Consider the following 72,089-nt stretch of genomic DNA (forward strand, 5'->3'; position numbering starts at 1 on the left):
TCTAGACTTCATTGGAGTATTGGTCCTTCTGTTTCAGAGATTGTTTTAACTCTTCACAGAAAACATTGCAATGTTTGTATCACTGGAACCTACAGGATAAAGCATATACATCTCTATTGGTCATACCACCCATCTCTGACTAGGGGTATTCATATTAATATATACTATTAAATAAATCAATCGTATTTATTATTTGCTATGTGTAAGACATTAAAAAAAAGAAAGTAAGACAATAAGGAAGACAACCTATCTTAATGAGACTTAGAATATATTAGTAGGTTCTGTTCATACAGGAAACCAGTATCAGATCCATAGTCTTAAACATGGAAGGAACTTTAGACCTGAGTGACTATAACTCTCTTAGAAGCATAGGCTTAAGACTGAAAGAGGCCATAAAGATCAGTGAGTCCAACTTTATTATTTTAAAAATGAGGAAACTGAATCACAAATAGGTTAAATAATGTTTCCAGGATCACACAGAGAAGGAATTCATGATTGAATATCAGGTCTTGTTGATTCTAAGTCCAATAGTCTATTTCCTATGCTATCTAGTTATCTAATCATCTCTAGAACTGAGATTTTAAAATTTATTTTTAGAAGGTCACTTAAAAGCTAAGAAATTCATTTTGTGGATAAGATAGGAGGCCTCATTATCAGTGACTCACCTACTGGCAAATACTCTTGGCAGACCTATATATCATCTCATAAAACTACTTCTAAACCCTCTTGGTTGGCATTATTTTGTGTTACCTAATGAGTTCCCTTGGATCTGCCAAATCACAGAGTGGTATATGTGTGAAGCAGCTAAGGAAGTCCTAAAAGTCCTACTCAGATTACTCATCCCCACAACCTCAAATACTATCAGATGATTCATATTAAATTGTGTTTTTGACTTTCTGCTTTGGGTTCTCCTTTTAATGATGGGGAGTAGAACAAAGAACCATTGGGGGAAATGGAAGTTGAGAGCTCTACAGTGCTTGAGGCAGGAACAACAGTTGGGAACTAAACAAGGACTTCTGGGAAATTCTCCTAAGGAGCAAGGTCTTGAGGGCAGAGTCATAGAAGGGAGTGGAAGGAGGAGCTGTTTCTCAGAGTCATTCAAGACACCTTTGGGAATTTCTGACATTGACAGAAATCTTAACATAATGGGTTCCTATTTAAAACATTGCTGGTTTCTGTCAAGAAACCTAATATCTTCAAAGACTTTGATTCTATGAACTATTCAGATACTGGACTCAAACTGGTGAGCAGTGTTCTCCCCTTTCCTACCTCTCTCTTGACTATAAGAAAACCTTTTATTTCAGTAATTAGATTATTTAGAAAAAGATTTAGGGTGACCTACAATCCCTCTAACCTCCACCCTTTGCCCCAATCAACAATTAAATCAAATAAGCAGTCAGATAGAAAATCCAATCTTGTTTATTTACAACTAGAGAGTAAGCCCACTGGCAGACTCCATCTTATTAATGGTTTTCAAGAAGACATAAGGGGGAGGCTTGTGAGCACCCCAAAGCAGTGCATATCCGGATTGAGGTCCCACATACCTCTCCTTGTAGAGGAGACTTCTCTGCCACCCTTGAGGGCTGGCATGGCTACCAAAGGGCAAGTTTTCACTAAGGGGAGATCTCCATTTAGTCTCCCTCCAGTAATTCAGGGACTCTAGGAGGGGTAGGGAGGGAAGCCATTTTATAAACCCTTTCCTCACTGCCTTCAACCCTTATTTCTTTATCTAAGGAGTGTGAGTCCCCCCAAATTACATCCTTAACTCTAAAACCATGAAGGTTTGCAATATAATATGGTCCTTTACATGTTATTTGTAATAGTGATACAATACCATAAAAGTTGTTAGATCTCAGTAATCTTTCTGTCTTGACCAATTAATCAATATTTCTGTCTTCATAAGATTGACACTCACTGTGTTTGGAGATACTATATAATCCATATATGGGAAGGGAAGGGAAGGGCAGGGCAGGGCAGGGCAGGGCAGGGCAGGGCAGGGCAGGGCAGGGCAGGGAAGGGAAGGGAAACTGCTGTCAAATTGTTCCCTAGACTATGAGAAGAAAAGAAATTCTCAACTGATCAAATACTAAAGAAGCTAAAAATGTTATTTAACAATCCCAATGACACTAGTACTTTTATCCCCAAGATACAGCTGTTATCATAATCCCAAGTCAAAATACAAAATCTATTTGAAATATAATCTTATAAATTGGTGTTTTACTTGCCAAGAAAAATAGTAATATATGCCATTTATAGGAAAGTCATGAAATAGAATTATTCTCTATTCCATAACAATTAAATACAGTCACATTATAGTAAAGAAGGTAGCAAGCCATTGCTTTATTAATCTGGCTGGGTAAATTTCTTCTGCCTCAATTCTCACAGTTCTCCTTCCCAGCAACTATCTGAGCTTTTTTCTATTATTCTTGGATTCACATCCATACCTGAATCCCACTGAAGCTGCCATTGTCCTCTGCCTACAAAACTGCTCCTTGATACTTCTTTGCCTCACTCTTTCTGCATTGTAGAAGTCACATTACCCTTTTAGAGCAAAATTAGCTGGATTACATGAAATGAGGCTAGTCAGCACTTAAATGTTCATTCTGACTTTAACCTATCTCAGCTCTCCAGTCTAGCTGGAACATAGGATCACTTAAATATGTATAAGGCTTATAGAATCACTCTATTAAGTCCAAGACTCCCTCCTGTTCCTTATTTTTTATTGACTTAGGGCAAGTGAATTTGTTTCACAAAAACACAGTTAGTATCATCCATTGAATATTTAAAGTTTCAACCAATCATACCCTTTTTATTTGCCCCATTTGATTTTCATTAATCATCTTACTATCTACTGCTCAGTCACAAAAACTCTTTGAATCTTCAATACATCTAAAATTAAGTAATAGAACCCCTGGATGGGATAATCCAGCCTGGTGCCCTCTGTCATACTTCTGGTGTCATAGTAATGCTCTCATTCTGCTTATGGACAGATATGTATAGACTTCTCAAATGACAGAAGAAAATGAGATTTGCTGCAACTAGCGTATATCATAACAAGCAAAGATCTTCCTTCTTTAACAAAACAAGAAATCAATATCTAGAACTTCAAGTTTAAATTACACAGTTATTGTTTCATGAATTGCATTTTTCAGAAGAGTTTCACTTTCAATGATAGTTTGTGGCTACTCTACGTCTTAACAATTTATTTTAAAATGCAGTCTTTACAAATGACAGAAGTATTGTTTTATACAATGACATATAGAATATTAACCTCTAAAGGCAGAGTTGGAAAAGAAAGAAGGAAGGAAGGAAGGAAGGAAGGAAGGAAGGAAGGAAGGAAGGAAGGAAGGAAGGAAGGAAAGCAAAGATGGAGAAAGGGAAGGAAGAAGGGAGGGAGGAAAGGAAGTAAGGACATAATTTACATACACTCACATATATATGAAAGATATAGATTATATATGCATATATAAATTATAATTATTCACATTATGCTATATATGCATGTATAGATAATCAATGCATAATGCCATTCTAGGGACTTTTGATTGTTCTTTTCAGCCCCTGGAATGATGATGACATATTGCAGGACTTTCATTTCTTTCTAAATAAATCATGTTTTGTTGTGCTCACAGACCCATAGTCATGTATACACACACACACATACACGAGCACATAGGCACACACTGTGTATTTTAAGATCCAATCCATATACCATTAAACGAGTATGCTCTGGGATCCCAAAAGTTCCTTCCAGCTGGAAGTACTATGAAACACTTTCTGCCACTCCATATCACTTTGAAAATGAAAAGGAGGCCACACAGGAATGAACTCAAAATGTTATCATGGCACTCTCTTAATCTGTTCAATTTATTTTTTTAAATACTCACTCCAATCAAAAACAAAGTCCTTTATCTGAGATTGAGTTCATTTGATTTTGTTAATGTCCAGGCTCCAAAAATTAAGGTTTACAACATTCTGTTTTATGTCAATGGCACCATTTCTCTCCTACTCAGAATCCCTAAACTTGAGAACAATATCTGATTCATCCCCCTTCCTCAACCCTAACATCCAAACAGCTGCCAAATTTCATAAACTCTACCTAAACAATATCAAATCATTCATTCCCATCCCTTTATACTCCCACTGGAATCATTCTATTTTAGTCTTTCATTCCATCTTTCCAGAAGCAAGGCAGATGTCCTAACTAGTCTTCCTATTTTTTACTTTGAAATTCTAAGTGTAAAAATCAGCTTCCAAAACCATAGACCTGATTATATGATGCCTCAAAAACATTCAGTGACTTTCCACATCTTTCAAGATAATATGCAAGTTCCTCAAATGAACTTCCAAGACCTTACAGCTTATTATTATCCTACATTGCCTCTTTCTATTATTTAAGACTTAGGAGAGTGGGAAGTTTGGCAAAGCCTAATTCAGGACTTTGTCTCCTTGAAGATGCTATTGAGTCAAAATCACTTTCAGATTTCTTTTCTTTTGGAGGCATTGACTCAGACAAAGATAGCTACTTTGGCTAGTGACCAAAGCCTTTTTTCTTTAAATAAAAGAGAAATGTCTTTGCTTTTGAACTATCTTTGGACTAAGGACATCTGTGTTAAGTTTGCAATGGAGTTGAATTGGAGGGTTCAGTGGAGGTAATTCAGAGGTGACATAACAAAGGTGAGATTAGGAAAGCTATAGCAATAAGCAATGAGAGAGTAACAAGTGATACACATTTTAAAAAAGAGATACAGTAATATTTTATTGACTTTAAATTCAGGATGAAATGTAAAATTGTCAATGTCTCTTTCATGCTTCTGATGCTTGGTTAGAATAAGTGCTTTGCCCCCAAGAATAATGCTTCCATTATCTTCCTCCTTTTCTTCCTCCACTTTCTCATTTTTTCCTGTTCTTCCTCCTTATCACTACTTACATTCCTATGTCACTTTAAAATTCAAAAAGTACTTTACTTATGTTATCTCATTTGAACCTCAAAACAACTCTGTGAGGTAGATAATATCAATCTCTCTCATTTTAAAAATTAAAAAAAATGATATGAACGGTTAAATGATTTATCCAAGGACATACAGTTGGCAAGTGTTAGAGGCAGAATTTAAAATTATATTTTCCTGATGCCAGATACTAAAACCAAACCAAGATTACAATACCTAGGTACCTCAGGACTAAATATGCCTAATCAACTTTTAAAATATCACCTCTTTTTTTTCCTACAGTTAAAACTGGATCTAAATAATTGGAAAATATTAAATGTTCATGGGTAAGACAAGCTAATATAATAAAAACAACAATCCCACCCAAATTGATTTACTTATTCAGAGGCATACCTATCAAATTACCAAAAATTTTTTTCTTTAGAATTAGAAATAAATTATAAGTTCATCTGGAAGAAGAAAAGATCAAGAATAGCAAGGGAAATAATTTTTTTAAATGAAGCATGGTGGCCTACCAACACCAGATTATAAACTGTAGTATAAAGCGGTGGTCATCAAAACAATATAGTACTGGCTAAGGGACAGAAAAGTTGATCAATGTAATTGACTAGGGATAACTGACCTCAGCAAGCTAGTGTTCAACAAACTCAAAGACCACAGATTTTGGGACAAGAACCCACTATTTGACAGAAACTTCTGGTAAAATTGGAAAACAGTACAGGAGAGATTAGGGTTAGATCAACATTTTATACCCTATACAAAAATAAATTCAGAATGGGAAGAGGACTTAAATATAAAGAGTGAAAACATAAATTAGGTGAACATAGAATAGTATACCTGTCAGATCTATGGGAAAGGGAAGAATTTAAAACCAAGCAAGTGATAGAGAATATTACAAAATGTAAAGTGAATGACTCATTATATCAAATTAAAAAAGGTTTTGTACAAACAAAACCAATGCAACCAAAATTAGAAGTAAAGCAACAAACTGGAAAGCATTTTTATAATAAAACTCTCTGACAAAGGTTTAATTTCCCCAAAATATAAGGAATTAAGTCAAATTAAAAAAAAAATCAAGCCATCCACTACTTGATAAATGGGCAAGCGACATGAATAGACAATTTTCATATGAAAAAAATCAAAACTATCAATAAGCACATGAAAAATTGTTCTAAATCCTTACTGATTATAGAAATGCATATTAAAACAACATTGAGGTACCACCTCACACCTAGCAGACTAGCAGTGGTATGCATTGGATGGCAGCAATATGGCAGCAAAGGAAAGTGGATATAACAAAATTGGGACACTAATACACTGCTGGTGGGGTTTTAATTGATCCCAACATTCTGGAGGGCAATTTGGAATTATGAGCAAAAGGCTTTAAAAGAATTCTTACCCTTTGATCCAGCCATACCACTTCTGAGTTAATAAGGTAAATGATTTGTACAAAAATATTTATAGCCATGCTCTCTGTAGTGGCAAAAATTTGAAAAACGAGAGGGTGTTTATCAATTGGGGAATGGCCAAACAAATTGTGGTATCTGATGGTGATAGAACATTATTGTGCTGAAAGGAATAATGAACTGGAGGAATTCCATGTGAACTGGAATGACCTCCAGGAATTGATGCAGAGTGAGAGAAACAGAACCAGGAGAACATTGTACACAGAGAATGATACACTGTGGAACAATTCAAATGTAATAGACATTTTTACTAGCAGCAATGCAATTATCCACATACAGAGAAAAAACTGTGGCAACAGAAGTACAGAAGAAAACATATGACTGATCACATGGTTCAATGGTGATATGATTAGATTTTTGGAATTAAAAATTGCTCTATTGCAAATATGAATGATATGGAAATAGGTTTTGAACAATGATACATATATAATCTAGTGGAATTGCTCATCAACTCTGAGGGGGGGGTGTTTTCTTGGGGGGTTTAGAAGGTTGGGAAAATTCAATTAACCACGGAAAAATATTCTAAATAAATAAATATTTTAAGAACATTTTTTTTGAAAATTTTATTTAATTAGTCAATTTAGAACATTTTCCCTTGGTTACAAGAAGCATATTCTTTCCCTCCCCTCTCCCCATCCCTTCCTGTAGCCAACACACAATTCCACTGGGTTTTACATGTGTCCCTGATCAAAACCTATTTCCATGTTGTTGATGTTTGCACTAGGGTGAACATTTTGAGTCTTACATCCCCACTGACCCATGTGATCAAGAAATTGTTTTACTTTTTTGTTTCTATTTCCAAAGTTTTTCCTCTGAATGTGGATAGTGTTCTTTCTCATAAATCCTTCTGAATTGCCCTGGATCATTGCATTGCTGCTAGTAGAGAAGTTCATTACATTCTATTGTACCACAGTGTATCAGTCTCTGTTCTCCTGGTTCTGCTCCTTTCACTCTGCATCAATTCCTGAAGGTCATTCAGGTTCACATGGAATTCTTCCAGTTCATTATTCCTCTGGGCACAATAGTATTCCATCACCAACAGATACAACAACTTGTTCAGCTATTCCCCAATTGATAAACACCCTCTAATTTTCCAATTTTTTTGCCACCACAAAGAGGGCAGCCATAAATATTTTTGTACAGATATTTTTCCTTATTTTCTCTTTGTGGTACAAACCCAGTAATGTTATAGCTGAATCAAAGGGCAGGTAGTCAGTCATTTTTTATTAAATTAAATATTAAATAAATTATTAAATTAAAGCCCTTTGGGCATTATTCTAAATTGCCTCCTGAGTTAAATTCTTGTGATCAAAATTCTACTCATCAGCATTTCTCCCCAACATGGGTTAGTCCAGGTCTCTTTCCTCCCTGAGAGTACAATTAGTTTTTCCTAAAAGTTGACAAATCCCAGGACATGAATAGTCCTTCCTTGCTTCTCTTAACACAATTTCCTTATCCCTAAGGGAAGTAAAATGCCATGTGTTCATCTAGGACACTCAGATTTCATGAACGCTTGAGAATACCAATAATAATAAGCCAATCCTTCCTTACTAACCTGATGATCACACTGCCATAAGAAGGTAAAGAAGGACACCAAAACTGAAGATGAGTGTCATTGGATCTTTATAGGATCTGTAGTGTGTTGGGACAAAGTAAATCTCTGTTTTGTTTACTATTTACTGATTTATGAGTGCTTTCTTTTGTCTAAAACTGAACTTGAACCAAATAGTTTAAACCATCATCTAACAACTGTAGAGATAGCAGAGTGGGCTCTCTAATCTAGAGCTGGGCTTGTAATTAGGAAGACTTGGGTTCTCATCCTAAAATGTATGTGAATAAATTATGTGATCCTCAGCATATCACATAAACTCTATATCTCAAAAGCTTCCCTAGATTTATCTATTAAGATATAGATCAGCATTGGTGAAGACACGGCATGTGTGCAGAGCCAGCTCATGGGGAGCTGCCCCCATCACCCTCTTCCCAGAGCCTGAGGACATTTTTGCATGCCCCATCCCTCTGTCCAGCCACTTAGAGCAAGCACTTCCTCCCTCAGCTCCCTCTAATGTAGTGGCTCACAGATGGCTTGAATTTCACCTCTGAGCACTTGAGCTGGAAAAGGTTCTCCAACATAGATGAACTCAGTTTTGTATTGATAGAGTTTCTACAAGGCAGTTTCCCACTGAGCTTATCTTGGCTTCTCTACGTCCTTGTGTATTAATGTAGGGCTGAGTTTAAAGACTGAATCTGAGGTCAGGACACAAAAATTTGAAAGGTCAAGGACATCTCCACTTCTGAACACACCAAATGCATGTAATGAATAGAGAAGAAACAAAATTAAACACACACACAGAGTTTTGGATTTGGATATAGATATCCATATCTATAGGCATGTGTATAATTCTGTATCTTTTTTGTTGATAGTATATATTTTAGATACATACATAATACACATATACAGTTACAGGAGACAGGGAGGTGACACAGTGGATATGACAGTGGATCTTAGAGTTGCTTTAAGCTCTACTAGCTTAGATCTGCACACAATATTCTGTATAGATAAAAAAAAAATTTGTATGTAATTCACCACTTGACTTTCTAAGAAAAGGCAAGACATATTCCAAATGTTAAACCAAATGATATAGACTTGCCAGATCACATGACTTCATTTTAAAATTGTTTGAATATTTCCTCCATTTCCTTCATTTTTGAAACTGAGAGTTCAGAGCAATAATGATGATATTGAATATCCTTTGGGATTTGATGAAATGTTATGGAAAATCCAATAGGACCATTTTTGGTTTTCATTACCTGAACAGTACCCAACCTTTTCAGGCATGTCTAACTTTCTTCCCAGCAATAATAATTTAGTGATTTACAACATGCTGTCATTTCTGACTGGGGAAAAAATGTATCATAAATGATGTCACACATTTTTACAGCACACAGAGTGTTCAGAAAATATTTCCCTTTTCTTACCTCTTGGATTTGTTTGTTCATATGTATTCCCAAGAGTTACTGGCTCTAAGTAGACTTTTCCAGCTTCGATCTTATTGAATTGGTGCAAATGCCTCCAGAAATTTTCTCATTAAGAATCTTTGTAAGATATACAGGTACTCAAGGCATCAAAAAAATATCAAAGCTTGATTCTCAGCTTATTCACTTTAAATGAGTCAAAAGGTCATATATTGAATACCAAGTGTGATGTGTAAAAGGTGTTTCATGATCTTCATTTACTACAAGAAGAGGCAACTATATAATAGGTTAAAAACCTTGTAGGTTAATAAAAAAAAGGATTAGTCTATATAAGATAAGGCCTTGTTTCGTCTTGAATTTATTGCTATTTTGTGTTCTTTTTAAAGAAAAGCCTATTTATCTTTCTTTTTTATTCTTTATTACAAAGGTTTGACCTCCAGCTAGAGGAGAAATAAGGATGTAATCAGAAATGATTGTAATAAAAATAGAATCAGAAATAAATCAGAAAAAAATCAGAAATGGTTATAATAAAAGTAGATAAAACATTAATAAATATTATAAATAATAAACCAAAAATAGATTATTTTATTTGAAAAAATAAAGTGGAAACAAGTATTGGTAAAAAAAATGCTTTATCACTGAAAGAATTATAGCTTTTTGCTATGATATCTAGGGCAGCTAGGTGACACAGTGGATAAAGTATCAAGTCTGGAGTAAGGAAGACATCTTCCTGAGTTCAAATTTAGTCTCGGAACTTAACTATCTGTGTTGACTCTGGATATGTCATTTAACCCTGCTTACCTTATTGCCTATTAAATGATCTGGATGTGTAAATGGTAAATCATTCCAGTATCTTTGTGAAGAAAACACCAGATGGAATCACTAAGAATTTGGGATGACTGAAAATGACTCAAACACACACACACACACACAAACAAATAAACAAACAAACAGAAAATAACAACACAAGACAACTGGTACATTTCTCAGATTTTTTTTCCAAGAAAAGAACAATGAACTTTTTGACTCATTCTATTTCCCCTCTAAAGAATTCAAAATAATATATTATTGAAAAGAATTAACGAGTAGTTTATAAAGCATTCATTTTAGCTTGGGGTATAATGGAATCCATTGTATATATAATATGATGTGAGATTTAGCTTTGGAAAGTACCTTAGTGACAATATAGCTTATTTTCCTCATTTTACTGATGAGGAAACTGAAGTCCTAAGAAGGGAAGACACCTAGCCCTGAACACACCGAGAGTAAGTGGCAGATCTTGGACCTGAAGCCAGGTCTTCTGTCTCTATATCCACTTTTAACTGCACTGTGCTTCAGTTTATTCTAAGAAACTGAATAAAATGAAAAGATTAAAAAAGGAACACCCTTGATCCATTAAATATATACATTGTTTGTGCCCCAGATTGAACTTGCTTTTATAATAAGAAATGAATCATATTTGGTCACAGAGACACACAGGTGGCTAAAACATACACAATCATGTAAGTAATTAGTCATAGTATAATAAGGAAAAGCAGAGAACTTAAATTACTGTTTATTCATGCTTTATATTATAGTAAGTTATAGAAAAAACAATAGACTAAGGAAATAAGGTACAATGAAATTTCATGGGAAATTAAAAGTTTATTCAAAACATCTGCTTCTATGTTGTATACTATGTATATAGACATGGATGTGTGTATCAAATCTTCACCTGTTTAACAGTTATGTTAGGATTGCTGCCTATTTTGTAATTCAATTTTTAAAAAAATTTGAAGCTCTGTTTTTATTCATATTGGAAATTCCCAGTGAGGAAATTCTCTCCCTCATTGCAGTTCAGCACCTATGGCACAACTTATAGTCTTAGAGAATTGCCTGGCAAACTATTTGTAAGCCTATGGCATTTATTTTAATATATCCTTTCTTTTGAATTCATCCTCCTCCTTTCTGAGTTATGGTACAATGTTTTGAGAGTTTGGAATCTTCATCTCTTATCAAAGGATGAAGACACATTCCAAGGGAACAATCAACAAAGAATTTGCTGCCAGGTATTAAATGTATTTAGACACCTCAGAAAATGATTTTTTATTTAAAATATTTTTCCATTGTTACATGATTCATGATTCCCCACTTTCCCCCTGCTCTTCCCTCCCTGCTCCCTGAACCAACAAGCAATTCCACCGGGTTATATGTGTGTATTATTCAAAACCTATTTCCATGTTATTCATATTTGCAGTAAAGTGATCTATTAACATCAAAACCCTAATCATATCCTCATCAAACCATGTGATCAAGCAGTTGTTTTTTCTTCTGTGTTTCTACTCCCACAGTTCTTCCTCTGGATGTGGATAGTGTTCTTTCTCATGAGTCCCTCAGAATTGTCTTGGGTCCTTGCATTGCCACTAATGGAGAAGTCCATTACATTTGATTGTACCACAGTGTATCAAGCTCTCTGTATAATGTTCTCCTGGTTCTGCTCCTCTCATTCTGCATCAATTCCTGGAGGTCCTTCTAGTTCCCATGGAATTCCTCTAGTTTATTATTCCTTTGAGCACAATAGTATTCCATCATCATCAGATACCACAATTTGTTCAGCCATTCCCCAATCAATGGATATCCCCTCATTTTCTAATTCTTTGGTGCCACAAAGAATGTGGCTATAAATATTTTTGTACAATTCTTTTTCCTTATTATCTCTTTGGGGTAGAAACCCAACAGTGGTATGGAGAAAATGATTTTTTAGAGGAGAGCTGATTCAGATCTCCTTGTTTTTCCTAATTGTTCCTTTTCTGTTATCTATGTTCTTACATTCATAGTTTTTATTCAAAGGTTTTTCCCCCCTCTTTTTTCTTATCTTTCCTTTTTTCCCCCTCTTTTAGTTTTCACATCTATTCACATTGCTTTTTAGAACATTACTTCCAGGCATATGATTTCACTATAATCATATCCAGGCCCAGTTTCATTATCAAGGTCTACAACCTCAACTGCCTGTTCAGATAGACTTTGTCATGATATATCCCCACAATACCTGAAACTCAACAAGTCTTAAATGAGTTCATTATATTCCACTTTCCAGGCCAAACCTGTCCATCATCCATTTTCACTATTTATATTGATGTCACTATACTCTCCATGACTCAATGTTTGAAAATCTTTGTCATTTTTTACTCCCTCACTCCTACATCCAATCAGCTGTCGTTTTTGGTTGATTTTCAGTGCAGAAGTACAGTTACCTTTTTATTCACACATACAGCTACTTTCCTAATTTAGGTCGTCATTACATCTTGCTTAGATTAATGTCACAAAAGACTCCAATCTGGTCTTCCTGTCTCCAGCCTCTCTACTCACCATTAAAAGCATCATATAATTTCTATTCTAATCTTCTTAAACACGTCGAACTATGCCAACACTAGCCCCACTCAGAAGCCTTTGGTAGCTCATTTTCTCTGCAACAGAATACAAATGCTTCATACTTGGATTTTCAGTTCACCCACAATTTGTCTCCATCCTTTCATTAGATAGCCATACACAAATGCATACTCTATCTTTTATGTCTATGATGCACTGTACTCTCATCTTTCTTTACCTGATAAAATTATTCTTTACTCCCAAGTTTCAGGTCAGCTGCCATGTCTTCTATAAAGTCTTTCTTCATTCCTTCTAAATGAAAGTTATCATTCCCTTAACATATAATCTTAGAACACTTGGTTTGGGTCATTGATCCATCAAAAGGTTTCATTTTTATTTATGCACATATCATCCCTAGATACTACCTGGATTAGTAGCCCTTGTAACTAGCTCCTTGAAGTAGGAACTAGAACATTTTTTCTTTTGCAAGTTCAGAAAGCAGTATAGTATCTGACATACAAAGGGTTGTTTAATTAAATTCTTAAATATATTTCACCCTTACTGCAGGGGACAATCATTATATATTATAAAAAATATGCACATCTTCAATAACTGAGTAAGTGTCTCTTTTAAATAACATATAACATCATTGAATCAGGGTGGATGTGATATACTATGTCTAAACAGAAAAAATAGCAAATGTACCTTGGTAAATCGGATGTAGACATCAAGCAAAAGAAGAGTATGATGACAATTTAATCCTGTGCTTCTATAAACAAAATATATCTAGCTGGATAGTATTTGACACTATGCAATGGAAAAGAGTTATTGCATTTCAGCAAATGTCACTATCTATCTTATTTGAGATAAATACACATTCTTGATGCTATTCCTCTAAGCATCCTAATTTGAATGTCAAACTGAACAAAAAGTACACTACTTAAAAGCTGCCTGGTACTGGCTTCTCCTTTTTCATTATGAGCCTGATGGTTGGTGAGAGAAAATGTCTCACAGCCATGAAAATTCAGAAAAAAAGGCATTTGTCCTGTTTATGAAATTCTCCCTGTAAACAGCAGTTCAGAATTTAAAATTAAACAATCCTCTCAGGAAAGTAAAATTTGAAGTCACAACATTGTAATTGAATAGAATTCTTGTTCAATAAGCATTCTTCCCTTGAAAACAAAAGGTTGATTTTTAACTTTTAAACTCTCTGTTGACCTATATTTCAAATCTTTTGATTAAAGTTTATAAATTTTATTTGGTCATGCCAGTTTTTGGCTGATTCTCTTACAACTGACAAGCATTGTGTCCTCACTCCTCATTCCCCTTCTAATAATGATTGCAGATTCATTAAGAAGGTAATGTCTGCTCACATTTTCATCTCAACCTTATTTTACATAAAAAGTGATTACATAACACTTAGTTTAAAGAGAAACATATTATTTAATAATATAATGATGAAATAAAATGGATTGGATATTTTAATTGAAGCACTGGGAATGACAACTTAATTCCATGAGATTTATTTTAAGACTATTGGTCTAAGAAGGGATTTGGGGTCACAACTAAACCCCACCTCTTCCCAACTAGTGCTATTTGGGATCTTCAAAGAACAAACAATAAGAAGCAGCTAGGTGACTTGGTGGATAGAGAGCCAGGCTTGGCATCAGAAGGTCTTGAATTCAAATTTCCTAGGTGTGTGACCCTGGGCAATTCACTTAACTATGATTACCTAGACTCTCCCACTCTTCTGCCTTACAACTGAATCTTAGTATCAATTCTAATACAAAAGGTAAGCATTTTAAAAAGAACAAACAATAAAACATTCAATTAAGTGAACCCTACAGAAGAAGTAAATAATTTTCTTCAGGATAGATATTTAATGACATCTAGCAAAATGAGGAACTTTAGGATAAATTTCTATTTTAGCATATCTAAAGCAAAAATATATCTAAATATAATCAATATGGTCTTTCATCTGATGAGGTTTTTTCTTTTATTTCCTATTATGAATGCTATAATATCACAAATGTTGGCCAAAAAGTAAAACTCTATGACTTAGAAATATTACCAGTACTATAAGAAGAAAATGAGGTAATTTCCCTCTTTTGGGTTCTGAAATTCCAATTAGACAAGGTACTTCTGTGACAAAGCAATTTCAGTGTTGTCAAACAATAGCAAGCTACACAGATGAATAGATGTTATATGGGACAGTGCCACACTTTTTATCACATTCTTTGTCACACTTCTAAACTTTTTAGAGATAAAAAAATAGTAGTACTGAGAAATGTTTGGTTAATTTGAAAAAATGCGGTGAGAAGAAAAATCAACTCATTACTGTAGGTATTCCTATTTATTCTACTTCCAACCATACTTGTTCCCCAATGGAGGAAAAAAAAGATTCAGGATTCTCCTATTCCACCTCCCATAGATCCTTGTTCTTTTTCCTGTCTGTCTGGAAAAACTTTCAGTGTTTGAAAACATCATCTTAACCCTGTGGGGAAAAAAGTAAGCAACTCAAGTTGTATGAAAGCCAATTCTTTTCAAAAATTACTATAATAACCTCTTCCTCGTGATTTAACTGGAGTTCATGGAGGTAAACTAATCCAGAGGGAATTAGCTCCAACTTTGCCACTCAGAACTTTGACAAATCACTTAACCTCTGTGTGTCAGTTTCTTTACATGTAATGAAAGGATAAAAAATTCCCTGTCCTTTCTATACTGTTAAAGATAAATGTAATAATTCAAGATCAGGTTCTAAACAATAGGGCATTTTGAAACAGATGATTTACATCCAAATGAGTATTGTTCTTCAAAATGGCTGCTTTGTTAGGAAATTATTTATTCAAACAATCCTATAACACAATCTATCACAACTCTAAACGTTTATGGAAATCCTTTTTTTTTTTGGAATTGATTGTTATTTTTTATTTATTTGTATTTATTTATTCATTAAGAAAGGAAAGAAGGAGAAATAAAAAGAGAGAAAGAAAATCCATTCAACATTTTTTAGGTACATCTAAATTCTAACTGTAAATTTTATTACTTCGCTTGTATATCTTTCTTTTTTAATGTGACTACTTCCAGAAAGCCATATACTCTTATATGGATAAAAATTGACCTCAGTTGATGGTATCCAAAACATTGTACCAAAAGTTAAAAGATATTCACAAAGAAATGGCCAAAAAATGTATTGAATACAACAGCAGGACTAGCATAAGTGAATAGCTATCTCTATCACCACTGGCAAATCACTTAATCTCACAATGCCCAGGATTAATTGTATTGGAATACAGAGACAAAATAAAATAATACTTATCCTTAAGGGATTTTTATTCTAAATATATAGATTGATACTCATCAATGAAGAGAATTTTCTAACTGGTGTGTGCCTATCTTGATGAAATGGAAAGTTTTAATGAAAAAAACAAAAAAACAAAATCTTGTAATATGGGAAGTTAGTGGTAGGAGGAGGACAGACAACAGGTAAGGTAATATTGTCCAGAGCGGGTAGGGACCAGATTATGGGAAAAATGAGTGATAACTTGATGAGCTTGGATTTGAGTGTATAGAAAGAAGGTGCTAATGTAAATTCTTCAGTGGGAGGAAAATATGAAAACTGCATTTTAATTTTTTTAAATTAAAAATTGAGCAATTGAATTTTTTAAAGTCAAAAATTTTGAGATTGGCAATGATATATTTATGACTTTTGAATATGACTCAAAGAAGAGAAAAGTTAGAAGCAAACAATGACAATTACTATAATACAAACATAGACTGCAAAATGGTGGTTAGTGATTGGAAGTTAATAGAGGTTAAAAAAATAAACTAAATTTTTGTAATAAAAACTGGTATTTATATATCATTTTTAAAAGGGTGTAAGATGTCTGCATTCATTATGTCATTTGGCTATTACGGAAACTCTCTGTGAAATGTACACATAAAATTATCCTCATTTTACATATGAGAAATTTGAGTCTTAGAAAACTTCAGTGTTATGCCCAGATGAACAGATCTAGCAAGTTTTAGAGAAATGATTTGAGCTCAGATCTTCCACAATCCCATCCAGCCCTTTATCCATATAATTGTAGGAAAGAGAACCTGCTTTATTATTAGTATAGGAAAATACTTAGGAAGTATATATTTGCTTTACAATGCTAATAAATATTTGATAGTAAATAATTAGAATGATGATATTACCAGAATGCTTATATATCATTAAGGCTTACCCTATGGGAAAAATTCTATTTATTAACCCATAGAATGAATTTGCTATTGATATATCAAATGTTTTGCAAGCTTATAAGTGCTTCATAAATGTTAGCTATCATTTCATCATTAGCAGTAGCAGCACCAATCATCCATTTTCTGAATTATTGACTTCATATTCTTTCTTCCACATAGATTATCATATGTTGTAACCTATCAAACAGCTCTCTCTTAACCTTCATGTTATTCATGTCTTTAGATGTTTGAGTACTGTATTGTTCCCATAAAATCTTACAATATCAACATGAGAATATCTGTATAAAACCAATGGGCTCTTGTGGCAGAAGGGAACATTAAGTTATTAGTTTAAGTATGATTTATACCTTTAATCCCAGATTTCAAAATTTTTGACATATAAACCAAGAAAGTAAAAAAAGAGAAATAAAAGTACCAAAAATACAGAACTATGTATAGCAACACTCTTTTAGAGTAGTAAATGCTTGGAAACAAAACAGATGTAGATAACTTGACTATCCTTGGTCACCTATCTAGTGTCAAAGCCCAAAGTTCAGCTTAGGTCTTTTTCACCCAGCTTCAACCTTCTACTACACCAGAGTGCTTCTAAATATAGAGAATACATTTAGAGCAATAAACAGAAAAAATAATTTATCATTCCCATGTAAGACATTAAGCTAGTATGTGGACAATATTATTGTCCTTTGTGGGCCATAATATTTCCATGTAATATCATGTTGACTTAGTCGCATATCATTAATGACAGCTTTGTGTTTTCCAATATTCATTTTAAGATGATAGAAAAATGCAAGTCTTTTCAAAATTCTGAATTATAAACATGATAGAAGAACTTTATGCAAAACTGGAAGTTTATGAGGTGAAGAACAAGAAGAAAGAAAAAAAAGAAAAAAAATGGAGAAAGAGGAGGAGCTACCAGTTCTATAGTTTTTGAAAATATATAAAGCTTGTTATTATTGTTATTTTATTGTCACATCACCTAGAAAATAGATGCCATTATCATTTCCATTTTAGAGATGAAGAAATTGGGGGAAATAGGTTAAATGACATGTGTAAAGTCACATTGATAGTATTTGGAGCCAGATATGACAATTCTGTTCTTCCAGCATTATCCATTTTGCTTAGTAGCAAAATGTTGTGAGAAATTTATTGTCATACTTAAGAACTCTCAATATCTAGATATTAAAGGTATTGAAACAAAATAATAAGACATTATGCTATTTGCCATAGACCTCTAATTCTATGATAACATTTTTGGTAGTTTTATAGGTATGGCACTGAATAAGATTAATTTGGGTAGGATTGTCATTTTTATTATATTAGCTCATCCTTCCCAGGAGTTTAGACTTCTTACTATCTAATAGATTCAATTTTTTTCTTCTCTAATTTCTACTGCTAGTATTTCTAGTACAATATTGAATAAAAGTGGTGATAATGGAAATCCTTACTTCACTCCTGATCTTATTGGGAAGGCTTCTAAATTGTCCCCATTGCAGATGATATTTGCTGATAATTTTAAATATATACTGTTTACTATTTTGAGGAATGACCCTTCTATTTCTATACTTTCTAGTATTTTCATTAGGAATCCTTGTGATCACTTGCTGGAGACTTTTTGCTAGTATTCTATTTAAGATTTTTGCATCTGTATTCATTAAGGAGATTGGTCTATAGTTTTCTTTCTTGGTTTTTGGTCTGCCTGGCTTTTGAATCAGTACCATATTTGTGTCATAAAAGGAATTTTGTAAAATTCCTTCTTTGTTTATTTTGTAATATAATTTGTATAATATTGGGATTAGTTGTTCTTTAAATGTTTGCTAGAATTCATTTGTGAATCTTTCTGGCCCTGGAGTTTTTTCTTAGGAAGTTCTTGATGTTAAATTTCTTTTTCTGAGATGGGATTGTTTAAGAATTCTATTTCCCCTTTTTTTTAATCTAAGCAATTTATATTTTTGTAACTATTCACCCATTTCACCTATATTGGCATATTTATTGCTTCATAATCAATCAAAGTAGTTCTTAATAATTGCCTTAATTTCCTCTTCATTAGTGATGAGATTGCCCTTTTCATCTTTGATAAGGCTAATTTGATTTTCTTCTTTATTTTTTAATTAGATTGACTAGTGCTTTTATTAGATTGACTAGTATCTGTTTTATTTGTTTTTTTAAAGTACCATCTCCTAGTCTTATTTATTAGTTCAGTTGTTTTTTTACTTTCAATTTGATTAATTTCTCCCTTAATTTTTAGGATTTCCAATTTAGTTTTTATCTGGATATTTTTAATTTGTTCTTTTATCTAATTTTTAAGTTGCAAGCTCAATTCATTGATCTCCTCCCTCTCTATTTTGTTGGTATAGGCACTCAATGATATAAATTTTCCCCTGAGTATTGCTTTGGCTGTATCCTATAGGATTTTATCTGATGTCTACTCATTGTCATTCTCTTTAATGAAGTCTGTAATTGTTTCTGATTTCTTCTTTGACCAACTTTTTTGAAGAATTTGATTATTTAATTTCCAATTAACTTTAAAATTGCTTTTCCATGGACCCTTATTGATTATACCTAGGGCAGACCCACAGGCAGTCAGGCTCAAGAGGCTCCTTCCTCTGGGTGCAGTGTAATAAAAATCTAGGCCTAGTTTGACAACCAGCTCGGCCTCACTTGGCAACAAAGAAATTATAGCAAAATATCATACTAATCATACATTATGAAGTGGGATTTAAACCAGCATTGTAGGCCTTGTTCAATAATAGAAAAACAATCAGCATAAGTGAACAAAACCAACAAATCATATGATTATTTCATAAATGCAGAAATGGCTTTTTACAAAATATAAGATCCATTCTTATTTTAAAAAATACAAGAGATTGATCCAGCCATAGCACTGCTGGGTCTGTACCCCAAAGAGATAATGGACAAAAAGACTTGTACAAAAATATTCATAGCTGCGCTCTTTGTGGTGGCCAAAAACTGGAAAACGAGGGGATGCCCATCAATTGGGGAATGGCTGAACAAACTGTGGTATATGTTGGTGATGGAATACTATTGTGCTAAAAGGAATAATAAAGTGGAGAAGTTCCATGGAGACTGGAACAACCTCCAGGAAGTGATGCAGAGCAAGAGGAGCAGAACCAGGAGAACACTGTACACAGAGACGAATACACTGTGGTATAATCGAACGTAATGGACTTCTCCATTAGTAGCGGTGTAATGTCCCTGAACAACTTGCAGGGATCTAGGAGAAAAAAACACTATTCATTAGCAAAGGATAAACTATGGGAGTAGAAACACTGAGGAAAAGCAACTGCCTGAATACAGCGGTTGAGGGGACATGACAGAGGAGAGACTCTAAATGAACACTCTAATGCAAATATTATCAACATAGCAATGGGTTCAAATCAAGAAAACATGTAATGCCCAGTGGATTTATGCGTCGGCTATGGGGGGTGGGGGGGAGGAAAAGAAAATGATCTATGTCTTTAATGAATAATGCTTGGAAATGATCAAATAAAATATTTTAAAAAAAGAAAAAAAGAAGAAAAAAATACAAGAGAGCAGAAGAATAAATGGAGCTTTCCTTAAAATGCAAATTAAAACAATTCTGAGGTACCACCACAACTCTATCAGATTGGCTAATATAAGAGAAAAATAAAATGAATAATGTTGGAAGGGATATGGGAAAATGAGAACATCAAAGCATGGGTGGGACTTTAAAATTATCAGACCATTTAGGAGAAAAAGATGGAACTCTTCCCAAAGAGTTTTAAAACCACATATACCATTTGACCCAGACATATCAGTTCTAGGTCTATTTCCCAAAGAAATTGAGGAAGGACCCATTTGTACAAAAATATTTATAGCAGATATTTTTGGTGGCAAATAATTGGAAAGTGAAGAGATGTACATCAATTGAATAAAGGCCAAACAAATTGTGGTATTTTATTTTAATAGAATACTATCATAAAATAAATGAATACTATTGTGCTATAAGAAATGATGAGCTATATTCTTTCAGAAAACAAAAACAAAAACAAGCAAACTTGGAAAGACTTCCTTGAACTGATCTGATGCAAAGTAAAGTGAGCAGAACAAAGAGAGTATTTGCACACCATAACAACAATATTGTCAGGATGTCTACTGTGAATAGCTTACCTATTCTCAGCAATATAATGCTTCAAGACTATTTTGAGGGGCTTAAAATGAAAAACAATATCCACCTTCAGAGAACACGCCGATAAACTCTGAATACAGATCAAAGCAACTATTTTTTACTCTATTTTTCTTGTTTGTTTTTTATCTTTGTTTTCTTTCTTAATATGACTAATAATGAAAATATGTTTTACATGACTACATGTGTATAACCTGTATCAAATATTTGCCTTCTCAATGAGGGGTTTGGGAAGAAAATGAGGGAGAGAATTTGAAACTCAAAAATTAAAATAAAGAATGATGAATTTGTTTTTACATATCATTGAAATAATTATTTATGACCATAGCTTAATGTGCTATTATTTTTTTTCAAAGATTTTGAGCTGAAAAGGCCCTTTAAGCCACAAATCCAACTTCTTCATATTACAAGTGAGAAAACTAAGACTGGAAAATATACATCACACAGGTAACAAATAATCAAGTCAAAACACGAAACCATATCCTCCAAATCCTATTCTCTCTCCACTATGTTCTCTTGGTTGCATCATCATGTAATAGGTAATATTTCTGAATACATAAAAATCATCTATGAATATAATGGTAGAATGAAGACACTCATTTTATAGCTTCCAATATTAGAAAAATCTAAATGGCTAGATAAAACTTGCTCTAAATCTTTTCTCTTAAATTGCTTTTGTTTTTTTCTCATTATATTTGATGTATGAAAGATAAAATTATTATGGAATGGTCTATAGTATCATTGTATTTCTCATCTGAATGCACACATGGAACATTTCATCTCATAATCTTAAAAATGGCTACAACTACATGTCCTAAGCATGCAATAAAACAAACTTATGTTTCACACACACACTCCCCAATTATATTACCCAAGGATCTGAAAACCACAAACTTTCTACTATCACCATATCAAAGATGATAAAAGAAGAGAGCTCTCAATTTCTTTAGACAGTTAAGAATTGCCCTCTCATGTGAACTCAATCCTCTCTCATATCTTCCTCTATCTACTCATCTATTCAAATGCACTTCATATACATTTGAGAAAAATGGTTAATCTCCAAGATGCATTACATCTTTTCTTCCCAAAGGAAATTAAAAACAACAAAAACTAGGTATCTGTTGAAAATAACTATTTTTTTAATGTAATGATACCAGATGAAAGACATCTCATATTTTCTTGAACAACTTGGCACATCTTAAATGATATATTATGGATTAATAGATTGTCCAGAGCTCCTCTTTTCTTTATTAGGAGTATATAATATTTCCCTCCTCTCTAATTGCTCTTTTGTGGAGAGAGGGAGCAACAGGAAAAGCAGGATTAAGGGAAATACCAAGTTTGACCGGCTTAATCACATTTTGTTATATAATTATTGACTATGGCATAAACCTATGGCTTCATTCATGAAGGGAGCTATTAGTGAGGACTTAATCCCACTAATATAATATAGGACTGTCTCTGTCATTTATAGTCACAGACATTCCTAGCACATCAAAAAGTTAAATGACTTGCCCAGAGTCACAGAACTGGTAGGCATTAGAGGTGAGATTTAAACCTGGGTCTCTTTGTGAGGAGAGCACTCTTCCCACTTCATCTCTTAATAGAAGGCAAATATGAAACCTAATTTGACATTCTTCTGGAAAACGAGGAAGCCTGACACTAGAATTCTCATGAAAATACATATATATACATATATATATATATATATATGTATCATGAAAATCATGTATCATGAAAATATATACACGAGTATACCAGAAATTTAGGGGGCATCACTTTCTCTAGTCAAGATGGGAATGATACAATTTGACAAGTGTTTTTAAAACATGTTTTATATGACAACATCTAAGATTGAGATGTATGTTCCTAGAAAAAGCAGAGTTAGTAGAATAGTTATATGCTTTTCTCTGAATAGTATATAGTGCAAAAAGTGTACTGGAATGAGACAGAAGTCAAGTTAAAAACCTACCTCTTTAACTAATTGTTTTTGAATCCATAGGCAAATGTGGTAGAGTAGGATAGAAGACTGGATGTAGAGACAGAAGACCTGGGTTCAAATTATTTTTCTAATTTTAAGTGTTTTTTTTTTCTTCTCCAAATTACATATTGGTACAATTTTTAATTAATCATTTTCTGACATTTTGAAATTCATGTTCTCTCCCTTTCTCAGAACTTGCCCTTTATTTAATCTGGTAGGTAATATAATGTAGATTCTGTGTGTATTAATACACAATACATACTTCTATGTATGGATAGAACTCCTCTCCCAGCCAGCCTTCTCTCCTCAGGAAATTCACTCCCGGGGCCCCTCCCCTGTAGAGGTGATCAATTTCACAGACTCTTCAGTCTGGCACTTTTTCTCTAGTGCCAGCCTCTACCACATTAGCTATTCCCCAATCAATAGACATCCTTTCAGTTTCCAGTTCTTTGCTACCACAAAAAGAACTGCTGTAAATATTTTTGTAAACGTAGGTCCTTTTCCACTATCTTTGATATCTCTGGGATACAGACATAGCAGAGGTATTGTTGAGTCAAAGTTTTATCAATCAGTAGCTGCAACAATTTCTCCATATCCTCTTCAATATTAATTATTTTCCTTTTTGGTCATAGCAGCTAGTATGAAAGGTCTAACGTGATAACTCAAGAATTTTTTAAATTTGCATTTCTCTAAGTAAGTAATTTAAAACATTTTTATAGGACAAAAATAATTTTAATTTCTTTATCTGAAATTTTCCTGTTTACATCATTTGACTACTTGTCAATTAGGGAATGCTTTATATTCATATAAACACAACTCAGGTCTCAATATATTTGAGAAATGAGACCTTTATCAGGGACACTTGCTATAACTTTTTCTCCCAGTTTGTTGTTTCCCTTCTAATCTTGTTTACCATTTATTTTTGTTTGTGCAAAACCTTTTTAATTTATTATAGTCAAAGTTACCCATTTTATATCTTATAATGTTCTCTATATCTTTTTGGACCCAAATTTTTCCTTTATACATTGATCTAAAAGGTCAACTATAGAATGATCTTTCAATTTGTTTATGATGTCACCCTTTATTTCTAATTCTTATAAAGTATTAACTTTACTCCTAAACATGGGGCAAGATATTGGTCAGTATATATTAAAAACAATTAAAAGTTTGTTTTTATATCTAATTTATATTGTCATGGATGGTAAGCAATAGTGAATGCATGGGAGAATTTTTCCTATTATAAAAGAAGAAAAAAACCTCCCCCACACAGATAAGACTGTCTATACAACAGAAAGAAGTGACTATTCTTTGGCTTATGTTAATTTTTATTCTTTGAATGTTCCTTCCCAACCTCTCCTATCAAGTCCATCTTAAAATTAACATTTTTATATCCAGCTCCAGTAACACCTTGTTCCTGAAGCCTTTCCTCATAATACTTGCTGAAAATGATTTCACCTTCATCTGATTTCAATCCTTTTGTTATTCTTCTCAACTTTTTGTCATATGTGAATTTTCATTTAATCTGTGTATATGAAAAAATGTCATCATCAGACCTGAAGGTAATACCAAGATCTTGAAGGATAGGCAGCACATTGTAATATATGAAAGGTTTTATGTATTATAAAAGTTTCAAGAAAAGATCTGGCCATGAACACTTATGACTGCTCTCTAAGGAATAATTGACCTAACTGCGGAGAAATTCATCTTAATCAGAAATTGACCTCAAGGTAATAAAAGTTTTGGCCAGAGAATAGCATGAAAAAGAAAACTTGTGGTTTTGTGTGTAGTGGGGAGAAGAATGTACCCTAATTAAAACAGGGGTCTTTCAAAGAGTGAAAGTTGTACAAATTGTTTATCTCATTGAAAGATTTTGAGGAAAGAATGGTTGCATCCCCTGGTGACTAACAAAGTGCTCTGCATTTAAAAGGCATTTGATAAATGTTGGTGACTGGAGAAAAAAGATATGGCCTTATTTCATATGTTTTAAAACTATCTTTTCTGTTGCTTAATTTGACAATTATATTTTCATTGTGTATAAACTATTGAGTTAGGTAAAGAGAGGAGATACACTGCTTTTACAGGGCACATCTCTTGCTCTAATGGAACTTTTATTCCAGTACATCAGAGGTGTCAAACTCAAATTGAATGGAAGCTAGTAAATCTTACATTAGGATCTTCACAAGATATATATTGACTTAGAAAGCCACAAATTAACTCTCTATTTTCTATTGTAGTTTTATTTATTTTGTTAAACATTGCCCAATTCCATTCAATCTTTTTCAGACAATTTTTTGAGTGTTGCTGGCTACATTTTTGAAGCCTATGTAGCAGAAAATTATAGAAAATATCATATAATTATCTGCATCTTAACCTGGGATCCACATTTTCCTGTTACCTAACCCTGAAAAGAGAACCTGGATAGATGTCTGAAAGTCAATGAACTTGGTCTGTGGGGGAAAAAACTATTTATTTTCACTAATCTTCAATTTCAATCAATTAGAATTAGGAGTTACTCTACCAAAGAAATTCAGTCCTCTACAATTCATGGAGACTTAGAGATAGACATTTTTAGATTACTGGGGAGTTTTAAATTTTGATCAGAGTCACACAGAAAAATGTTTTTATAAGAATAATTTAAGGACTTCCGGTTAAGATGGCGGCTTAGAGAAAGCTAAAGCTCAGATCTCCTGAAAACCCTTCCCGACCGATCTCAAACGATAAGCTCCTAAGGCGCCGAAATTCAAAACGATCAACAGCACAGACGCTGGGAACCCTCCTCCTGGACCTGGACCCGGATCAAAAGGTACGGCTCCCCTTAAAAGCCAGAACCCGAGATCCCTTGGACCTCAGGGGTAGGAGCGCAGAGTCCAAGGCTCCCGGAAGCCGCAGCCCGGCGGGGCTCAGAGAGCAGGGTCCTCGGAACAACAACCCTCAGGGCCTTCTACAGTCCCGGTGAAAGTTACTGCCTGGGGCTTCCGCTGCAGAGAGCTGGTCGAAACAACAGCAACCCTCAGGGTGGGCAAGACAGCCTCACGGGCTGGATCCTGCTATCCAAGTCTCAGTGAAAGTCCTTGCCCTCCTAGCTTGGGCTAGCTGCAGCCCATCCCCCCGCAGGCCCACGAAACAGCCTCACGGCCAGCGATTCTGAAGGCAACTTCCGGAAAGCGAGCCGGGGGGAGAGTGTGGCCTCGTGGTCCAACCCTTCCATTCCAGTTCCAGTGAGGCATATTCAGTTTAACCCAGGGAAAGCTCATAGAACCATCTGCCCAGGACTAAAGCCTCTGAACACCAGACAGAGACAAGAAAAACTAATCCTCCACATTCAGAAATGGCAAACTCCACAGAACCACAGAAGCCCCAAAATACCAAGAAAAATAAGAAGAAAGGGGCGACTTTGGACACATTCTATGGAGCCAAAATACAAAATACAGAGCAGACAGAAGATAATATAAAAGAAAATGCTCCAAAACCTTCCAAAGGAAATGGAAACTCTCCACAAACCTATGAAGAATTTGAATCAGAAATGACCAAAAAGATGGAAGCCTTCTGGGAGGAAAAGTTGGAAATAATGCAAAAGAAATTCACGCATCTACAAAACCAGTTTGACCAAACTGTAAAAGAAAACCAGGCTTTAAAGGCCAGAATCAGGCAGCTGGAAGACAACGATCGTGTAAAAGAGCAAGAATTAATAAAGCAAAGCCAAAATACCAAGAAATTAGAAGAGAACATAAAATATCTCACCGACAAGGTGATAGATCTGGAAAATAGGGGGAGAAGGGATAATTTAAGAATAATTGGACTCCCAGAAAAGCCAGAAATAAACACCAAACTGGACATGGTGATACAAGATATAATCAAAGAAAATTGCCCCGAGATTCTAGAACAAGGGGGCAATACAGCCACTGACAGAGCTCACAGAACACCTTCTACACTAAACCCCCAAAAGACAACTCCCAGGAATGTAATTGCCAAATTCCAAAGCTATCAAACAAAAGAAAAAATCCTACAGGAAGCCAGAAAAAGACAATTTAGATATAAAGGAATGCCAATCAGGGTCACCCAAGACCTTGCAAGTTCTACTCTGAATGATCGTAAGGCATGGAACATGATCTTCAGAAAGGCAAGAGAGCTGGGTCTCCAACCAAGAATCAGCTACCCAGCAAAACTGACTATATACTTCCAGGGGAAAGTATGGGCATTCAACAAAATAGAAGACTTCCAACTTTTTGCAAAGAAAAGACCAGAGCTCTGTGGAAAGTTTGATACCGAAAATCAAAGAGCAAGGAATACCTGAAAAGGTAAATATTAAGGAAAGGGGAAAATGTTATCTTCTTCTTTTACTCAAACTCTCTTCTATAAGGACTACATTTATATCAACCTATGTATACTAACATGTGGGGAAAATGTAATGTATAAATAGGGGGTAAAGAAAGACCAAATAGAATAATCATTCTCACACAAAGATTCACATGGGAAGGGGAGGGGAAGAAAACTCCTATAAGAAGGAGAGGAAGAGAGGGGGGGGGTTACTTAAACCTCAATCTCAGGGAAATCAGCTCTGAGAGGGAAAAACATCCAGATCCATTGGGATCTTGAATTCTATCTTACCCAACAAGGGTAAGGAGAAGGGAAAACCAAGGGGGAGAGGGGGAGAGGGAGAACAAAAAGGGAGGGAAAGAGAGGGGGGAGGGGGAGGGAACAAAAAGGGAGGGACTAAAAAGGGAAACATCAAGGGAGGGGACAAGGGGGACTGTTTCAAAGTAAATCACTGGACTAAAAGGTAGAGCCGAAGAAGAAAAGGTTAGAATTAGGGAAGGCAATCAAAATGCCAGGGAGTCCACAAATGACAATCATAACTTTGAACGTGAATGGGATGAACTCACCCATAAAACGTAGACGAATAGTAGAATGGATTAGAATCCAAAACCCTACCATATGTTGTCTTCAAGAAACACACATGAGGCGGGTTGACACCCACAAGGTCAGAATTAAAGGATGGAGTAAGACCTTCTGGGCTTCAACTGATAGAAAGAAGGCAGGAGTGGTAATCATGACATCTGATAAAGCCAATGCAAAAATAGACCTGATCAAAAGGGATAGGGAAGGTAATTATATTTTGTTAAAAGGGACTATAGACAATGAGGAAATATCATTAATCAATATGTATGCACCAAATAATATAGCACCCAAATTTCTAATGGAGAAACTAGGAGAATTGAAGGAAGAAATAGACAATAAAACCATACTAGTGGGAGACTTAAACCAACCATTATCAAATTTAGATAAATCAAATCAAAAAATAAATAAGAAAGAGGTAAAAGAAGTGAATGAAATCTTAGAAAAATTAGAATTAATAGACATATGGAGAAAAATAAATAGGGATAAAAAGGAATACACCTTCTTCTCAGCACCACATGGCACATTCACAAAAATTGACCATACATTAGGTCACAGAAACATAGCACACAAATGCAGAAAAGCAGAAATAATGAATGCAGCCTTCTCAGATCACAAGGCAATAAAAATAATGATTAGTAATGGTACATGGAAAACAAAATCTAAAACCAATTGGAAATTAAACAATATGATACTCCAAAACCGTTTAGTTAAAGAAGAAATCATAGAAACAATTAATAATTTCATCGAGGAAAATGACAATGGCGAAACATCCTTTCAAACCTTTTGGGATGCAGCCAAAGCGGTAATCAGAGGTAAATTCATATCCCTGAATGCTTATATTAACAAACAAGGGAGAGCAGAGATCAATCAATTGGAAATGCAAATGAAAAAACTGGAAAGCGATCAAATTAAAAACCCCCAGCAGAAAACCAAATTAGAAATCCTAAAAATTAAGGGAGAAATTAATAAAATCTAAAGTGATAGAACTATTGATTTAATAAATGAGACAAGAAGCTGGTACTTTGAAAAAACAAACAAAATAGACAAGGTACTGGTCAATCTAGTTAAAAAAAAGGAAGGAAGAAAAGCAAATTCACAGCATTAAAGATGAAAAGGGGGACAGCACCTCCAATGAGGAGGAAATTAAGGCAATCATTAGAAATTACTTTGCCCAATTATATGGCAATAAATACACCAATTTAGGAGAAATGGATGAATATATACAAAAATACAAACTGCCTAGACTAACAGAAGAGGAAATAGAATTCCTAAATAATCCCATATCAGAAATTGAAATCCAACAAGCCATCAAAGAACTTCCTAAGAAAAAGTCCCCAGGGCCTGATGGATTCACCTGTGAATTCTATCAAACATTCAGAGAACAGTTAATCCCAATACTATACAAACTATTTGACATAATAAGCAAAGAGGGAGTTCTACCAAACTCCTTTTACGACACAAACATGGTACTGATTCCAAAACCAGGCAGGTCAAAAACAGAGAAAGAAAACTATAGGCCAATCTCCCTAATGAATATAGATGCAAAAATCTTAAATAGGATACTAGCAAAAAGACTCCAGCAAGTTATCAGAAGGATCATTCACCATGATCAAGTAGGATTCATACCAGGGATGCAGGGCTGGTTCAACATTAGGAAAACCATCCACATAATTGACCACATCAACAAGCAAACTAGCAAGAATCACATGATTATTTCAATAGATGCAGAAAAAGCCTTTGATAAAATACAACACCCATTCCTATTAAAAACACTAGAAAGCATAGGAATAGAAGGGTCTTTCCTAAAAATAATAAACAGTATATATCTAAAACCAAAAGCTAATGTCATCTGCAATGGGGATAAACTAGATGCATTCCCAATAAGATCAGGAGTGAAACAAGGATGCCCATTATCACCTCTACTATTTGACATTGTACTAGAAACACTAGCAGTAGCAATTAGAGAAGATAAAGGAATTGAAGGCATCAAAATAGGCAAGGAGGAGACCAAGTTATCACTCTTTGCGGATGACATGATGGTCTACTTAAAGAATCCTAGAGACTCAACCAAAAAGCTAATTGAAATAATCAACAACTTTAGCAAAGTTGCAGGATACAAAATAAACCCACATAAATCATCAGCTTTTCTATATATCTCCAACACAGCTCAGCAGCAAGAACTAGAAAGAGAAATCCCATTCAAAATCACCTTAGACAAAATAAAATACCTAGGAATCTACCTCCCAAGACAAACACAGGAACTATATGAACACAACTACAAAACACTCGCCACACAACTAAAACTAGACTTGAACAAATGGAAAAACATTAACTGCTCATGGATAGGACGAGCCAATATAATAAAAATGACCATCCTACCCAAACTTATTTATCTATTTAGTGCCATACCCATTGAACTACCAAAATACTTCTTCACTGATTTAGAAAAAACCATAACAAAGTTCATTTGGAAGAACAAAAGATCAAGGATATCCAAGGAAATAATGAAAAAAAACACATATGATGGGGGCCTTGCAGTCCCTGACCTAAAACTATATTACAAAGCAGCAGTCATCAAAACAATTTGGTACTGGCTAAGAAACAGAAAGGAAGATCAGTGGAATAGACTGGGGGAAAGCGACCTCAGCAAGACAGTATACGATAAACCCAAAGATCCCAGCTTTTGGGACAAAAATCCACTATTCGATAAAAACTGCTGGGAAAATTGGAAGACAGTGTGGGAGAGACTAGGAATAGATCAACACCTCACACCCTACACCAAGATAAATTCAAAATGGGTGAGTGACTTAAACATAAAGAAGGAAACCATAAGTAAATTGGGTAAACACAGAATAGTATACATGTCAGACCTTTGGGAGGGGAAAGGCTTTAAAACCAAGCAAGATATAGAAAGAATCACAAAATGTAAAATAAATAATTTTGACTACATCAAACTTAAAAGCTTTTGTACAAACAAAACCAATATAACTAAAATCAGAAGGGAAACAACAAATTGGGAAAAAATCTTCATAGAAACCTCTGACAAAGGTTTAATTACTCATATTTATAATGAGCTAAATCAATTGTACAAAAAATCAAGCCATTCTCCAATTGATAAATGGGCAAGGGAAATGGATAGGCAGTTCTCAGATAAAGAAATCAAAACTATTAACAAGCACATGAAGAAGTGTTCTACATCTCTTATAATCAGAGAGATGCAAATCAAAACAATTCTGAGGTATCACCTCACACCTAGCAGATTGGCTAACATAACAGCAAAGGAAAGTAATGAATGCTGGAGGGGATGTGGCAAAGTAGGGACATTGATTCATTGCTGGTGGAGCTGTTAACTGATCCAACCATTCTGGAGGGCAATTTGGAACTATGCCCAAAGGGTGCTAAAAGAATATCTACCCTTTGACCCAGCCATAGCACTGCTGGGTCTGTACCCCAAAGAGATAATGGACACAAAGACTTGTACAAAAATATTCATAGCTGCGCTCTTTGTGGTGGCCAAAAACTGGAAAATGAGGGGATGCCCATCAATTGGGGAATGGCTGAACAAACTGTGGTATATGTTGGTGATGGAGTACTATTGTGCTAAAAGGAATAATAAAGTGGAGAAGTTCCATGGAGACTGGAACAACCTCCAGGAAGTGATGCAGAGCGAGAGGAGCAGAACCAGGAGAACATTGTACACAGAGACTAATACACTGTGGTATAATCGAACGTAATGGACTTCTCCATTAGTGGCGGTGTAATGTCCCTGAACAACTTACAGGGATCCAGGAGAAAAAAACACCATTCATAAGCAAAGGATAAACTATGGGAGTGGAAACACCGAGAAAAAGCAACTGCCTGAATACAGAGGTTGAGGGGACATGACAGAGGATAGACTCTAAATGAACACTCTAATGCAAATACTATCAACAAAGCAATGGGTTCAAATCAAGAAAACATCTAATGCCCAGTGGACTTACGCGTTGGCTATGGGGGGTAGGGGGGGGGGAGGAAAAGAAAATGATCTATGTCTTTAACGAATAATGCTTGGAAATGATCAAATAAAATATATTTTAAAAAAAAAAGAATAATTTAAAACCAAATCTCCCTATATTTGAGACTAGCTCTCTATCCATCATGCTAATCTGCTTCTTTTAATAATAAATATTTAATAAAAATCAAAATTTTATAGAACTGATTTATAAAACACATAATTTATGAGAGGTAAAATTAAAACAATAGAAAGAAAAAGAAATAAAAATCATAGGGAATATCCTGGATATCTTTTTAATGAAACAACTTTGTCCTTTAAGGGATATAAAAGTATGAAAGGGCAGTTGAGGCATAGAGTGAAATATGAAAAGATTTATTAGGAGACTGAGTAGTTCATGTTGATGAAAAGTGAGTTGGGATTTTTTTTAAAAATGAGGGATACTCTAGGAGATGGAGGATTAACATCCTGAAGCACCCTGGACACATAACTCAGGGATGTATGGATTCATATTGATATCCACAAATCAGTTTATCTTTCAACTTTTTCTAAAAATTAAAATTTCAAACTACAACTGAACTTCTCAGTTAAAGGAGGGGGAAATTTTCTCTAGGATTCAGTGTTTCTGGATTCAAATATTATTCAAGTAAACCACTTTAGGACTTGGCTTACTCATCTATAAAATAAGGGTATTTCAATAGTTGATCTCTGTGATCCCTTCCAAATTTAAATATATGGTTCCATGATCTTTTGATAAGGATGGAAAGGTAGAATGAGAATGATTTGTAAAGGACGTTCATTTGTAGACTAATTTGAAACTGATAATCATTAGCCATTGAAAAAGTTAGTTATTGTGAAGGCAAAATTCAGTGGAATTGGTAACTTACTATGAGAATTGAGACAAATGAATACAAAGTGAAAATAAAGTTTGATACTTGAGAGCCTGGTTTAATAATTGGATCACAGAAAGGTCAGTGAAAGTTTACATGAGGAAAAGATAATGAGGTAAATTTTGAACCTGCTGAATGTGTGGTGCCAGTAAGATATCCAAAAAGGGGAAAAAAAAATATATATATATATTGCATAATACATAGATGTAAATTAGAAGGTACTATCAAATGATATGAAAATGTCAAACAAGAATCTGTCTATAATTCTATATCATATTGGACAAAATAGTAACATTACAGAAAATTGTGTTACTTTGATCAATGATAGAAAATGTGTAGAAAACAGTAAAAAAGCTGGTGCTATTAATGTAAACTTCACTTTTGTCTTTCCAGAAATATATATAAACACTTCTTTAGAACTACCCCCAGCTGCAGTGGAAGATGGCAAGCTAGACTAAAATAAAGGGTTCAGGATGTTTAAATTAGAAGACCCTAATGAGAGGCACCTTAGGGCACTTAGAGAATTGACAGGTATTATTACCATGCTTTTATTTGTAAAGACCTACAGTGGAACGAACGGTTTCCAAAGGATTTTGAGAGGACCAAAGCATGTCCCTTTTTAAAAGGAGGGAACAAAATGAAGATCCTGATCATTTACACATGAATTGGATTAACTGGAAACCAGGAAAATTGTAGAGGGATAGAGCTTGATGAAGGAAAGTTGTTGAAGAGAAATAGACATTTGAGAAATGCACTAAATGGCATTAAGGCTATATTACTCTTTCTAATGATAAATATCTGCTGCATTGTCATTGTGGAAAGGGGAGAGAGCATTTTTGATAGCTAATAATTTAAATGAAACTCAATAATAGTTAGCAGGAGCAGTGCTGAATACTTGTATTACTAAAAAAAAAAAAGTACAATGCTTACCTTCTGTCTTAGAATGGATAAAGGATAGGCAATGGAGTTAAGTGATCTGCCCAAAGTCATACATCAGTCTAAGGCCAGATTTATTTATTTTATTTTTTAAACCCTTACTTTCTGTCTTAGAATCAATACAAGGCAAAAGAGCAACAAAGGCTGGGCAATGAAGGATCACACAGCCAGGAAGTGTTTGAGGTAAGGCTAAATTTAGACCCATATCCTCTTGACTCCAGGCTTAGTTCTCTATCTGTTGAGCAATCCAACTACATTTTGCTATTTCTTTAAAAAATATTGTATGATATGTTCACATCCAACTCCAAAAGGAGTCAGAGAGTTATGACAATGGCTGGAAAAATAATACTGGGTAAAAACATTGACTTTCACTAGTTGCAGTTGCCAACCATGTTCAGAGTTAGTGCCCCGGCTGAGTGCAAAGACCATCGTTTCTGTGTCTTTGACTCTTTACTTTTAATATGAATTAAGCATCAAATAAGCAAGCACTCATCACAAATTACAGGGGACTCAACATGGGTAAGTATGTATATTATAACTATTTTCTAGCTCTCCCATATTTAGATTAATCCCACAAATGTCCCAGAATGCTCAGGACACTGGGACAGCAATTTGTGTGTGAATTACATAGTTATTTAAATGTACTTTTCATTATTTCTATGAGAATAAACATTAGGCACATTATCTAAACAAATATTTCCATTTTAAGGAGCTTCAGCTTCTTCACTTAAACTTGGCAAGTTTCAGAAGTAGGTGACATTTATCAGAAGGATGGAGTCACTATATATTTTTCTTATTGAGGAAATCCACAAAGTCATTTGTTGAAAAGAGTTTTCTCATGCAGTAAACAACACTAGAGAATGGAAAGTAACTGACATAAAGAATCATATAAAACACTCATCATTTCATATTAGGGTGCATAAATGCAAGCAGATATATGACCAAGAGCCAAGTCTAACACCACATTCCTTTATTAGAAACCGCATCAGAACAAGGGCTAGGGATGCCATCTGATGCTCAAAGCACAACCAGACTAAACTGGCATCTCTTTAATTTAGAAATCAACATTAATTTCCCTCAGTCTACAGGATATGAAGGAGAAAAATAATTGCTGCCATTATTTTCATTACAGCCTGTGGCTCCTGTGTAGGGTAAACAATGACTGATTCCATAGCCATCATCCTTCAAATCTACTCTCATCTTCTGTGGCAAAATGGTAAAAGATAAGATGAGAAGGGGGAGGAATCAAGTATATTATTTCTTTAAACCTCCCCTCTCCCCCATGCTAGTGCCTTCCCTCTAAGATGACCTCACATTTACAGTGTATATTTTGCTATGTATATGAGATAGCTCAGATGCTATCTTTCCCTACAAAGCTTAGCACAATGTGTGATATGTAAATGTTCAATAAATTCATCTTGTTTGCTGGTGATTAAAAAGGAATATGAAGATGATGCAAAAGGAAGATAAAACAATTAGAGAGATTGAGTGGTCGGTTGAATGAAAAGTAATAATTTTATTAGAAAAATGGGGGGAAATGGTGTTAGAGGTTCATGTAGTGGGTAAGAATTAGTATTTCTATTGATTTAGAGAACTGTCAGAGGAGGAAATTCCACCTACCAATTCAGGTAAACTTCTTCTGCAATTTATAGTCAATGAGTAGAGTAGGAATTGAAGGAACTTACCCAGGGGGAAATAGCCTGTATCTGTCAGAAATAGGCCTTAAATAGGAATCTTTTTGATTCCAAGACAGATTCTTTATACATGAGGTAATTCTACTTGTTGCCTTCTTTTTATGGAAAAATGCCAAGCAAAAAAATAAAAACACAAAGAAAGTAAAATATAATATGTTTTGTTCTAGATTCAGAATCTCTCAGTTCTCTGGAAGCAGATGGCATTTTTTATCTTAAGTTCTTTAGGGTTGTTTCATATCACTGTTTTGCTGAGAATAGCTAAGTCATTCCTGGTTGCACACTGTATAATATTGCTGTTACTGTGTACAAGGTGCTTCTGGTTCTGCTCGCCTCACTTTATATAAATTGATGTAAATCTTTTCAGGTTTTTCTGAAAGCATCTTGCTCATCATTCTTATAGCAAACAAATATTCTATTACAATCATAGACTACTACTTATTCAATCAATGCCTAATTGATGGGACTCCCCTAACTTTCCAGTTCCTTGCAAACCCAAGAAGAGCTAACACTAACATTTTTATATAATTAAGTACTTTTATTATCTGAGGCTTTTTTTTATCTCTTTGAGACATAGACTTAGTTGTGGTAATCCTAGATCAAATGTCATCCACGGTTTAGAGATATTTTGGTACAATATCAAATTGCTTTTTAGGATGAATCATTTCACAGATCCCACAATAGTACATAAGTGTCTCAATTTTCCCATATGCCCTGAGACATTCGTAATTTTCTTTTCTCTGTCATAATAATCAATCTGAGAGATATGAGATACTATCTCAAAGTTGTTTCAATTTGCATTTTTCTAATAAATAGTCATTTGGAGCATTTTTTCATAAAACTATAGATAACTTTGATTACATTGTGTGAAAATTGTCTTTTCATATCCTTTGACCATTTGTCAACTGTGGAATAGCTTGTTTTCTTACATATTTTACTAATGTTTCTATATATTTGAGAAATGAGGAACTTATTAGAGAGGTTTGTTGTAATTTTAAAAATTTATTATTTCTGTATATTTCCCCTCATTCCTCCATTTATCCTACTCTTTCCTTTCACCCTGTCTGTCCTCAAAAGTATTTTGCTTCTGAACAATACTTACCCCAATCAATAACTCCTTCTATCAGCGCCCAACCTTAATCCTTTTCTCCCACTGCTTTCCTGTAAGGTAAGAGAGATTTCTATGCCCGAGTGAGTGTTTTCTCTTTCAGCCACTTCCAATGAAACTAAGGTTCAAGAGCTCCCCTCCCCATTTTCCACATCCTTCACTCCACAACAAAAGCTTTGTAACACTGCTTTTAAGTGAGATAATTTATCTCATACAAGTCTCTTCCACCTTCTTCCAGTCTCCCAGTTCATTCCCCTTTCTCACCTCATGAATATATATATATTTATATTTAAAATATATTAGGAATTATGCCATCATATTTAACTCCCATCCTTGCCCTCTGCCTAAGATTACTTCTTTTAACTACTATAATAATGATAAAGTTCTTAGGATTTACAAATATCATCTTCTCATATAGGAATGTAGAAAATTTAACCTCTTTGAATCCTTTATGTTTTCTCTTTTCCATTAACATTTTTATGATGCCTTGAGTCTTGTATTTGAGAATTAACTATTCTATTCAGTTCTGGTCTTTCTATCAGAAAAAGTTTAAAGTGCTCTATTTCATTGGATATTCATTCATTTTTCTCCCAAAGGAAACTATGTATTGTGGTGTAGCTGATGCTTGGTTATAAACCTTTCTCCTTTGCCTTCTGAAGTATCATATTCCAGGTCCTCTAATCCTTTATTATAGAAGTTAGTGAACTTTGTGCTACCTGACTGTGACTCAATGATATTTAAAATTGTTTCTTTTTGGCTCCATGCAATATTTTCTCTTTGGCTTGGGAGCTCTGTAATTTGTATATTATTCCTAGAACTTTCCATTTCTTGATAACTTAGGGGAGGTGATCAGTGGGTTATTTCATTTTATCCTTTGTCTCTAGAATACCAGAGCAGTTTTCCTTGATAACTTCTTGAAAGATGATGTCTAGATTATTACTTTTTACCATAACTTTCAGGTACTATAATATTTTTAGATTATCTCTCCTGGGTCTTTTTTCTAGGTCTTTTGTTTTTCCAATTAAATATTTCACATTTTCTTCTATTTTCTTTCTTCTTTTGACTTTATTGTTTCTTGATGATTTGTTGAGTTATTACTTTCCACTTAAACAATTTCAATGTTTAAATAATCCCTTTCTTTGGTGAATCTTTTACCCTTTTTACCATTTGGCCAATTCTATTCTTTAAAAAATTATTTTCATTGGATTTTTGTGCTCTTTTATTTGCCCTATTAATTTTTAAGAAAATATCTTCTTCAGTTCTTTTTTGTACCTCCTTTATCAGGCTATTGACTTTTTTCATGATTTTCTTTCATCATTATCATTTATTTTCCACATTTTTCCTTCACCTCTCTTATTTGATTTTTAAATTCCTTTTTATTTCTAAAAGAAATTCTTTTGGTGACTGAGACTAATTCACATTTTTCTTTGAAGTTGTGGATATAGCAGTTTTGACTTTATTTTCTTTTTCTTAGTTTGTAATTTTGTTCTCTCTTTCACCACATAATTTTTCATGGTTTCTTTTTTGTTGTTGTTGTTAGTGCTCATGTTTCAAGACTTTTTATTAACTTTTAACTTAAAATTGTTCTAGCTGGGCTCAGTACATGTGGTTGTGGGGATAGGTAGCAATGCTATCCCAAACCTCAGATTTATTATGTAACTCTTTTAGAGCTAGTTCTGGGGGCCTACAAGTTTTGAGTTTTTCTTAGGTGAACCAATGTAAGGATAGGTATGGTTATCACTCTCTGGCCTGTACTCTTTTCTGTGAGCTACCACAAGGATTATTTTCTGTGCTAGAACTGTGACTAGGAACCCAACTCTCTTGTGGCTACAGGAACACCTATGTTACTATTCTTCCTCAAGTTTGGATTGGGCCCTAGGTCCGTGATCTGGCTCTGTATATAGCCAATAAAACAGAGTTCTACACCTGTTCAAGCAAAAGGACACCTAAAATTACTTTCTGAGAAGTTGGCTAACCCCTTACTATCTGTGGGCTAAGAGCTCCAGAAGTTGTCATTGTTGATTCAGCTGACCTCCAGTTGGCACTGGCTTCCTGAGATGGGACTTGTCCTGGAGTATTGTTCGGCACTCTAATCCCACCCTGGTATAACAGATCATTACAGTCAACTTTCTAAATTTTCATGGGAAGGATAATTATTTCACTCCTTCCTTTTGTGGGTTCATTTACTTTAGAATTTGTTTTGAGGCATTATTTTATTTTATTGTTATTTATATATTATAAAGTTTATTTATTTATTTAATTAATTTTGAATATTTTCCCATGATTACATGATTCATTTTGATTCCATCCCCTCTTCATTCCCTCCTCCCATAGCCAATGAGAAATTCAACTGAGTTTTACATGTATCATTGATCAAGACCTATGTCGATATTATTAATATGGATTGTGTAGAGTGATCATTTAGAGTCTACATCCCCAATCATATCCCCATCAACCCATGTGATCAAGCAGTTATTTTTCTTCTGTGTTTCTGCTCCCACAGTTATTTCTCTGGATGTGGATAGTGTTATTTCTCATAAGTCCCTCAGAACTGTCCTGGGTCATTGCATTGCTGCTAGTAGAGAAGTCCATTACATTCAATTGTTCCACAGTGTATCAGTCTCTGTGTACAAAGTTCTCCTGGCTCTGCTCCTTTTACTCTGCATCACTTCTTGGAGGTCACTCTAGTTCACATGGAATTCCTCCAGTTCATTATTCCTTTGAACACAATAGTGTTCCATCACCAACATATACCACAATTTGGTCAGCCATTCACCAATCAGAGGTCATTCCCTCATTTTCCAATTTTTTGCCACCACAAAGGGTGCTGCTATAAATATTTTTGTATACATATTTTCCTTATTTTCTCTTTGGGGTACAAACCCAGAATGGCTATGGCTGGATCAAAGGGCAGACAGTCTTTTAGCGCCCTTTAGGCATAGTTCCAAATTGCCCTCCAGAATGGTTGGATCAATTCACAACTCCACCAGCAGTGTATTAGTGTCCCTACTTTGCCACATCCCCTCCAGCATTCATTACTTTCCTTTGCTGTCATGTTAGCGAATCTGCTAGGTGTGAGGTGATACCTCAGAGTTGTTTTGATTTGCATCTCTCTGATTATAAGAGATTTAGAACACTTCTTCATGTGCTTATTAATAGTTTTGATTTCTTAATTCAAAAACTGTTGAGTCATTATTTTAAAGTTGTTTAGAGGAGAATTTCGTAGGGATCAGGTGAGTCTCTGCCTTTCCTCTGTCATCTTCTCCCCCCCCCCTTGCCTCTGAATCTAATTTTTAGAGTTATTGGCATTCATCTAGTGGATATTCAAGCTTGAGCCCCATGGAAGAGTTCTAAGTTCAATGCCTCAAATCATTCAGAAAGGAAAGCATTATTTTTAGTCCAAATGTGACTATTTCCATTAGAAAATGGCAGGGCAAGTGATAAAATATCCCTTAGATACCTTGAATGAAAATACACCTATTTGAGTGAGGAGATATGTAGTAAGGAGGTAGTATTTAGGTACTAATTAGTATTTAAGGTAGTAAGGAATAAGTAGTCAGGAAAAGTTTGCGAGCACTAGTCCATAAATTTTCTCCCAAAAGCGTGCTTAAATAAAATGATTATAAACCAATTCAAATCTTATATCAAAGAATAATTATACTCAGATATGTAAGATATCTTATCGATTATCTAGTCTACTTTATTGCTTTCCCACATTGCAAAAAGTGACTGAGATCTAGGGAAGTTTAGATCAATAAAATAATAAGTAACTATCTAATTTTATAAACCTCTCCTAATTACCACTTGAAACTTAACATGAACAAATAAGTTAATTTGTTTTAACAAGATGACTGTGGATTAAGTCTATTTTTCAAAAATGATTTCATTTTATACTCAGAATTAATGCATCATACTTTCTAAAAACAATAAATATTTTTGATTTGTTAATAGTAAAAATGATGAAATGAGGCATGTATATTAGACTAGTTGTAGATATATCCAAATAAATCATGGTGCTTGAATCATAGCAAAAGAGGCAGCATTTTTCATATTGGACGGAATATAATACCTTAAATTAATTAAACTGTTGATTTAAATCCTTTCTCAGACTTTCATTTTCAGTGTAACACTGCATGTCATTTTTGTCTCTCAGTGCCACAGTCAATTTTCTCATGCTGGTATGTTTCAAAATAGTTTCCAATTTATCTTAGTAGAGGGTATTTTCTCACTCAGATTTCCTTAGGACACTAAAATAAAAAAAAAACTTACTTTAAAAATCAAATATGAACATTTCAGAGAACCTACTAACAGTGTTCCTGTTCATTCACAAGATAATAATTATAATAATAATAAATGTGATGATGATGGTAATAATAAATACAATTAACATAATGATATAAAATGAGACTGCTTTAAAAGACAACAGAAATCAGTTCAAACACAATGATTCATGTTAGAGGGTACTTTCTTTTAAGAAATGGCAGAACATTGCTTGTGCTGTCAACTCTGATGTTAGAAAGAATTGATTAACTATATATTTTGTTTTTTCTTTAAGCAGCATACATTGGAGTAGGAGTGAGGTTGTTTATGGGGAAGTGATTGGTATGTCAAAAAAAAATAAAATGCTGAAAATATTTCAGAAAAATACATGTAATTAAAATAATTTCTCCTATTTCCAATTACAATAGTAGATCATTTCTAAAAACAACGAGAGTGTAGTCAGTTCTGCCTTTCATCCAAGTAATTAATTTTATGTGTAAATGAGAAGAGATTCTTTTAGAGGCAGCCGGTGCCCTAACCCCCACCTGAATAGTTTAGGTTAGTTGTGAAAGCTGAGCACACATCTAGGTGTTCTTGACAAGTAACAGCTTTCAAGTGTCTGCCTGAAAAGTCACAGGGCACTGCTAGCATTGGGGTTGATGGGAGTTCAAAGATCCTTGTTTCAGGGCAGAGGAGAACATTCCAGAGTAAATGTGAAAAACAGCAGAGCCTATATGGAAAAGTAGAGATGATTTAAACAAATGGGCCCTCCTCCACTGCCCCCTCCCACTGCAACACACACACCCACACCCACACACACATGCACACACTCACACACACACACACACACACACACACACACACACACACACACACACACCTGTACCTGAGAAGGAGCAGATGTAAAACTGAATTTAAACTGTAAGAGGAAATTAATGAACAACCAAAATGTCTCTTATTTGCTATCATGGATGTGTTTTCAGAGCCCTATGGAAAAATACATTTTGTACAAGAAATATGAAGCAGTGTGTCATGAAAATAGCTATGTATTTAAAGCCTGATCATATGTATTCAAGTTTTTCCACTTTGTTCCACTTTTCCTTTCTGAGCATCTGTAATTCTCTGTAATAAGGGGGAACATAAACTTGAAGACCTGTAAAGTTTGCTCCATATCCCCATTTATTATCCTAAGAACTGTGGGAAAAGAATCTTGCTATGTAAAAGCTTTTTAAGTCATAATTTAAATAGGACATCATCTAAATAGTATTTGAAGGCTAACTAAAATTACTCTAAAACTTTTCTAAACAAATTTAAATTTTATTTTATTTAAAAAGCAAACTTTTCTTACTTTGAACTTTATAATTTCTCAAATTATTTATTAGTTCTTTTGAAACATCATTAAGCCCCCAAACTGGAAAATATTAGTAAAGATTAAGATGCATATGAAGTAAAACTTATGGTAAAGAGAAAAACAGCTCTTAAGAAAATTTAAATTTCTTACTAGACTTCATCACTCAGGAGTCCTATCACTTGCTGGCATCCATCACTAATGTCTTTCAAAAGTACAAGAGTTGAACTGTAGTTATCTTAAAGCATATTAACATTTCCTGAAAGCATAAATTCCAGAAGGAAAAAAAAAACCTTAAAATCATAGATATAAGGCTGAAAAGAAGTACAGAGAACATAGAGACCAACTAGTTCATTTAACAGAGCAAGATGCCAAGATACAAAGAATTTGAGAGCCTTTCCAAGTTCAAGTAGATAGCAAATAATACTAGCTCATTTTGATATACTGTGCTATTTTCATCACCAAAAGTTTTCTGAACAGACACATGTTTTATCAAATTGGATCATAAAAATAGAATCAGTTGTGACTTCAGAAACTATACAATCTGGTCCCATCTACACATTTTGCAGGTGAGAAAACAGATGAAGGGAAATACTGATTTTTCCAAATTCTCAAAGTTACTAAATATCAGAGGTCAGATTTAAATTTATATATTCTGATATCAGAATCAATGTTATTTCTTTTTTACCACTTTACTTCCAAAGGACAAATATAAAGTAATTGTGTTCATTTAAAATAAAACCTAACTTTTATTTAAACCTAATCTTTTATTTAAAAAAATAAATATTAGATGATATTGAAAATATAAAATGTTCACCAGAAAAATATACTCATTTATTACTTTTTTTTTTAAAAAATCCTGATTATTTTGACATTCATATGAACTTAGATAAGAGAAACTTTCTGATTTAATAATTAAAATCTATTTCTTCCTTTCAGAGTACTTTGGATCTTTTTTTCTACACTTTTCAATAGCTTTCCCTTAACAGATCCATGTTTAACTACTTCCTACATTATTCAATTATTATCCATATTTTCCTCCTGTAATTCAGTAAATAGATATTGTTTATTTGTGTACATTCCTCATTAAGCAAATAAAGAACACTTCCTTTCATTTTTCACTAAATGCATGATTTTTACCATTAATTTGAAATTAAATGATCCATAGAGTTAAGTGAAGTTGAAAGAATAGAACTTAAAAATTGAATATGTAAAAGATCAATAAAAGTTTTAGGTAAGGCAAATATACTCCTTAACAAGAATATAATTAATTTATTGTATTTAGCAGAAAGATTACAAATAACTAAATAATAATATTTGACTTTATTGTTATTATCTCATTTTTCTTATTTAATAGAGTTTTAGATATCATATGAGACAAGTATCTATTTGTTTGTTATTCTTCCCTTTTCTTATTGTGTGTTCATTAGGCTTTTTTTTAGAATTAAGATAAATATCGTCTGAAGAAAATGTAATATGCTCTTTATTTCTTATATTTCTTTAAAGTAATTTCTTTTAGTTAACAGAAACTTACTTTTTCTCCTTCCTACACTTCTTTATTTAGGGGGAAATGAAAATAAATTACTTGGGACAAATATGCATGAATAAGCAAATTGTTTTGTCTCTGTTCAAAAATACATGTTTATTAAACATCCTTAATCAATCATAACTCTGTCATGATGAATATGGTAGAGATGGATTAAATGGCTTCTTTTAATTAATTCCAAATTTAGTAGACTGAATGAAAATATTTTTGGCACAACTCCTGTGACAAGCAAGGTAACAAGGATGACATATACCTCATTCTGTTCCCATACAGTTTTAATCTCTTCTCCTAAGGTCCTGTCCTCATTTTATTATCTTTTTGGGATACAGACCTAGTAATGGTGTTACTCAATTAAAGGGTAGGCATTGTTTTTAGCTCTTCTGAGCATTCAGAATGGTTGGATCATTTCACAACTCCACAAACAATGCAATAGTGTCCCAATTTTGCCACAACCTCTCCAATATTTATCACTTTCATTTATTATTATATTGGACAATTAGATAGGTATGAGGTGATGCCACAGAATTGTTTTAATTGACATCACTAAAGAAAATTGATTAAGAACATTTTTTCCTATGATTATTGAGAACATTGTTTCTTCATTTGAAAACTTCTTGTTCATGCACTTTAATCATTTCTCAGATGAGGAGTAACTTGAACTCTTATTAATTTGACTTAGTTTTTTATATATTTGAGAAACAAGACCTTTATCAGAGAAATGTGTTACAAATTCTTTCACAATCTGTTGTTCTAATTTAACCACATTGGTTTTGTTTGTACAAAACCTTTTTAATTTAACATAGTCGAAATTGTTCATTTTATACGTTGTGGTATTCTCTATCTTCTTTGGTCATAAATTCAATTTATTTGTTTAAAAAGCATTTTATAAATATGTTCAAATAATTCTTGTGTTTTTCTTGGTAAGTAGATTCCTAAATATTTTATATTTTCTAGAGTTGTTTTAAGTGGAACTTCTCTTTCTGTCTCTTTGTGTTGGACTTTGTCTATAATATATATTAATGCTGATGATTCATGTAGATTTATTCTGTATCCTTCAACTTTGTTTAAGTTACTATTTCAACTAGATTTTTAGATGATTCTCCAGGATTCTCTAAGTATACCAACTTATCATTTGCAAACAGTGATAGTTTTCTCATTGCATATTACTTGTTATTTTAAAAAAAGACCTTTTTATTCCTATTCTTTCTAGTATTTTTTAATAGGAATGAGTGTTGTATTTTGTCAAGACTTTTTCTGTATTTCTTGAGATAATTATGTGATTTTTGTTAGTCTGGTTATTGATATGGTCAACTGTATTTATAGTTTTCATAATTTTAAATCAGTCTTGTATTCCTTATATAAATCCAACCTCGTCATACTGATTAATCCTTGTGACATATTGCTAAAGCCTCTTTACTATTATTTTAAGATTTTTTTGCATCAATATTTATTAAAGACATTGGCTTATTATTTTCTTTCTCTTGTTTTTCCTCTTCTTGGTTTAAGTATCAACATCATATTTGGGTTATAAAAAGAATTTGGTAGGACTCCTTATTTGCCTATTTCGCCAAATAGTTTATATAGTACTTGAATTGATTGCTTTTTAAATGTTTGATAGAATTAACTGGTGAATCTTTCTAGACCCAGGATCTTTTTCTTAGGTACTTCTTGGATGACTTGTTCAATTTCTATTTCAAGGATAAAAACATTTAAGTATTTTATTTCCTCTTTTGTTAATCTGGGCAATTTATATTTTTGTAAATATTCATTTTGTTCACCTCGATTGTAAGATTTATTGCCATACAGTTGGGCAAAATAGCTTCCAGTGGTTGATTTAATTTCCTCTTAATTGTTGATTAATGCACCCTTTTTATTTTTGATTCTGGTAATTTGATTTTCTTCTTTACTTTTTAAAATCTATATTTTATTTTTTAATTTATAAAACCAACTCAGTCTTATTATTTCATTTGTTTTCTTAGTTCCAATTTTATTAATTTCTCTTAGTTTTAGAAGTTCCAATTTAGCACTTATTTGGAGGTTTTTAATTTCTTCTTTTTCTAGATTTTTTAGTGGCATGCCCCGTTCATTGATCTACTTTTCCTGTATTTTATTGATATAAGTGTTCAGAGATAGATAATTTCCCCTAAGTACTGCTTCTGGCTATATTGTTTCCTCATTGTAATTTTCTTTAATAAAATCATTGATTGTTTCTATAATGTATTCTTTGACCCATCCCTTTTTTATAGAATCAGGTTATTTAGTTTCCAATTAATTTTTAATTTGTCTTTCAATCGACCCTGATTGGTTATAATTCATATTGCATTATCATCTAAAAAGGATGTTCTTATTATTTCTGCTTTTCTGTATTTGGTTGTGAGATTTTTTTGACCTAGTACATGGTCAATTTTTTATTTGTATATTCCATTTACTGATAAAAAGAAGATATATTCTTTTTTCATACCATTTAATTTTCTTCAGTGGTCTACTAAATCTAAGTTTTAAAAAATTTTTGTTTACTTCCTTTTTATCTTTCTTATTTATTTTTGGTTAGATTCATCAAGTTCTGAGAGAGGAAAGTTAAGGTGTCCCACTACCATAGTTTTGCTATCTATTTCCTCCTGGATTTCATTTAATTTATCCTTTTAAAATCTGGAGGCTATACCATTTGGTGCAAATATGTTTAGTACTTATATTACATTTTATACAGAACATTTTATAAAGACATAATTTTCTTCCTTGTCTCTTTTAATTACAGCTATTTTTTGTTTCAGCTTTGTCTGAGATCATGATTGATCTTCCTCCTCTTTACATCAGCTGAAGCACAAAAGACTCTGTTGCATCTCCTTACTTTTACCCTGTGTGTCACCCTACTTCAAAAGTGTTTCTTCTAAACAGCATACAGTAGGATTCTGGTTTTTAATCCATTCTGCTATCCACTTCCATTTTAAGGGTGAGTTCATCCCATTTATATTCATAGTTATGATTAATATCTAGTGTATTCTTCCATCTTATTTTCCCCTTTTGATTATTTTACTCTGTCCATTCTTACAAGTGTTTTGATTTTAATCACACTTCCACCATTATCCACCCCTTATCTTACTCCCCACCCTACCCTCTTTCTAATTCCCCTCCTACTTCTCTATAGAGTAATATAGGATTCTATATCACAATGATTATTGTTGTTTTCCATCTCGGAGTTGATTCTGAGGAGAGTAAGGTTAAAGCATTGTCTGTCATCACCCTCATCCTCTGCTCCATTGTACTAGTTTTAGACTAAGATTGTCTGGAGGTAAACTTCTTTCAAATACAATCATAAAAGTCAATTTCATATACTGATTGTCACCCTATATTTAAAAAAGAATTATCCATACTTTACACCCATAATTCTATATCATACCTTTCTTTGTGTGGATAAACTCTCTTAAAAGGCACATTTTCATTTCCCTTCCTCTTTTATTAACTCTATCCAAGCTGGATTCCAACTTCATTATTTAATTAAAACTCTTCTACACAAAGGTACACATAATTACTTAATAATCAAATGTATAGATCTTTTCTCAACTCCTTTCTCTCTTGACCTTTCTGCAGCTGCTGTCACTGCATCATTATTTACTCCTTGGTAATCTCTTCTCTTTAGTGTTTTCTTTGAGTGGGGGAGCATTACTCTTTTCTGATTCTCCTACTTGTCTAATTTTTCCTCAATCTCCTTTGCTGGATCCAGGTTATACTTACTAAACATGAATGTCACCCAATACTCTGACCTAGACTTTCTTCTTTTTTGTCCTATACTTTCATTTGGTAGTCCCATAACCACTCATATATTTATTGTTCTCATATGTTTAATCTTTACTTTGAATAAAAGATTAAATTGGAATTAATATAAAGTACTGGAATAGTATTTATTAAAGCTAAATGAAAGCATGAGTGGCCATCATAGTTTCAGCTAAAGCAACAATAAAAATATGAATTAAATAGCTAGGGAGATTGGATTAATCTTAATGATATAATACAAAGTGAAATAAAATTTATATAAACATATATCAAATGGCATAACATAAATATCTAAAGGCATAATTAATAGATGGGAAATAATAACAAGCAAAGTAATAATTTTGGGAACTTTAATGTAACTATTTTAGAATTAGGCAGTTCTAAACAAATATATTTTTTACAAAATTGAACATAATAGATCCTGTGTGACTACCAAATAGAATTATAAAATATAAATACATTCTTCATTTTCCCAGAGCTTCTTTTAAAAAGATCATTTTCTCTGAAATGGTAAACAAAAAAAAATAAAGAGATAAAGGTTAGCATCTTAACATTTATCCTTTAACTTGTTTGTTTATTGACCAGAACAGATTAAAATTCATCTATGATAATAATTTGGTTAAATCAGTCACACTTAGGGACAAAAGAATATGATATCATTAATTCATAGTCAAATAATAGACATTAAAATAATTGACAGTTCTACAAAAGGAAATTATGATAATAAAATTCTTCTAAAACTAATATTTAAAACAAAAAATAGACAAATTGTGTGGAATTAAAAAGGACAAAGAAAAACAAATTAAAATGCCACATAAACAAAAAAGATCAATTCTAAAAATTAAAGATTGAGAAAAATGAATTTTAAAACATGAGTTAGATGAATAAGAATTCAAAGTCACAAGCTCTTCATATATGTGTATTTATGTATATAATCTTAAAGGTTTATTAGAAGAACAATTATAAAGGAAAACTAAGTGGCTCAATGGATTGAGAGTCAGGTCTAGAGATAGCAGGTCCTAAGTAGGTTCAAATTTGATCTTAGATACTTCCCAGCTCTGTGACCCTGGGCAAGTCACTTAACCCACATTGCCTAACCCTTATTGATCTTCTGCCTTAGAACCAATATATAGTATTTATTCTAAGGTAAGAGTTTAAAAAAAAGAGAATAATTAGCTAATTCAGTATTAAAAGGGGAAAATTAGGTCATACTAAGAGTAAAGTATGAGAACAACTCTAAGTTCTCTTGCTACAAAGGTGGATTTCAATCTTAGTTTCTCTTCCCCTACCACATTATTCATATGTAATTCTGATTTCAGAGTCAAAGGTCATTTTTTCCCACTTGTAGTCTACAAATGACCACCCCTATAGGCATTGTTTTCATTTCCTGGGCTGTTACTATGCTCATAAGCTCTACTTCTTCCTTCAAAGCAAGAGTCTTATGAAGCAAAAGCACATTCACATCTGAATCTAATTACTGAATGAAGAAAGAATATATCCATTGCCATGCACTGGTTGGTCTTGCAATTTCTCTAAATCTGTTAGCAAGAGTTAAGGGATACTGGCTGAAGGAACTGGGGATGTTTAACTAGAAAAAGAAAAAAAATTGTGGATATCATAGACATGTTCATGAAATCAAAGGACTATAATATGGGAAAGGGGTTAGAATTGTTTTGTTTGTGTCAAAATTTAGGAAGGGTAATAATATGTGGAAATTTATATAGGTGCATATTTAGATGTCTGAAAAAGTCATAAATATAATATATAATTATTCAATTGAAGGTAAAAAATTACTTTCTTATTGGAAAGCATATGTGTTAGATTCATTATCTGTTTTAGGCATGTAATATATATATATATATATATGTATATTGTAAACCTTAAATTTTCTTAAACTTATAAATGTTGGAAATTTCACCATTGGGAAATTTCATACTTGAAAAATTTCCTATTGATAGTGGGAACTCTATTGGAATGTGAACCCCATTGGCATGGGAGGTTCCTCCTCCTCCCTTCTTAAGATTTACAGAAACCTTTTGCTGAACAATGGATAGGGCTTTGACCTATGCTTAAGCATAGAACAGGAATTTCTTTGAGTCATGATTGATTTTAGAATTGATACAATAGAGATACTTAGAATGACAGAACCAAGTCTTGGAAAATACAATTTCCACCCCACTCAGTCCTAACAGGATTTAGGAAGGGCTGCAGCAAAGGATCAAGATTTAATTATTGAGAATATAACCTTCAACAGACATGTGCAAAGCCATAGACCTCTGGGCGGTCCTGGGTTAAGCTAGAGCCACCATTGGCACAGGGAAGACATGGACAGTGATTGGTAGATGTGAGAACTGAGGGGAGGGAACTTGGATGGTTTCCTTAAAGAGAGAGGGAGCTGAGGACTGAGGGTGGTTGGTTGGAGAGGTTTTTGGTCTGAGAGGTGATGCTTTGAGAGTTGACTCTGAAGGAAGCTGGAGGTGGAGGCCCCTGAGACTGTTTCTCCATTTTGGTCATGTGAGTAATAGAGACTGATCTCCTTTCTTTGCCCCAACTATCTAAGGGCTTGGGCCTTTTGGCCCAGCCTAAAGAGAAGGGGTATTTAAGCCCTATTCCCTTCTCTCCCCTTTCTCTCTCCCTCTCTCTCTCTATCTCTAATACCTTTCTTCATCCTGTTTGTAATTAAACTCCATAAAAGGCTGACTGCTGACTTGAGTTTTCATTTAGGAATTACATAGCTGAATTCCTTGGCGACCTTAAATTAATATATATCAGTCTTTTAAAGTGATTTCCTTGTCACAATATATATATAAGTTTCTGAGGTTTATTACCTCTCACAAAATTTTGACTCTGGTTAAATAAATTGAAGGAAATTAATATTATTCCTAGAAAGGAATGGAACATTATGAGATCATATAACTGAGAATAAAGAATGCAAATAGGGGACTTCTGGGTAAGTATGGTTGCAGTATAGACACAGATCTCTACCTCTTCTCATCTCTTAATGTTATAAACTACCTCAAAAGGCAAAAAAAAAACAACAAAACCCAATTCATATGAACAAAGGGACTCCACAGTTGGACGTAGCACTGAAGGTACATGGGATTTGGGTATTTCCACACTATAAGGGGGTAAAATAGATTCCATCAAAATGCAAGCTGATCTACCCTCCTGAACCCCACCTATGAAGCCACTGTACTAGATTCAGAGCCAGCACACCGTAGAATCAGTGAGTGAATAAGGGGCACCTCAAGGTCTTTGGCAGCTGATGAAGACCACCAAACATCTACCCCTAATAAAGCTAGACTTAAGGCCTCAACAGACTGAAGGGCATGGACCTTGGGCTTGGAGATAGCTCAGAGAAGGGCTGCAAACAGTAGAAGCTGCAGAGACTTGAATGGTGGCCTCAGGCAAAAAAAAAAAAAAAACTTGCTCCTTAGCTCCATACACAGAAATGCTACCATCCTCACTCAGACTCCTGACTAGCAAGGGAAGGAAAAACAAGCTTAGCAATGGCAAACAATGCCCAGAAAATACAACTTCCAACCACCAAAAACATGAAGAAGAAGGCTTTGACCCTGGATGAATTTTATGGAGAAAAAAATCCAGACAACAGAGGAAACAGCAGAGAACAACAAACAATTAAATGCATCCAAACTTTCCAAAAAATGGAAATTGGCCACAAACTCTTGAAATATGAGATTTTGAGAAAAATGGAGGAGTTTTGGCAAGAATAATTGGAAATAGTTCAAAAAGAATAACAGTCTAGAATACAGGAACTCCCATTTGGAGAAAGAATCCCAGAAATTAAATGAAATGGCAAATAAATTGGAGAATAAAATTAAACAGCTGGAAGCCATGAAAAGCAGGATAGACAAAGCTAAAAAGGGAAATCAATAAGATTATAGCTGAAAATCAGTCTTTAAAGACCAGAATTGAGCAGTTGGAAGCAAATAATCTCACAAAACAGCAAGAATTAATAAAGCAAAGTCAAAAGACTGACAAAATAGAAGAAAACATAAAATAACTCACTGACAAGATGATAGACCATGAGAAGCAGTATTGGAGAGACAATTTGAGAATCATTGGTCTAACTGAAAACCCAGAAATAAACAGAAATCTTGATATTATACTACAAGAAATTATCCAAGAAAACTGCCCTGATATTCTTGAACAAAAGGGCAAAATAGACATTGAAAGAGTTCATAGAACACCCTCTGCACTAAATTCTCAAAAGACAACCCCCAAGAATGTAATTGCCAAATTCAAAAGCTTTCAAGCTAATGAGAAAATTTTACAAGAAGCCAGAAAGTGACAATTCAGATATCAAGGAGCACCAATCAGGATTACACAAGATCTGGCAGCTTCCACACTAAAGCAACTCAAACCTGGGAATATGATATTCAGAAAGATGAGAGAATTGGGTCTTCAACCAAGGATCACCTATCCATTAAAACTGACTATATACTTACAGGGGAACGTATGGACATTCAACAAAATAGAAGATTTCCTAATATTTGTAAAGAAAAGACCAGAACTAAGTAGAAAGTATGACATCCAAACACAAAAACCAAGAGAAACATGAAAAGGTAAATAATAAAGAGAGGGGAAAGAAAAAAAGTTTTTATTTAAATGGTCTTCTTTAAGGGCTTCAATAAAATCAAATTGCTTATATTAATATATGGAAAAATTTTATTTGTAAATCTCAAAAATTATATTCACTATTATAGTAATTAGAAGAACCATTAATAGGTAGATATTGGGGTGATAAGTGGTCTACAATGATATATTAAAAAAAAAGAAAAAGGGATAAGAGGAATAGAAGAGGGTCCCAAGAGAAACTTGAAGGAATAAGATAAATAGTACAATTTCTATCACACAAAGAGGCGCCTGGGAAGGAAAGGGAAAGAATATTATCATAAGAAGGAGAGGGAAAAAGTGCTAATAGGTAATACTTAAACTTTACTCTCAGTGGAATCAATTCTAAGAGGGAAGAGCATCTAGATCCCTTGGGGTATAGAATTCTATCTTATCCTACAAGGAAAGTGAGAAGGGAAAAACTAAGGATGAGAGTTGGATGGGGGGTAAAAAAAAGGGGGAGGAAAAAGAGAGGGGAGGGAATTTAATACATTCTAAAAAAATAATAAGGTAACAATAAGGGAGGGGGCAGAAAGGAAAGTAAAATAAGGGTGGGATTAAAGGGGATTGATTAAAAACAAACCACTGGTTTAAAAGGAAATAGCAAAAGGAGAAATGGCAGAAGTAAGAGAGGATATCAAAATATTGGGAAATACAGAGGTGGCAATCATAACTCTGAATGTGAATGGGATGAATGAAACCATAAAATGAAAGCAAATAGCAGAATAGATTAGAAAGCAAAATTATACCATATGTTGTCTACAAGAAACACACTTGAGGCAGGTAGACACACACAAGATGAAGGTCAAAGCCTGTAGCAAAATCTATTGGGCCTCAACTGAGAAAAAGAAGGCAGGAGTTGCAATCGTGATATTTGACAAAGCCAAACTAAAACTAGATCTGATTAAAAGAGATAGGGAAGGTAATTACATTCTGATAAAAGGCAGTATAGACAATGAGGAAATATCAATACTCAAAATATATGCACCAAATGTTATAACATCCAAATTTATAAAGGAGAAACTAGTGGAGTTGAAGAAAATAGATAGCAAAAGTATACTAGTAGGAGAAATAAACCTTCTTCTATCAGAATCAAATGAATCAAGTCAAAAAACTGAGAAAGAAGTAAGAGAAGTGAATGAAATCTTAGAAAAATTAGAGTTAGTAGATCTGTGGAGAAAAATAAATAGGGACAATAAGGAATACACCTTCTTTTCAGCAGCAGACATTCACAAAGATTGATCATGTACTAGGGCATAAAAACATGGCAAACAAGTGCAAAAGAGAAGAAATAATAAATGGAAACTTTTCAGAACATGATGCAATAGAAATAATAATTAGAAAGGGTACAAGGAGAGGCAAATCAAAAATTAATTGGAAATTAAACATTATGATTCTCCAAAACTGGCTAAAGAACAAATCATAGGAATAATTAATAATTTCATTCAAAAAATTTCATAAAGAAAATGACAATGATGAGACATCTTTTCAAAATCTATAGAATGCAGCCAAAGCAATACTCAGTGGGAAATTTATATCCTTGAGTTTATATATTAACAAATTATGGAGGGCAGAGATCAATGAATTGGGCACACAAATTAAAAAACTAGCAAGTGAACAAATTAAAAATCTTCAAATGAAAACTAAATTAGCGATCCTAAAAATTAAAGGAAAAATTCAAAAAAATCAAAAGTAAAAGAACTATTGAATTAATATATAAAACTAAAAGCTGGTATTTTGAAAAAAAAAACAAATAAAATAAATACAATACTGGTCAATGTAACTTTAAAAAGGAAAGAAGAAAATCAAATTAACAGAATCCAAAATGAAAAGGAGACCTCACCTCTAAAGAAGAGGAAATTAAGTCAATCATTAAAAACTATTTTGTCCAATTATATGGCAGTAAATATGGCAATCTAGGTAATATGGATGAATATTTACAAAAATATAAATTGCCTAGATAAACAGATGAAGAAGTAGAACTTAAATAATCGCATATCAGAAAAAGAATTTGAGCAACCATCAACAAACTCCCTAAGAAAAAATATCCAGTACCTGATAGATTCACAAGTGAATTCTATCAAACATTCAAAGAACAACTAATCCCAATACAATACAAACTATTTGATATAATAAGCAAAGAGGGAGTTCTACCAAATTCCTTTTATGACACAAATATGGTACTGATTCAAAAGCCAGGCAGGTCAAAAACAAAGAAAGAAATCTACAGACCAGTCTCCCTAATGAACATAGATGCAAAAAATCTTAAATAGAATACAAGGAAAAAGATTCCAGCAAGTGATCACAAGGGTTATTCATTATGATCAGGTGGGATTTATGCCAGGAATGCAAGGATGGCTTAATATTAAGAAAACCATCCAAATAATTGACCATTTCAACAAGCAAACCAACAAAAATCATATGATTATCACAATAGATGCAGAAAAAGCTTTTGACAACATATAACACTCATTCCTATTGAAAACACTAGAAAGTACAGGAATAGAAGGGCCTTTCCTAAAAATAATAAACAGTACCATCTAAAACCATCAGCAAGTATCACCTGTAATGGGGATTAACTAGAAACGTTCACAATAAGATCAGGAGTGATATAATAATGCCCATTATCACCTCTATTATTTAACATGGTACTAGAAATACTAGCTGTAGCAATTAGAGGAGAAAAAGAAATTGAAGTTATTAAAATTAGCATTGAGGAGACCAAGCTATCACTCTTTGCAAATGATATGGTGGTCTACTTATATAATCCTAGAGAATCAACCAAAAAGCTAGTCAAAAGTTCCAGGATACAAAATAAACCCACATAAATCATCAGCATTTATATATATATATATATATATATATATATATATATATATATATATATATATATATATAATCACATCTCAGTAACAAAAGTTAGAAAGAAAAATTACAATTAAAACCACCCTAGACAATATAAAATGCTTAGGAATCAATCTGCCAAGACAAACACAGGAACACAACTACAAAACTCTTTCCACATAATTAAAAGATGATCTAAATAATTGGAAAAAAATTAATTGTCCATGGGTAGGACAAGCTAACATAATAAAAATGACCATCCTACCTAAACAAACTTATTTATTTAATACCATTCCCATCAAACTACCAAGAAACATTTTTACTGAATTAGGAAAAAAAAACATATCAAAGTTCATTTGGAAGAACAACAGATCAAGAATATCAAGGGAATAATGAAAACAAAATGTGAAAGAAGGTGGACTAGCAGTACCAGACATTGAAATGTACTATAAATCAGTGGTCATCAAAACAATATGGTACTGCCTAAGAGAGAAAAAAGAAGATCACTGGAATAGACTTGGGGTAAGTGATATCAGCAAGAAAATCTCTGATAAATCCAAAGATCCCACTGTTGGGGACAAAAATCCACTATTTGTAAAAAAAAAAAAACTGCTGGGAAAAGGAAAACATTATGGGAGAGATTAAGTTTAGATCAACATCCTACACCAAGATAAACTCAGAATGGGTGAATGACTTGAATATAAAGAAGGAAACTAAGTAAACTTGGTGAACACAGAATAGTATACTAGTCAGATCTTTGGGAATGGAAAGATTTTTAAGACCATGCAAGCATTAGAAAAAAGTACAAAATGTAAAATAAATAATTTTGATTATATTAAATTAAAAATTTGTAGTATAAACAAGACCAATGCCACCAAAATTAGAAGAGATGCAACAAATTGGGGGAAAGTATTTATAACAAAAATCTCTGACCAAGGTCTAATTACTCAAATTTATAAAGAGCTAAATTAATTGTACAAAAAAATCAAGCAATTCCCCAATTGATATATGGACAAGGGACAAGAGTAGGCAATTTTCAGATAAAGAAATCAAAACTATCAATAAACACATGAAAAAGTGTTCTAAATCTCTTATAATCAGAAAAATACAAATCAAAACAACTCTGAGGTATCACCTCACACCTGGCAGATTGGCTAATGTGATAGCAAAGGAAAGTAATAAGTGTTGGAGGGGATTTGGTAAAATTGAGACATTAATGAATTGCTGGTGGAGTTGTGAATTGATCCAACCATTCTGGAGGGCAATTTGGAACTATGTCCAAAGGGTGCTAAAAGACTATCTGTCCTTTGAACCATCCATAGCACTGCTGGGTTTGTACCCCAAAGAGGTAATAAGTAAAAAGACCTGTACAAGAATATTCATAGCCATGCTCTTTGTGGTAGCATAAAATTGGAAAATGAGGGGATTCCCTCCAATTGCAGAATGAATAGCTGAACAAATTGTGGCATATGTTAATGATGGAATACTATTGTCGTCAAAGAAATAATGAACTGGAGGAATTCCATGTGAACAGGAATGACCTCCAGGAACTGATGCAGAGTGAAAAGAGTAGAACCAGGAGAACACTGTACACAGATACTGATACAATGTGGTACAATTGAATATAATGGACTTCTCTACTAGCAGCAATGCAATGATGCAGGACAATTCTGGGGGACTTATTCGAAAGAATGCTATCCACATTCAGAGGAAGTACTGTGGGAGCAGAAAAGCAGAAGAAAAACAGCTAGTTGATCACAAGGTTCAATGGGTATATGATTGAGGATATAAACTCTAAATGATCACCCTAATTCAAATATCAATAATATTGAAATAGGTCTTGATGAATGACACTTGTAAAATCCAGTGAAATTGCATGTCAGCTATGGGAGGGGATTGGTGGGAGGGTAGGGAAAGAACATGAATCTTGTAATCATGGAAAAATATTCTAAAATAACTAATTAAATAAAATTAAAAAATAAACTTAAAGAATGCAAATAACTTAAATATTTTATTAAATAATGTCAAATGAACAGGACAAAATAAAAAGATCACATAAAAGGAAGAGAGGAAAAGAGAGAATAAATGAATCTTGATAATCATGTAGAAGTGACTAAAAAGTATGGTTTATACATAACAATTAAATAAACTAATGAAGAATTAACTTATATTGCTACTCAGTATTATTTAATGAGTAATTTATTTTAAAATGATCCAACTAATGCAAATGTACAGGAAACTGATCAATTTTCATTTTAAGAATGTAGCCACAAATGTTAAAAGCAAAATTAGATAGACATTTGAGGATAATTTCAAAAGTATGGTATGAATCTATCTTAAGAGAGCCAGGAATGATAGAGTTGGAAAACAGAGGTTAGTGATAAGTGACTCTCAATGCTAAGTTTTTTCTTTGAATGGCAGTTGCCTCCAGTGATAAAGATCATTATAATCCAACACTGCCCATTATCTGAGACTTTTATTCATATCCTCCTACAGTCTAACCCTTGGGGATGCACTTACTCTGCTAAAGTCCTTCCTCAGCTTGTCCTGACACCTTGAGAGTACTAGTGGATCACTTGGTTTGTGGAATTATTATCCCTTGTACTCTTCATGTAACAACTCCATCTTACTTTGCTATCATGAAATTCTTTGAGGATAGCTTTTATTCAAAAATTTTAAAATTCCTCATTAGACATTCTTATATGTCTCATTGGTAGAAGCATGAAGGAAGTTTTAGATATGCCAATTTTGATTGAACATAAGGAAGGGAAAGTGCTAACTCTTTAGATGTCTTCAAGCAAAGTCTAGATAAATACTCATCAGGTATGTTAAATGGGGCAGCTAGATGATTCAGTGGATAGGGTTCCAGGCCCTGAGTTAGAAAGACTCACTTTCCTAAGTTCAAATTTGACCTCAGACATGTACTATGAGACCCTTGGCAAGAATTATTAAAATTTGCTTGTTTCTCCTCAGTAAAAAGATTCTGAAAAGGAAATCTCAAACCATTCCCATATCTTTGCCAAGTGAATCCCAAATGGGAGTCACAACAAATTACTCAAGACTGAAATGATTGTTTAAAAGAAGAAAAACATATTTTTTTGGCTTTTTTAATGATAACCCACTAGACTTTACAAATGTTATTTCAATTTTAAGAGGAAGTATGACAGTTCTAATCTACTTAGTCATAATCCTAAAATGACCTGGAAACAAGAAAACATTGAAACATTATTGATGTGTGTCAGAGATGAATTTTTTTCTTTATGAAATTTTTTTCTTTTATGAAAAAGGAATATGCTAAATAAACCCTCTTTGGTGTTTGCATTTCCTTAGAGATGTTACAACTGCCCCAATCCACCAAGATATCTCTAGGAATTGTCATCCCATATTGATCTGAGATCAAAAGCTTCTGTAGCACTCACAGATCTTGTAGAATAACTTGGCTTGTGCCACATCAATTATTTTCTACTATTTGTGTAATTAATTCAATGATATTTTAATGGCAATCAATAATTTACTGTAAAGGAGAAACAAATCCTTCTTAGGTAACATACTAAAATTTTATAACAAAAGGACATTAAAATGAGTGGGTTTTTTATTTATTTGAGCTATAGATTTCTCTAATGCTTTGTTATAAATATAACATTTTCATAGATTTCTTCTAAACTAATATTCATTAATCAAAAGTAGAAAATACAAATTAAAAATTGAAAAATTGATGAATATCTGAAATCTTTTCATTTTCATCTATCACTATCATTAATAAAAATAGTCTCTGTACTGATTTTTTTTTTCTGGATCAGTTGTGCAGACAACATTTCTTCCATTTCCTCTAGTGTAAAAGACTTCCCTTTTTCAGTCATATAGATGACCAGATATTATTTAGTAAGAAATCCCTTTTTTAGCTGTATCCACCACTTCAAAAGCATGAAAAATCTCTGCTGGGATTGTTTTGTATCTTCTTTGCAAGAGAACTTTAACCATCATTGGAAAATTGTTCTAAACTAACATATCAAGTGTGTTCTTCTGTTTCTAACTCTGCAATTAAATCATGTAATTCTCTTTCACTTGTTCAGCAGCCCAATGATGTGATGATTGTATCAATTTTACTGACATCCAAGTGTCATTGGACTCAGTCAAATACCTCAAAAACATTTTTGATCTTTTTTTTTAAGTTCTTGCATTTCCGCTTCTTCAGTGTATTTTGTCTGCTGTATTATTGATGACAACAGATTGAGGATAAAACTGTTGGCAGTCAAGTTTCAGTTGGAAAAAAAACTTCTGACTTCATTTTAAATTTCTAATTTGTAGTTTATTTTGTATATATATGCACATTTGCTTAAATATTTCCAAGATGCACTATTTTCATGGAACTGGATTTATTCTACCACCATAAACATCAACTTAGTTTACAAGCCAATTGTACACTAGTTAATGGGTTACTGAAGTTGCCATGTCTTCTTCGAAACAAACCTCCCACCCCAAAAAGGAAAAGGAGAAGGAGAGAAGGTAAAGAAAGGAAAGCAAAATGGAAGGAAAGAAGAGGAAATGGGAGGGTATAGGAAAGAGTGGAGAAGAAAATCTATCACCCCATCATAAAATTTCTAGTATAAGCTTCTGAACTTTTATAGATTAATTTCAAAGAATAAATATACATGCAGTCTTGCAGCAGGCCATTATTTAAAGACTTTCTGACTGGTATTTTAATGACATAATCTCAGATAACCATGTCCCCTCTTTCCCCTCATAAGGATCCTGAATAAGACATAAGTGAAGAAAATAAATGTCCATATTTGGACATTTGTATACATATTATCTATTTGCACAGTTATGAAAGAGGGATATATGTAAATACACACAGAGTAAGTATAGAATGAAAGGTACTTTTATGTTATTCTGCAAAATGAAGATAAAAAATAAAATTAAAAAATAAACAATTAGTAAAAAGCATTGCCTTCAATACAAGGATCTGGGGCAGCCTCCAGATGAGACCACCTTTTGACTAATACTTTAAGAACAATGGAGACCATGAAGCAACATACTCAGTTAAGATGCCACATACAGAAGGTAGTAAGTACAATGATTCTATCAACAGAAAATATCAGAAGTCATTATTCCTGTCCCCACACCTTAAAAAAAGTTCACTATGGCCATGTGTGAATGTCCTTGAAACATGATCATTTTGCTTGTTTACTATCCTGACTGATGTTTTATGCATTTGTAGGAGAATATGCCTTAAGTTCAATTAATTACTTTATGACAAGTATATTTGATTGTGAAGACATTCAGCATCTTTGTTTAGAACTAGAGTCCTGACATAGAAAGAGTCACAAAATGTAAAATAAACAATTTTGATTACATCAAATTAAAAAAGTTTTTGTACAAACAAAACCAATGTAACCAAAATTAGAAGGGAAGCAACAAATTGGGAAACAATCTTCATAATAAAAACCTCTGACAAAGGTCTAATTACTACAATTTTTTAAAGAGTTAAAGCAATTGTACAAAAAATCAAGTTATTCTCCAATTGATAAATAGGCAAGGGACATAAATAGGCAGTTTGCAGCCAAAGAAATAAAAAACTATTAATAAGCACATGAAAAAGTGTTCTAAATCTCTGATAATCAGAGAGATGCAAATCAAAACAACTCTGAGGTATCAATTCACACCTAGCAGATTGGCTAATATGACAGCAAAGGAGAGTAATGAATGCTGGAGGGGATGTGGCAAAGAAGGGACATTAATTCATTGCTGGTGGAGTTGTGAATTGATCTAACCATTCTGGAGGGCAATTTGGAACTATGCCCAAAGGGCTATAAAAGACTATCTGCCCTTTGATCCAGCCATAGCACTGCTGGGTTTGTACCCCAAAGAGACAATAAGGAAAAAGACTTGTATAAGAATATTCATAGCTGCCCTCTTTGTGGTGGCAAAAAACTGGAAAATGAGGGGATGCCCTTCAATTGGCTGAACAAATTGTGGTATATGTTGGTGATGGGATACTATTGTGCTAAAAGGAATAATAAAGTGGAGGAATTCCATGGCGACTGGAACGACCTTCAGGAAGTGATGCAGAGTGAAATGAGCAGAACCAGGAGAACATTGTACACAGAGACTGATATACTGTGTTACAATTGAAAGTAATGGACTTCTCCTTTAGTGTCATTGCAATGTCCCTGAACAACTGGCAGGGATCAAGGAGAAAATAAACACTACTCACAAGCAGAGGACAAATGGTGGGAGTAAAAACACTGAGGAAGGACAACAGCTTGACTACAGGGGTGGAGGGGATATGATGGAGGAGAGACTGAATGAACAACCTAATATGGAAACCAATAGCATGGAAATGGGCTAGGGTTGAGGATGCATGTGATACCCAGAGGAATCATGCATTGCCAATGGGAGGGGTGGGGGAAGGGGGGAACAGGTGATTTTTGTTTCTAATGAATAATGTTTGAAAATGACCAAATAAAATAACGTTTAAAATAAAAAAAAGAACTAGAGTCCTCTGACTTACAAAGGAAAAAAATAGACACAATTCTGTGCTATCAAATTAGTAAAGGTATTGTTAACACAAAAATAAAGATGGTTCAGACTACTGAACTATTGTGGAATTGAAGGTCATTCAATTTTGGTATCTGAAAAGTAGGGTCACATGATATTTATCATAGAAAGTGTGTTGATTTTGCCTGGAGATGTTTACATATAATTTGTCCCTTCACATTTATTCACATTGGACACAATGAAGACTGGACTTCAAAAGTTCAAACAATTCAGTCATTTTCAAAGAAGTCAATAACTGGCCACACATTTGACCAAATATTTCCTTAAGTGTTGAAGCAATCAAGATTATTAATCTGAGAAAAACTAAGAAGACTGATATAAATTGATACAGAGGGAAGTGGGCAGAACCAGAACATTGTATACAGTAATCACTATATTCTATGATGGCCAGGTGTGAATAACTTAGCTATTCTGATCAAATCAAAGATCTGAAAGTCTTATAATGAAAAAATGTATTCACCTCCAAAGAGAGTACTGAAGTCTGAATGAAGATTGAAGCATATTCTTTTTGTATTTTTCTTTCATTTTTCACTATATGGCTAATATGAACATATATTTTATATGACTCACATGTAGAATTGATATCACATTAATTGTTTTATAAAATTAGAGGGAGAAGAGTGGGGAGGAAAGGGAGATTCAGAACTCATTTAAAAAATTTATGCTAAAAATAAATAATTTCTCTTTAAAAATTAAAAAGAATGATATATTAGTGAGGAAGTATAGAGGAAAAGTAGAATAGTATTGAATGCAAAACTTTTAAGAGTTCCCTGAGTTAAAAGGCAGCACCATCAACAAAGGAAATGGAGAATAAATTATCACAGGTTGAGAAAACAACCAGAAAATAAGAGTATAGTGACATGGATAGAAGCCACCAATCTTAAAAATATTTAAACTCTAATATTCTTAGTCCTTGTAGGGTTTTAACACAAGTTATTTCCATGAAATTAATATGGGTCATCAGTCAACACTTATTGAGTGCCCACTGTGTACACAGCTCCATAGGGAATCAGAAAGAAAATAGTTGGACATGGTTCTTGACTTTCAGGAGAGTAAAAGTTAATACTCAGTTTCACCTCAGGGAAGGTTGGATTTTCAATATACTCTGGAGGAAGTTTTTTACAGCCTCATGAATTCTGAGAATTGCTTTTATGCCTTTTTCAAAATCTCTGTCAATTGTTATTGTCACAATGTTCATAAAAATATAAGTATAAACACATGTAAGTAGCATAGAGTATTAACTATAACAAATACTGGTGCCTTTGATGGAAATCAACAGATGGTCCCAGTCCTGGTTGGCTATTGCAGGAACAAAGGTTGATTGACTTTTCTAAGATCAATTAGTAAATAAACTAACAAGACTGAGTATTAGAAGTTAGAATCCATGAGTCTATCTTACACTTAAGTTACTCTTAACTAAGCTATTCAGTTGTAGTAAATAAGTTGAATCTTCATAAATAATACTCCTTAAAGGATATCTATAATTCAGTTAAACTAAGTACTGATATTTGATTGTATTTTCCAAATGGCAATAGATATTTTAGCAAAGTTCAAAATCACCTATGTTTCTGATTATGAAATGCAGATTGCAGAAATGTACATTTATTCATAATCATGAATATAATCTTGATAACTCCTTTTTAAATTTGCTAATAATAAATAATAACCTAGATAGGCATGATTTACAGTTAAATTTCCAGTCTTCTAAAATGTCACTTCAAGATTAACTTCAGAAAATGCCTTGCATAGAGAATTCTTGTGACAAGGAACTTTAGACATCAGAGGCGGGGTGATAGAAGGGGAAGGGACTGATTCCAGAGAAGGAACACTAGGTTTAAATCTTACCTTGGATAGTTTATAACTTGTAAGTTATTTAATCTATCTGAACACTATTTCTTCATCTAGAAAATGAGGGATTGAAATAATTAATGCACTCTAATTAGTAACCTGATCTCAATCTTCAATTTTTATCAATAATCTGTACCCAAAAGTGAACACTTACCAAATGTCCTATCATTGTCGATATAATGTTTTTTGTGTGTCTCTCAATAACACAGCCACTACTTTTATCAGTATTTCCTAGAGGAAAATGTCCATGGATTTTGATTATGTCTGTTTTCTAATCATTTGGAAGAGTTTCCAAGTATTTAGCAATACAAATATGACCTCAGTTTCTACATCTCTTATTTTACCAATGTTCATTGTAATAGTAGATAGTTTAAATAGTACCAGACCTCTTATTTATTGTTATGGGTAATGGATCTGCCAGACCACTGTCTGTTCTGACACACTTGGGCATTCCACCATGCTGTGGCCTTAGAATTTTGTGGGACCTCTCTGCAATTAAAACTGTTTATAGGAACCAGAGGCCAGGTCTGCTAATGGTATTAAATGTTTTTCCCCCTTTGTTAAATCAATGAGAACAGATGTGTCATTCTTGATGTCATTCCTTGCTATTTTCCTATTCATAGTATACAACAATGACCAGCTTTGCCATTTCTTATTGAGGACTAAAGTCACATTAAAATGTAGGAGTTTGCAGGGAACAACCTGTATTCTTATGTCTTGACAAAAAAATTGGTAGATTTTATATGCAGATTGATACTGAAATTTTCACCATCACTATCCTATACCAAGATAAGGTTAAAATGGGTATATGATTTAAACATAAAGAGTGATATTATAAGTAAATTAGTGTAACATAGAATAGTTTGCCTGTCAGCTCTATGAAGAAGGGGAGGATTTATGACCAAACAAGAGATAGAGAACATGAGTTGAAAAATAAATAATATTGATTATATTAAATTTAAAAAGTTTTATATAAACAAAACCAAAGCAACCAGAAATAGAAAGGAAGCAACAAACTGGAGGGAAAAAATTGCATGACAAATTTCTCTGATAAAGGTCTCATTTCTCAAACATATAAAGAACTAAGTCAAATTAATAAGAATCTGTCATTCCCCAGTTGATAAATGATCAAAGGATATGAATAGGCAGTTTTCAGATGAAGAAATAAAAGCTATACAATAATCATATGACAAAATGTTCTAAATCTCTCTTGATTAGCAAAATGTGAACAAAAAATCATCTGAAGTACCATCTCACACCTATTGGATTATTCAATATGACAGTAAATTAAAATGATCAATGTTGGAGGGAGTATGGTAAAATTGGGATACTAATGCACTGCTGGTGCAGTTGTGAGTAGATCTGACTATTCTGGAGAGCAATTTGTAATTATGCACAAAGGGCAATGAAAGAATGCATAACTTATGATCTAGTAATATCACTAATAGGTCTGTATCCTAAAGAGATTTTTTTAAAATCGGAAATGACCTGTGTGTATAAAAAATATTTATAGCAAGTTTCTTTGTGGTGACAAAGAATTGGAAACTAATGGGATATGCCTCATTTGGTTTATGGCTGAACAAATTATTGTATATGATGGTGGTAATGGAATACTATTGTGCTATAAGGAATGATGAGCAGGGTGATTTCAGAAAGATCTGGAAAGACATACAAGAATGATGCAGAGTGAAATAAGCAGAACCAGGAAAACACTGTATACAGTGATAGACTTTGCTACTTACAGTAATATAGTGATCTAGAACAATCCTGAGGGACTTATGAAAAAGAATGTTATCCATCTCCAGAGAAAGAACTGTTGGAGTAAGAATCTAGTTGAAAGCATAAGATTTATCATTTGCTTATTTGGATATATATTTTAGGGTTTGAGCTTTATAGATTAATCACTTTCAAAAATGAATAACATATAAGCATATTTGTGTAAAATATATGTATAACCCAGATCAAATTGTTTGCAGTTCAGGGAGTAAGGAGGAAAGAAGGGAAGCAAACAATTTGGATTTATAACTTTTGAAAATTCATGTGGAAATTTTTTATTAAAATAATTTTAAAAACATATAATCCACTGGAGAACCATGTTAAAATGTAATTGCCAAATGTTTAACAAAATAAACTGTAATAAAATATAAAAAATAAAAATAGTCTTAGAAAAGCAAACAGGAACATTTTTTTCATGTCATAACCACTGATAAAACCCATATTCATTTCTGATGTTTAACCATCAAAACAGCCAGTCCTTGGTCAAAATCAAAGCCTTTTGTGGCAAGAACTTTCCTTTTTGGATATTAATCAGTTATGGACTATAAAACCTATAGTACCAACTGACTGGCTGAATAGAAGTTTTGGTTCCCAGGATGATGTCTGAGTATACCAGACTAGAGGGATCACTGCTCCTTGATTCAGATTTGAGAGCTATTACCATCAGTGTCTGAATGATATAAGTATATGGAGTGTTCTGACCATCTGTGACATAGCAGATAGAGTTGTGGATTGAAAGTCAAGAACTGGATTCAATTTCACCTCTGATATCTCTGTGGGAGCACACTCCACTCCAAGAAAATGTAGAAGGTTAGAAATAGAGATCTGAGACATGGCTGGGGGATGGTAGAGGATGACACAATGTACAAGCAGATTAAATACCAGCTTGGGACCCAGTTGTGGCAAAGAGAAGCAAGCAGCAGTAGCTTTGGGGGCTGTCAGATATGGTAAAGGAACCTGACAACTGGTCAGAAAGAAGGTCTAAGAGATCTCTGTGCTTGCATTAGATGTAGGGCCAGAAACAAAAGGCAACATCATTGCCCATATGAACATGTTAGTCATAAGGTAGAAAGGAGCACTTTTGGTTGAGAATGATCAGAGATCCATAGGAAAATAAATACTTCTGGCACCAAAGGAGGAGGAGCCCAGAGAAATACCATTAATTACAATTCTTTGGGTTCAGGGTTCTTTCCTGGTTAAGGACCAGAGTGCAAATCAGGAAAGAGCTGAAAACACTTATCCTCAGATAAAGCCATCTTGAAAGGATCCAACATTTCAAAATTCACAGAACTGTCTCTAAAAACAGCAGCACAAAAAAAAAAAAGCAACAGTCTGAAGCTGGAGACAGTGCCCCAGAACTAACCTTTAACATAAATTTCCAAATCAAAATATAGTATGAGGAAATGAGCAAAAAACAAAAAGTAGCATGACCATTAAAAGTAACTATATTGAGAGGCAAGAACCTGACACAAACTCAAAAGAAAGCAGTGAAGTCAAAGCAGCTAAAAGTGAATTCTCAAAGAAAAAAATGAATTGGATAGAAGCCAAACAAGAATTCTTTGAAGAGTTTAAAAAGGATTTTAATAATCAAATAGGAGTAGTTGAAGGATAAATTAGAAAAATAAATGAAAGCAAATGAATAAAATTATTTAAAAAACAATTAACAACTTGGTAAGAGGGACAAAAATACTGAAGAAAATAATTTCTTATAAAACAAAATTGAACAAAAGGAAAAAAAAGCTATAATACCTAGTGAAAAAAATTATTTTCTTAAATATTAGAATTGGGCAAGTGGCAGCTAATGATTACATGAAATGTCTAAAAAGAATAAAACAAAAGAAAAAGAAGAAAAAATGTAAAATATCAAATTGGAAAACAACCAACCTGCAACAGATTTAAGGAGAGATAATTTAAGAATTATTGGATTACTTTCAATTCATTATTAAAGAAAGATCCTAAACAAATTTCAATAAATTGTCAAGGAAAAAATCCTTATATCCTTGAACCAGAAGTTAAAATATAAATGGGAAGGGAGGAGGCAAACAACAAAATGATCAAAAGTTATAAAATCAGGAAGAAAATCTTGGGCCCAAAGAAAATATATGAGATGATACTTCTCCCTTCTCTTTTTAGAGATGAGAGGAGTAGTCTATATGTGTGCAACATTTAAAATATTGTCAGATTTTTTCATTGTATTGACTGGTGTTCTTTTGCCACTGTGAGGAGCTGCCTCTTATTTAAAATGTTTTAAATTTTTAAAAATATATATGTTTTACACGGTTATGATATTAATGGTGGAAACCAATATACCCATGCATTGCTGATGGAATTTCAAACCAATAAAATTGTTTTAAAGAACAATCTAACTCTCAAAAAGTAGTAAATTTTAAATATGATACCACATTTTAATCCAAAAACTCCTCTCTTGAGAATATACCATGAATAAGAGAAAGGAGTGGAAAGATGCCAAGGGCATTGCAAAAACATGTGAGAGAATTGTGAGTTTGTTTTCTATAAATTCTTGGTTTAAATTATGGAATCACAGAATCTTAGAGAGGAAAGTGACATCAGAGTTCATCTTGTCTGTCATTATCAGGCTGGTAACAACTTCCATGATGAGATTACTAGTCATAATTATTTGATCCTTTCATTGCTCAGAGTTCTTAAGTTATTCTGAGTTCAAAATCCTTTCCCTTTACAAATATTTTAGTCATTTCACATATTGTTCCCCTGTTTTTATTTACTTCCCTCATAAATATTATCCCAGATTTTTATTCTGTTTTTGTCCACTAAATTCATACCTTTCATTATTTCTTAGAAAGCATAATAATAGTTCATTATTCATAATACAATTTATTCAACTATTTCTCCATTGATAGGTATTCCCATAGTTTTCATTTCTTTACTATAATAAAAAGTGCTATTATCATATCTTTGTACATAAACATAACTTCCCTCTTTCTTTGATTATTTTGTAAAAAATTCATAATAGCAATATCACTGGGTGAAAGGAAATTAAACCTTTGATTCTACCAAATTGATTTCAAAATACTTGCTTTCTCACATTCTCTCCAGAAATTGTCATTTTTGTTTGTTTGTTTTATGGTCACCTTTGTGAATCTCAGAAGAATTGGAACCTCAGAGTTGTAAAAATAGACTCCAATCCAGGACTTCAATCCCCAGAATCTTTGCTCCACTTCCCCAGAGTGCATTGTAATTACACTGAATTCTCACCTGGGCGAGAACACAAATGATTATTTAAAGGAGTTCTCCACCTACTGAGGGGTCTTTTGGACTTCTGTTTTGGAGCAGACGCGTCTCTTCCATGATGTGAGATTATCTTGTCTATGCCTCTCTGGCCTAGGCACGTGTTTTCTTATCCTGTATTTTCTTTAATCCTTAATCTTTAATAAACCTCATAAAAATATAATACTCCTTGCAGAGAGAAACTAATTTCTACCTGCCTCAGTTTCCCTAAATTTTAATCTTTACAGAGTATTACAATTTGCCATTTTGAGAGAGAGTTAAGACGGTGGCACATAGGCAGTAAAAGTTCAGACCTCTGAAAACCCTAGCAAGGGACTTAGGTGTATAACTAAGAATCAACTACCCAACAAAATTGACTATATTCTTGCAGGGGAAAGTATGGTCATTTAGTAAAATAGAAGACTTCCAGGCATTCAAAAAGACCAGACCTGGACAGAAAATTTGATGCACAAACACAGAACACAAGAGAATCATCAAAGGGTAATTAAGAAAGGGGGGGGGACAAAAATAAAAACAAAAAAACTTTTTAATGGACCCAATAAGTTAAAATGATATATATCCCCACAAGAAAAGAAGATATTGGTAACTCTTAAAAATTGTTATCACCTGGGTAGCTAGAAGACATATACTTAGAGGAAACAGTGACAAACTATATAGGATGAAATTCCGGTACATAAATATATATATAAAACTAGAGTTTTAAAAAAGAGGTTAATACTAAGAGAAATGGGAAAAGAAACAAAATGGGGAAAAAGTATATGTCATAAAGAAGCATACAGTGGGAGTGGGGGAGATCACCAATGTACTGGAAGAGTAAAGAGGTTGGATATAGGAAGTACTCAATTCTTAAGTGCATTGAAATTGACTCAAAGAGGGAAGAACAATCAAATCCACTGGGGCAGAGAATTGATTTGTGCCCTATAGAGAAGTGGAAGTATAACAAACAGACTGGTGGGGAGAAAAGCAATACAAGGGAGGAAGAGGGTAGGAGAGTGTTTAAAAAGACCATAAAGAAAATAAGAGAAATAGAAGGGGATAGATTGGGAAGTAAAATAATGGTAGGAATTAGGGGGACAGACTGAAAACAAAACACTGGTGTAGAAGAAAATAGTGAAAGAAGAAAGGGCAGGAGTAGGAGTGGAAATCCAAATGTTAGGAAATACACAGCTGGTAATCATAATGCTGAATGTGAATGGAATGAACTCATCCATAAAACTCAAGCAAACAGAAGAGTGGATTAGAAACCAAAATCCTACCACATGTTGTCTACAAGAAATACACATGACATAGGCAGACACACATAGGGTAAAAGTTAGCAGATGGAGCCAAATCTATTGGGCATCAACTGATAAAAAGAAGGCAGGAGTCACAATCATGATATCAGACAGTCAAAGTAAAAATAGATCTAATAAAAAGAGATAGGGAAGGTAATTACATGCTGATAAAAGGCAGTATAGGCAATGAGGAAATGTCTGTACTCAACATGTATGCACCAAATGGCATACCATGCAAATTTCTAAAGAAGAACTAGTGGAACTCAATGATGAAATAGAAAAAGCTGTACTTTTGGAATACCTGACCCTTCCACTATCAGAACTAGATAAATCAAATAAAAATAAATAAATAAATAAATAAATAAATAAATAAATAAATAAATAAATAAATAAATAAATAAATAAATAAGAGAAAAAATACCTGTTCAAGAATATTCATAGTTGTGCTCTTTGTGGTGACAAAATATTGGAAAATGAGTGGATGCTCTCCAATTGGGGAATGGCTGAACAAATTGTAGTATATGTTGGTGATGGAATACTATTGTGCTCAAAGGAACAAAGAAATGGAGCAATTCCATGCGAACTGGAAGGACCTCTAGGAATTTATTCAGAATGAGAGGAGCAGAACCAGGAGAACATTGCACACAGAGACTGATAGACTGTGGTACAATCAAATGTAATGGACTTCTCCATTAGTGGCAAAGCAGTCATCCTGAAAGATTGAGAGGGATTTATGAGAAAGAACACTATCCACATTCAGAGGAAAAACTGTGCCAGTAGAAACACAGAATAAAAAAAACAACTGCTTGATTACTTGGGTCAAGGGGGGTATGTTTGGGGATGTAGACTCTGAATGATCATCCTAGTGCAAATATCAACAATATAGGTTCTGTTCAAGGGCACATGTAAAACCCAGTGGAATTGCTTGTTGGCTACGGGAAGGGATGGGTGGAGGGGAGGGAAAGAATTTGATTCTTGTAACCAAGGAATAATGTTCTAAATTAACTAATTAAATAAAAATTTCCAAAAAAAGTGATGGTGAAAATATTTGTAATCCAGATTTAAAAAATTATTTGCTGACTTCCAAGTAAACAGGGTGGCAGTCTAGATGCAAGACTCATCCTCTCCTCAGCAATCACTGGTATAGACTACCTCAAAAGATGGAAAAATAATTCATAAGAATGAAGGGACTCTACAGTAAAGCTCAGCATTGAAGGTACCTGGGATTTGGGCATTTCTACACTATCGGGGGGGGGGGGGGGAACTCCCACCAAAACCACAAGCTGATCTATCCTACCCCACCCCACCTAAAGAGCCAGAGTCAGAGCCAGCTTGTGCCAGAATCAATGAGAGAGGGCACCTCTAGAGTGAGTAAGGGGCACCTCTAGGTCTTTGGGAGCTGACTAAGACCACCAAATACCTACCCCTGAGAGCAGCTACACCTGAAATCCCAGCAGGCTGGAGAATGTGGAAACTCGTGGGAAAAAATAGCACAAAGAAGGGCTGCAAACAGCAGAAGCTGTGGAGATGTGAGAGCTTGCCTCAGGCAAAATCCTTGCTCCTTAGCTCCATACACAGGGAGCCTGCCTAGCTCATTAAGAATTCTGACTAAAAAGGGAAGGAAAAACCTCCACAGTGATGGCAAATTGTGTCCAGGAGCAAACATCTCCCTCCAAGAAAAACAGGAAGAAGTGATTAAACCTGGAAATTTTTTATGGAGGAAAAACTCAGACTACAGAGGAAATACTAGAGGAAATTCAAATAACTGCACAAAAATCTTCAAAAAAAAATGGAAATTGTCCAAAAGCTCTTGAAAAATTTAAATTGGAGCTTCTCAAAAATATGGAAGCCTTATGGCCAGAAAAGTGGGAAATAATTCAGAGAAAATAACAGTTTAAAGAACAGGAATTTGCAGTTGGAGAAACAGCTGAAAGCCATAAAAAGCAGGATAGACCAAACTGAAAAGGAAAACCAGTCCTTAAGGACCAGAATTAGGCAACTGGAAGACAACAATGTTGCAAAACAGCAAGAATTAATAAAGCAAAGACAAAAGACTGATAAAATAGAAGAAAACATAAAATATCTCACCGAGAAGATGACAAATCAGGAAAACAGAGAAAAGAGAGACAATTTGAGAATCATTGGTCTACCTGAAAAGCCAGACATAATCAGAAATCTTGATATCACACTACAAGAAATTATCAAAGAAAACTTCCCTGAAGTTCTTGAACAAGGGAGAAAAATAGACATTGAAAGAGTTCAGAGAATATCCTCTACACTAAATCCTCAAAAGACAACTCCCACAAATGTAATT

This window comes from Monodelphis domestica, chromosome 5 (assembly GCF_027887165.1).
Source record: "Monodelphis domestica isolate mMonDom1 chromosome 5, mMonDom1.pri, whole genome shotgun sequence".
NCBI classification, from domain to species: Eukaryota; Metazoa; Chordata; class Mammalia; order Didelphimorphia; family Didelphidae; genus Monodelphis; species Monodelphis domestica.